General features: G+C 36.3%; 5 protein-coding genes and 1 pseudogene across 5 annotated transcripts in view; 1 reads left to right on the forward strand and 5 right to left on the reverse strand.

The window, feature by feature from the left end:
• Nucleotides 1–1444: 1444 nt before the first annotated feature.
• LOC145602364 (uncharacterized) lies at nt 1445–5417 on the reverse strand. The gene is made up of 2 exons (XM_081658556.1): nt 5195–5417; nt 1445–4116 (listed from the first exon to the last, which is right to left on the reverse strand). The coding sequence occupies exon 2, from the start codon at nt 4105–4107 to the stop codon at nt 1843–1845; it is 2265 nt and encodes a 754-aa protein (XP_081514682.1). The 5' UTR covers nt 4108–4116; nt 5195–5417; the 3' UTR covers nt 1445–1842.
• On the reverse strand, nt 4271–7644 carry LOC145600607 (uncharacterized). The gene is made up of 3 exons (XM_081656495.1): nt 7420–7644; nt 6462–7295; nt 4271–4330 (listed from the first exon to the last, which is right to left on the reverse strand). The coding sequence occupies exons 1-3, from the start codon at nt 7642–7644 to the stop codon at nt 4271–4273; spliced, it is 1119 nt and encodes a 372-aa protein (XP_081512621.1).
• Nucleotides 7645–10134: 2490 nt separating this feature from the next.
• On the reverse strand, nt 10135–11740 carry LOC145601593 (uncharacterized; annotated as a pseudogene).
• Nucleotides 11741–12669: 929 nt separating this feature from the next.
• Nucleotides 12670–19141, reverse strand: LOC145601592 (putative magnesium transporter NIPA8). Its single transcript, XM_081657638.1, has 14 exons — nt 18829–19141; nt 17749–17985; nt 16308–16392; nt 16149–16210; nt 15859–15944; nt 15699–15772; nt 14732–14834; nt 14477–14602; nt 14284–14383; nt 14068–14187; nt 13780–13870; nt 13617–13683; nt 13343–13442; nt 12670–13169 (listed from the first exon to the last, which is right to left on the reverse strand). Exons 2-14 carry the CDS (start codon nt 17839–17841, stop codon nt 12951–12953), a joined length of 1326 nt encoding a protein of 441 aa, XP_081513764.1. The 5' UTR covers nt 17842–17985; nt 18829–19141; the 3' UTR covers nt 12670–12950.
• Nucleotides 19142–30124: 10983 nt separating this feature from the next.
• LOC145600608 (uncharacterized) lies at nt 30125–30667 on the reverse strand. The gene has a single exon (XM_081656496.1). It carries the CDS (start codon nt 30665–30667, stop codon nt 30125–30127), a length of 543 nt encoding a protein of 180 aa, XP_081512622.1.
• Nucleotides 30668–68954: 38287 nt separating this feature from the next.
• The window catches only part of LOC145601956 (DNA cross-link repair protein SNM1-like), a 5834-nt gene continuing 2699 nt past the window's right edge, over nt 68955–72089 (forward strand). The window contains exons 1-4 of the mRNA XM_081658047.1: nt 68955–69992; nt 71232–71412; nt 71561–71800; nt 71872–72016. Of these exons, the coding sequence (XP_081514173.1) occupies nt 69386–69992; nt 71232–71412; nt 71561–71800; nt 71872–72016 (1173 nt within the window). The 5' untranslated portion in view covers nt 68955–69385. The remainder of the gene's footprint in view (nt 69993–71231; nt 71413–71560; nt 71801–71871; nt 72017–72089) is intronic.

Raw genomic sequence — 72089 nt, forward strand, 5'->3', positions numbered from 1 at the left:
ATAGTGTTGAGACGAATAGCTAGATAAGGTGATGGTGGTGGGAAAGTGGCAATATGGTGAAGGTTTGGTGGTGGGCATTGTGGTTACACTAGAAAAGGAAGGGCATAAACCGACTCTGAAAAAAGTTTCAAGCTTAGCACATGACAATCACCGTCGGAAAATAATAGTCAAAGGTCAGAATCTGGCTGAAGGTCCTTTTCACAACAAAATTTCATTTTAAGGTCGGAATCTGGTCATTTTCCAAAAATTGCCCAAAAACTTGTATCTTTCAATCTATTAAAAAATTTTAAAATCTAAGGAAACAAAAGATTCAAACATGAAACCACCTTCTTCATAATAGCCTCTAGAGTCCATACCCATGTTTTAGTGTTGTTATCACTCACCACCACAAGAAGTGATTTAAAACAAATGTGGGGGCAAAAGTTTGAAATTGCAAATGCCCCCACTCACTAGGGGAGGAGGACTACAAAATAAATGGCAATGGGGAAAATGGGTAGAAAAGTGAATTAAAAGACATATTTTCATAGTCTCTTCGTTAAGAAATTAATACCAAGTCTTTCTTGTAATTATTTCACAATGCAAATGACAGGAAGGCCAGGAAATTTACGTTTTTTCTCCAATTCTAATAATGAAAATCAGAGGAATAAGGGACTACCAAACACTTGCAGGATTACCAATCCTAAGATATCTATGAGAATGAAATGCTTGAACATTATACCTAATAGGCTAATAGATAGAGATTCAACCAATAAATGAATAATTTAAATATATTGATTATATTCAAATACCAAAAGATTAACTATGTAATACTTCCAATATTTAAATAGGAGATCTATTTACCATGCCCCATCCCTAGCAGATTTGGCTTCAAATTCCATTAAAGGATTTCCAGATGTATTTTTTGTCACATTATGACTACAAAAAAATACTAGGACTTTTTAGATAGCAAGGATGTAAAGAAATTTATAACATTGTACATACTTTTTGAAAAAGCATGTATCTCCATAAAGACACTGATAAATCACTGGTTGACGAACAAAATGTCCCACAAAAAAAAAATAAATAAATAAATAAATAAATAAATAAATAAAAAAGAGCCAAGGACAATTAAATAAACATGGAAAATATATATTAATTATACAATATGCTATAAGTGATGCAGATCATATAGAATTAAACTACTAGTCCATAAATCCACAGAAATAATTTCCCACACCAAACTAGCCTCTAAATTTGGCTTCGTTCACATCACGGATGAGAACAATTGCCTCTAAAATCATTATGCTAGGTTCATATAAAGGGAGATAAAGGGGAGAGAAGGATATAGAAGTGAGGGAATCTAAGAATCTCAGCATTAGCTTGAGAAGCAAATAGATGAGAAGGAGATAAAATGACAATGGAAGGAACACAATTCCCTACTTCTTGATACATTTGTACTAACCACTCAAAAAAGGTGTATAGAGTGACATAAGGCACTCCAGATGCTAATTCTCAACCTCAGACCTTACCAACTTCAGGTCTTGAGTATTCCTTCAAAGGAACAAATTAATGTTCCCTGATCACAGAGTAAACAAAGTCCCGAGATCTCCTTTCAAAGAAAGACAAAAGAGAGGTTTAAAAAGAGCCTATATTAATTTTAGGGAAGGAAACAGAAGTACTTATAGGTATCAGCCAGATATTACTAAGACTGACTAAAGAAGTCAAGAGGTTGGTAAGAGAAACTCAAACTTTTTCTCACCTTGACAAGAATAGTGGTCGGAGAAAATGACAACTGACTCCAGAAAGAAAGCCTGCGAATCTTCGATCACACACAGACAAGTACTTGGTCTTTCAGCAAGTTATTCAACAAGGAGATTGAAGGCCACGCTCAACAAACTGGACCATAAGACTATCTGCCTCTTTGATATTTCCATCTAATGTTAGTTTCTTGCTCACCTTTTTACATAACTTTGGGTCAGGTATTAAGTTCCGCCTAAACATCCTACAAGCAACTTTGTATGCCAAAAGAGGGCTTCCTCTGTTCAGATAACTTTGCAGAAGCACATGGCAAGTTTGAGCATCGATCCTTGAAGCCGTTCTCAGAACTTTACCCAGAAGGCTGTAAGCTTCAGTTACATACCCGAAGCTACAAAGCTTTTCAATAACTTGATTATAAGCAGTCTGGTATGGCTGCTTTGGAAGCAACTTCTCCAACAGTTTTAACAAATCTTCCACCCTGCCATTCTGACAATAGCGATGAATTATCATTCGGTACATAACAGGATTTGGAAGTATGCCCCTCCCCAGCATTTTCTTTATAAGTTCAGTTGCCTCTTCAAATTTACCTCTTCTGCCCATTGCATCAACAATTGTTGTATATGTCACAATGTCAGGGCTCTTGTTGACCAAATACATATCATCAAGTAAAGAAAGAGCACCATCCAAGTCATCCTTCTCAAAATGTCCTTGAATAACAGTTGTAAAGTTTACAACATTTACATCACATCCCTTGCTCAGACACTCTTGCATGAACCTTTTAGCCTCATCTGTTCGTCCTTCTCTGCACAGCGATACAAGCAACAAATTGATTTCAGCAGGAGTGGGACGAAAACCTTTCATCAACATTTCCCTAACCACATCACATGCCTCAGACAATTTTCCTGCTCTTTGGAAACCATGCATCACAACACTGTATGTGATGGCATTTGGGGTCCACCATTCCTCCTCACTCTTATCAAGCATGTCTCGAGCTTCTGAAATTCGACCAATTTGACAAAGGCCTTTCAGCAAGGCTGTGTATGATACAGTGTTTGGTTTATAGCCATTCTTGTACATTTGCTGAAGCTTTTCCTTAGCCTCATCCACCCTCCCCGCTCTACAAAATCCATCTACAATAGCACTGAAAGTCACTACGTCTGGGATGCAGTTTTTCTCAAACATCTCATTAACAATTTCTTCAGCCCTGTCTATCCTTCCCTCCCGACATAAAGAGTGGACCAACGCAGTGTAACCGACTTTGTCCACCCGAAATCCTCTCTCCTGTGCTTCCTTTAAGAAACCATAAGCCTCATCACTGTGTCCATACTTGCAAAGCATATGAATGAGATTACTATAGGTGACCATATCTAGCAACAAGTTACAAGCCGTCATTTTCTCAAGTAGGACCTGTATCTCAGACATGTTTTTCTCCTTACAAAAGTAGTTTATTACTGTATAAAAGCTAACTTTATCAGGTGTGCATCCCCTTAGAGGCATATCCCCAATCAACTTGATAGCATCTTGCACCTGATTAATAGTACAATAACCTTTAATTAAGCAGTTATATGTAACAACATCCGGGGCAATTCCAACAATTTGCATCCTCTTTAAAAATCTCAATGCTTTGTCCAACCTGTTTCCCATCACTAAAACATGAAGAGCAGTATTACATATAGATAGATTAGGTAGAACCCCGGCCATATGCATCATTCTAAGAACCCCCATAGCATGCCTTACTTTCCCTGCCCTGCTATAAGAAATCATCAAGTAGCGAAAATCTTCTGGAGTGCGACGAATACCCCTCCTACGCATAAGATGAAGGATTCTCCGAGTACCCTCACATAATTTAGTCTTGCCGAGAATTTGAAGCATAGCATAGTACACAACTGGGTCATGACGATAACGCCATTGTCTGTCAGCCCAATAGAAGAACTCTAAAGCTACCCTTTCATCATCTTGAGAATGAAGAACTGCGCAAACTTGACGGGGTTTGAGGCTTCTCAATAAATTCTTCATCTGGCCTTCAAGGTCAGGGTTCCAATTCAATCTCAGCCCAAGCAGCCTACAAATTTCTCTCACCAATGGATGCCTTAATTCACTTTCATCCATTTCATATCTTCTATCATACTCACCACTTTGTTGACAATTCTTATTATATAAATCCAAGACCCCAAATTCTTCATCTTCAACATATTTCTTTCTACCCTTTGTGCCCTCTATATCTGCTTCTTCTTTATCAGACCATTTCTCACTTAAGGAATGGCTTAAACAATTCCCAAAAGAACCCATGAGTCGAATCCATACCTGTCCGTGGGCAGGACGGGCAGCCGCTCGAAGAAAAGGTCCAATTACACAGTTCTGTCTTAACATTAAAGAGTTCTGCATAGCAACCAAATTTGATTCAACTATCAAATCAGGTTCGAAAAACACATGATTCTAGGAAAAAAGGGTCTAATTTCATAGTTCTGTCTAAACATTAAGGGTTCCGCAAAGCAACCAAATATGATTCAATTATCAAATGAAGCTCGAAAAATCACATGTTTTTAAGAGAAAAGGGGCCAATTTCATAGTTCCATCTTAACATTAAAGGGTTCTGCAAAACATTAGCAACCAAATATAATCCAATTATCAAATGAAGCTCAAAAAATCACATGCTATTAGGAAAAATGGGTCCAGTGTCATAGTTTCGTCTTAACATTAAAGGGTTCTGCAAAACATTAGCAATCTAATATGATTCAATTATCAAATGAAGCTCAAAAAATCACATGCTTTTAGGAAAAAAGGGTCCAATTTCATAGTTTCGTTAACATTAAAGGGTTCTACAAAACATTAGAAACCAAATATGATTCAATTATCGAATGAAGCTCTAAAAATCACATGTTTTTATGGAAAAAGGGTCCAATTTCATATCTTTAACATTAAAGGGTTCTGCAAAACATTAGGAAACAAATTTGATTCAATTCATTCAATTATCAAATGAAGCTCGAAAAATCACATATTTTAGGGGAAAAGGGTCCAATTTCATAGTTCCGTCTAAACAATAAAGGGTTGTGCAAGACATTAGCAACCAAATATGATTCAATTATCAAATGAAGCTTTAAAAATCACATGTTTTTATGGAAAGAGGGTCCAATTTCATAGTTCCATCTTTAACATTAAAGGGTTCTGCAAAACATTAGCAACCAAATTTGATTCAATTATCAAATTAGGCTCGAAAAATTACATACTATTTGAGAAAAAGGGTCTAATTTCATAGTTCCATCGTAACATTATATGCAAATTTGATTTATATATCAAATTAGGCTCGAAAAATTAATTAAGTTTCTTACCTAGCAATAGAATCAGTCGTTATGATCTTTCATAACACAAGTAAATTGACTATACTGACAATTAAATCAACAATAAACACTAAACTCTACATTGTGAAATTAAAAAATCAATAATTTAAAATACTTACCTCGGAAGCTGCTGCAATGGAGGATAGAGAATCACGACCTACGTTTTTTGTGTTTCTAATTAGTGCGTAGTAATTATGAACTGAAGAGTGTAGTATTACTATGAATTTGAAACGAAAATACGTGTTAACAGTTGATGAGCTCAGTGACGTGAGTTTGTAACCCAGGTGGGAGCATTAAGGTTCTGGAATAATTGCAAAGCATTGATCTGTTGGGTTAATCACACACAGAGGTTGTTGGCTTAAGCAGAGTAGCGTACTACTGCTCGGCGGTGGGGATTATATTTTTCCTCCGTTACACTGTTTGACTTTAGTATTTTACACTATTCACACATTACACTTTGACTCACTTTTGTGATTTATACATACGATAAAATATAATCATGTTGGATGTTGTTTGAATCGTCTATATGTATATTTTATTAATACGAGTATCCACCTTTTATAATTTTACAATGTCGATATTTGAATTTATTAAATGTTAAAAACATATGTTGGCAAGCGTGATAGTAGAAAGGTGTTAACAAAAAAAATAGAGGAAGTATATACTTGTAAGGAACTCAACAAAATAATGACTTGTAAATTACTCCCTCCGTTTTTAAATACTTGCTCCATTCCTCTTGGACACACATGCCAATGCTAATCTTTGATCACTAATATCTTTAATTATCAATAAGTATAAATTCTAACAATTGAAAATTATTAATCTATTCATTGAGATTATTCCAACAAGTACTCACAAGACTATATTTTTTCTTATGTATAAATCACAAACATTAGTCAAAGTAGGACAAATGAATAGTGCAAAAAATAGAAATGGAGCAAGTATTTAAAAACGGAGAGAGTAGTTATTGGACCATTATTTTTTTTAAAAAAGCATGCTTGGTGCAATACTACAATTAATGTGGAACTCACCTTGTGACTTGGAGGTTACAACTTACAAGTTCGAGTCCCAACAACTACATATATTTGGAAGTAGCTATTTTCAAGCATTAACTTGTGGAACTAGACTGATTAATCTATGAGAGATGTCATTTCAATACGATGTGACCAACCAACACGAGGGTTATTCGGTCAGTGTTACAGAGGTTTTTTTTTTTTTTTTTTGACAGCTAGGAAACAAAAGCCCTAAAGAAGAGCTTCTAACGCCCCACCTAGCCCTGATGGCCAGATTGTGGGCTTTAGAGGTAACTCTTCTTGGTACATAACAGCAACACAAATAGGTAAGATCAGAAGAGAGGAAAAGGATATCTGCCACCAAATTGTGAACCTCCTTCGGCGCCTTTCCAGGGGATCTGAGAGCTTCTACACTGACCTTGCTATCTGTTCTGATTTCCAGTTGCATGAAATGTTGCTTGGCCATAATAAGCCCTTCCCTTATGGCTAGAAGTTCACATTGGATCGCCGAGCTTCCTAAGACTCTCTTGCTTCCTTCCTCAATCGTAACATTCTCCTTGGAGACAATCCAACCTACTGCCGCAGAGTCTAGTCTTCCCTTTTCTTCCTTCCAGGCACCATCTACTGTTACCACTCCCACCTCTCCTGGGATTCCTGTTCCTCTATGCCAATAATTCAGGTTATCCAGCACATTGTCTGCTCGATCCATTCTCTCCCCTCCTATCTTCGGTATGCTTGACTCTTTCGATACTAAATCCACCCCCTCTCTAACCAGTTGCAGAACCCGACTAGGGAGACAAACCGTCTTCTTGAACAGGACTTCATTTCTATGCTTCCAGACTCCCCACAGCGTGGCTAGGAAAAACCCAGAAAACGAGGGGTTTTCATCTTTCATCTTTCCTGCATAGTGAAGCATATTTTTGACCCACGTCTCCACTGGCAGCCATTCCTCAGTTGCTTTAATTCCCAAGGGACCACACAGCCATACCCTTCTTGTCAGCTCACAGTCCCTAAAAAGGTGGGCTGGGGTTTCCCTACCGCTTCGACAAAGGACACATGTGGTATCCACACTAATACCCCGTCTAGCAAGCTCTGCACTGCAACTCGTTGCTCCCTGCATGATGCTCCATCCCAGCATCAGCCATTTCGGTGGGATTCTCAATTTCCAATAATCCTTCCAAAACGGTGACCCAATTTTACCACCCCCCTGTCCAGTAAGCCATCTGTAACCTGATTTCACAGTGTACTGTCCATTTCTAGTCCCCCCCCCCCCCCCACAAAATTTCATCCTCCTGGTCAACATTTGGGTGAGTGGAAAGAATGTACTTTACATCCTTTGTGTCGAATAGCCTCCATACTACTCCAGATTTCCAATCTCCCTTCTCATCAATCAGGTCAGCAACCTTTTTGTATCTGCTTTTATCCTCATTATTTATTCCCTCTTTCAGCTTCACTTTCCTTCCCACAACCCACCAGTCCTCCTCAGTTCTCACTCTGCGTCCCCCACCAACTTTGAACCAGAAGCCCTCTTTCATAAGTACTGCTGATTTCGTCATTCCTCTAAAAGCCCATGAACATCTGTTAGGACTTCTGCCTTTGATTCCCCATTCAATTAGAGAGTCTCCATATCTGCCACAGATAAGCAATGTTACTTCGGCAATGTTGTAGGCGTTATTTAGTTCATGTTACATAGTTACTAATCTAGTGTTATAAATATTATAGGGTTACTTGGTCCACCTTTTCAATTACAAAATTATCAACACTTCACATGATTTTATAATTTCTAATCATAAATCAATCTTGTAGATAACCATAACTATATGAAAAAGATCCAAAATTGGCCCACCCTCTTCAGTACATTTTCAACAATATCAAACATTTCTCTTATAATAAACAACGTTAGCTTCATCGCATAAGAACCCATTGTGCTTTAAATGTGGGTCTCACCATACCTATGACCTTTGTGTCACACTTAGTGCTGTCAAATTTCAAACCGAAACCGTTTAACTGTCCGAAACAAACCGATCCAAATGAGAACCGAACCGATTAAATATAAAAACCGTTCTTTAAAAACCAAAAACCGACCCGAACCGTATGTGAATAAACCAAACCGAACCGATCCGAATGACGTTACACCGTATAAGAACCGAACCCGTTAATGAACCGAACCGGTTTTAAACCGAAATGAAATCAAACCGAACCGAAAAAGAACCGAACTGTTTCTAACCCGAAACCGCTTTCAACCCAAAACCGTTTGAACCGGGATAAAAACCGTTTACACCGAACCGTTAACAACTCGCAACCCGTTTGCACCGAACTGTATATAAACCGAACCATTTATAAACCGAATCGTTTATAAACCGGATCACTTATAAACGAATAGGCTACAAACTGCTTACTATAAAGAGAATATTAAAATCAAGTAAAAAGGTGTTTTAAATGAAATTTAATTATGCACACATGTTTACTACCGATCGAGCATTAAAGAACCGAACTAGTTATAAAGTGAACCGATAAAGAACCGAACTAATTATAAACTAAACCGAAAAAGAACCGAACCAGTTATAAACCGAACCGAACTGTTTCTAACCCGAAACCGTTACCAACCCGAAACTGTTTGAACCGGGATTAAAACCGTTTACACCGAACCATTAACAAACCGCAACCCGTCTGCACCGAACCATTTAAAACCCAAACTGTTTACAACCCGAACCGAATTAAAACCGTTCATGAATAAACCGAAACCGAATCGAACCGATAACTATTTAAACCGAACTGAAACCAACTCGCGAAATACTTAAACCGATTTCAAACCGACCCGATTTAATACCGAACCGATTTCAAACCAAACCGAACCCGAACTGTCAAACCGTTTTGACAGTGCTAGTCACACTAGATGTTTGACTCTTGGTATCATGTTAAAGGGTTAATATTTAGGCCAAAATCTGACTGCTAAATTCAACCAGTATCCATAGGACGACAGCTATATAGGCCAAAATCTGACTGCTAGATTCAACGAGATCTATAGGACAACATCTAGATTAATAAGTATGCAAATGATAGTGTAGGTTCAATGAATAAGAATGAATAGCCTACAAAAAAGGAATAAAGGGGTAAGGGAAGAAGAGACACAAGATGATGACGCAGAAAACCCCAGGAGTAAAGGTAAAAAATTGCGAGTGGCATTGAGTCCACCAATCTACTAGTTTGTACAGGTACCATGTAGGTTGTTTTTTTTTTATTGAGAAAGCATCTGTAATTAGGTGCTAATTGTTAATGACTATGGAATATATATAATGTCTAGGGCTCGTATCTTGTGTTTTTACAATAGTTTTCCATCCTATTTATAATAGGAGAGCCTTTTGAAGTCTTATAACAGCTTCTTTAATGATCCCTTGAAAGTAGGAGTTAGTTGCGAGGTTCGGCTCCGAGATTCATGCCATAGTCTTCATGCTCTCATCCATTATCCTTTGACTTGATCTTTGCCAATGGTTAGTTGGAGAGTTGTGGGAATGTCTTCCATGAAAATAGAAGTAGTTTGGCTCTTTGATTTGATCTTCAATGAATGTGGATTGATTTGTGGTGCAGATACAATTAACATTTTCAATTGACTTATTCCTGGTGGGAAATATCCCTTCCTTAATCGTAGGAAAACTTATAACAACTTTGGCTTGTTCAAACTTGGATTCTCTTAGAATATTCCTTGGAAATATCTTTGTTTAACTTCGTTTAATATCGGAAACCAAGTAGCTGATCACGTAGCAATCTGTAACCTGCAATCTAGCAACGTGCGGACATCTAAACCTGTAGTAAAAATTTAGGCACAACAACTAACTCAAACAAATATGTAAGCTGATTGTTAAAGTCTAAGAATAAATTTATACTCTTATATGATGGCCTGAGTTTCTTTTATTATGTTTGGCAGATAAGTAAAACGGTTAATATTTTTAATCCTCAGTATTTAAACATTATAAAGATTAAGGGGTTACTCAGCATTAGAAAAAGCTTTAATTTTTTCTCAAAAAGAAAAAGCTTTAATTTACACATTGTTCAAAAGTAAATAAAAGGTTTTTTCTTTATTTGACAGGAAAAAAAAAAAAAAAAAAAAAAAAAAGCTTTAATTTACTTTGAACAAATTTGATTTCGTCATTTCAAACAAAACTCGAGGCTTACAAAATTGTGATCCAAACTTAATTAATATCATAACCTTGAAATCATCTGCCTCATAAGTTGTGGCATAGTACAATTTTTTTCTTTTTTTTTTTTTTTTTTTTTGGTAAGGAAGGAAGATGGAGCTTTCTACCCCAACTTATACGACCTGTACGGGTTAGCAGGCAAGCGGGTAAGGAAATCTCACCCTCGTTTTGCCCCTTACGTATACAACCTCATGGTAATAAGATGCAAACTTGCCATCCACCAAATACTTTTTGATATACTTTAACTATTATGTTTACCAATGACGATAGTCAGGTGGCCACTGATACCCCCAATGTGGGACCCCATAGGGTTGCTGTTGCGGTTGAGGCCGCGGCGGCGGCGGATAAACATAAGGCTGTGGCGGCAGATAATGCGACGTCGGCGGTGGAGTATCAGCCCATGATTGCGGTGGTGGTGGTGGATACAAAGCAGGAGCTGGAGCAGGAGCTGGAGGATAATGAGCAGAATTAGCTGTAAATGATGATGACGACGACGACGGAGGAGGATAAATCGATGGCGGAACTGAATGTTCCTCCAAATCAATCTTTGGGTATTGAATTACTTCTGAAGTAGATCCATCCAACTGCGAATGATGATGATGATGTTGGTACCCCATGACATGAGTATCTGAATTTGTATCATGTGTTGCATTACCATCCAATTGCGAATGATGATGATATCCTATCACATGAGTATCTGAATTTGTATTATTACCATCCAATTGCGAATGATGATGATGCTGATGATGATAGTGTCCTATGACATGAGTATCCGAATTTGTACCATTTCCATGTTCTTGTTCATGATCATGATGATAATGGTTGTATCCAGTAATATTATGAATTGAACTAACATTACTGTTGTTATTGCCAATAACCTTATAAGAAAAATCAAGAATACCATTATGTTTACCTTCAGGACTACGCACCTCATAACTAACAAATCGGACAATCTCACCTCCAACAGATTGAATCAATTCCGTCAATGGAACACGGACCTCTCCAATAGTTTTATCCCCAAACAACTGCCCGTGATTTCGCAGCTCGAATAGAAGACACAAATCATCAAATTTAGGGATGAATGATTTCAAAGGCCGTAAATCGAATTTCATGGAATGTTTCCATTCTGGATTACCATCCCCATCTTCATCAACAATTGTTTTTTGTTCTTGTTTTTTGTTCTTGGGTAAGTAGTATCTTCTCATTTTCAGTTGTAATTGAAACAGCTGCATAAACTGTTAGTTTTTGGAAGAAATTGAATGATGATAAACCTTTACACCACATTACTTTGATTTCCAATTCCATTTTTTTTTTTTTTCTGGGTTTTGTGGTTGGGTTTTTCAAATCACAATTATTATAATTGTTTGAGATCTTTCTAGAAGAAAAGAGGAAGTTTGGTTGGTTTATCAGTTCATGATTTGTGTTTGTTCTTGTAAAAGTGTATGATGATCTACTTTCCAACGGTCATTTTCAGGGTGAATGACACGTTTATGAAAAATCAGACTTTAGACAAATTTGATGAGTTAAAGATGCATTTTGGAAATTGAATTACGAAATTGGCAGAAAATAGGAAATATCGAAGACCCTTCTAAGAATTTAGCCAGCGTGTCTTGCTAGTTCTGGATGATTTGTAAGTATGACAAATTCCTCTTGTTCCATTAGCTGTTCTAATTTATTTTTTTCCTCTGTTTAATAATTCCTCCGTAAGTTTCATTTGTTTTTCAGTACACGTATTTAAAAAGTTAATAAAAAGTACTTATAAGATAACGGTGTTTGATTGATTAAAGGTGAGTATAAAAAACATTATACAAGAATTTGATTTATCAAAAGTTTCATTTTAAACAATAGGAGTGTACAAAAGATGTGTAGTAAATTAGAGGTTGCACATATGCTATTTATTGATTAAACTCGTATTGGACAATTGTTGATTCGAGTCGGTAACAAAAGCTCCAATTCTCAGTTGGACAATTGTCGATTCGAGTCGGTAACAAAAGCTCCAATTCTCAATTAACAGCTCTAGGCATTTGCATGGTCATGTTGCAACAGAATATTGGAAGTAATTGCAGTTTAGAAGGAACCCACTGAAGGTGGAGCGCAACCACAAGTTGACAAACCACATTTTCAAAAAAAAAACATGAATTGTAGAGTCTTACAAGAGTTGACTTATCATCATATATTCATTCAAAGTTGTTGGGTTTACTTTTTCTTTTCCGTTTGATGATACGTTTTCCTTAATGAGATAGACGTGTAATGAACATTTTTGACATACTTGTCACAGGGAAGTAACATTAAACTCGACTACTTTCAATTAAGTTAGCCTTCAAAAGCCGCCAGAACAAGAAAATTTGCAAGTCAACAAAGACTTCGCGGTATGCAGTTGGAGGCGATTGCTGAGTATTTGGATACATTTACTTTGAAAATTGATACATCATTTTCTTTGACATATTTACTTGAAAATTTATAGTACAACGAATCTCGTGTTTCCGAGAACTGAGTATGTACAATTTTAAAATACATTTTGACTTCAGGCTACAACAAAATCGAAAGGGAAATATATTTATACACCACTCTAGTTACCTACAGATTTTAACAATAAGAGGGTGTCAAGTGTGACACCAGAAAAATAGCGTAAAAGATCCTTGGGGACTTACACAAAACTAATCCTATCACACACTCTGCGAGACCAGTGAGCTTGTCTCCAGCAGTTTGTCCTCGTCCATCGGGATCTTATCCCAACCAGTACCTCTCATCGGGAAAAACTTGGCCCGGTCAGCAGTACTGCCACCTCTAAATCCAGTTAGCTTTGATGATAACATAGGCATCACAAAAACGGAAGATGCATTCATCGAATTTTCTCCCATTCCTAATGCTAATAAGCAAGTAGTCTGCAAGGAAAAGAACAGTTAATTTTTGTTGCAAGGCAGGACTACAGAAGTATAATCACTATATATTAATAATAAAAATATTAACTAAGACCAATTACAGTGATTTGGGTAATACTTATTCAATTTATAAATTTATATAAAGGTCAATTTTAGAAAGGAAGTCAAAAGCGCACCTTAGCTTTGAGCATGACATCTACAGCCTTGGTTAATATAATACGTAAAAATGGCTTCACCTCTTTGCTTTGAGTATCCTCCAGTGATGTAACCAACAACCTAATGCAGTAAAAAGCATAAGTTTTTACCCCCAAATTAGTAAACAAAACGACTAGCAGACAGTCCAAAAACTCCAATTGATTGAAGGCAGAAAAGTGACGGCCCTTGTAATCAGAATATCATATCGAAGTAGCCCTGCATACAGGACCAGCAAAGTTGAATAATTTTGTTTACCTTTCCTCATCATTTGCAACACTTGAAGATGTTATAGCATCCAAGGAACCATCTTTGACTTCACCACCTAAGAATAATCAATGTTCAAGTAAAACATGATTAAAGCCTAGGCTCTATATTGCAGACTTCAAATAAAATAGTAACCCACAATCAATAAGCATACCTTTAACCTCATCTGGGGCAAGCAAAGTAATACCTACGAACACAGACATCATGCCCAGAATAAACATTGTTGTCCGTAGTGTATTGAAGACCTGTCCAAGGCAATATACATAAATTCTCTATCTGAACTTGTAAATAGCTATAAAGTAACAAAATGTCTATTCAACATCCACCCCTTGGGAAGTTGGGAGAGGGAAAGCAAAGAGCGAGAAGAAGAGGGGGGATATGAAAACGAAAGGATCGGATGTCTAATAAGAACAGAAGAAAGTGACAGGAGAGAGAAAAGCACCTGATATTCCTGAAAGTAAACAAATCCAGTACAAATAGAGAAAAAAGTCCATGCAATCTGAAACATGGGAACTATGACAATTGCATCAAAGAAGGCCAGTCCATCATTTAACCTAGCCATCTGGAACGATATAAGAGAGCTTATCAGGAATTAGGCAGGAAGACAACACAGCATACTGAAATATTGCATTGAGAGGGGGGTTTCTATAATCCTTACCCAGAAACCAGCGGTGCTGAGAAACAGCAGAAGCATGGAGTATGTGAACCAACTATGCAAGTGATAGTTACTGGACATGGCCAATCTCAAAAGATTAGAGCTGCCAAAGCAAAGAAATCAAACCATCTCAGTACCATATTTGTCAACCATCATCAAATAAATAAAGGTGATCAAAGTTGCAAAAATATCATACAGAGACTTAGCGAACAGCACAGAACAAGATCCTACTGCGCCTGAAACGACTGCATAGGAAAAAGGAAGCAGCATTTGCCAATAGGCTTTGATTTGATGCCCAGAAGTTGCAAGTATTTCTCCTCTTCTGCAAATCCAGATAAAGTTCCATTAAAATTGGATGGCAGAAGAGACTTGCCAGTTACTATTCAAATTAGAAAGAAGTTAAAAAATGCTCTAAAAAATACATGCTCATTGTGAGATTCAGTGAGCTGACCTGTAGAGATAATGATGAAAGGCAACAACAATTACCAAAGTCAAGCAGTATAGCAGGAATGTTATGTTGCTATACTTCTCTGCCAACTCCTCTGGTGTATACACTGAAACAAGCAAAATGAATCAAAGACCATTCGAGCATCAACCACTTATAACAATGACAAACAGGGAAGCATTAGACTAGCAAATCCAAATACATCCAGCAGAAATTGCATATCTTAAATCAAATTTATGCTATGCTAAAATGATCTTTGTGAGATACATACAGCAGACATGAACATCTCAGCTTAAGCATATACCCCATGTCCTGGCTTACCTTCTCAACTATTTACGATCTTTCTAGTTTTAACAAACCCAACATAGCTAATAAGTTCTTATCTGATCACCTACATTTAAAAGTTACAACACAATTTACAACATGATTCCTGTCCAGACATAAAGGCTAAACACAATCTTATCAAGAGAAAGGACACGCGTAAAAGAATAAAGTTCATGTTCTCTTATTAGTCATTAATTGATTATCAAAGAAACATAGCTTGCACCTATCCATACTAAAAAAAGAATTAATATCATCAAACCCACTGTACGTGGGTATGGAGATATCAACCATAATCTTCAACCCTGATCACAGTCAAGCTGGTTAGTTTACAGGAAGCCTCAAACACCACATAAATAAAGAAAAAGCTGCTTTAATTTATAATTCTTTTCACAGCAAATTGTCCAGGAAATAAAAAATTTAAAGACTTCTGTGCAAGGATCTAATAAAGCTTATATCAATTTAAAAAAGAGGTGGTGATTAGGTAGTAGGCATACAACACAGTCAACCTAAATGCAATACAATTAGATAAAGATTCTAATTAACTGAATAGTCCGTTACTGTTAACAATCATTAACAAAAAATACTTCAAAGACTTGATTTACAGATCAGCCAAAAGGATTGCATTCCTTGAAACTAAATTGAGACGTACCAGGTGACTGGTGATTGCCAAAGGCAACAAGGAAAACATTTCCAAGAACAATAAAAGTTGTGGCTACCAATACCCTGCAGAAGTGCAAAACAGAAAAATAAAACTGGTAAGCTGAAATAACACATCTGATGGCGCCAATCTCCAATTAAGATAAGCTTACTTTACTGAAATCTTTTTGTTCAATACGAAGAATGCAAACGCGATGTTTGAGACAAACTGAACAGATCCTAGAGCTGCAAGAAGTGACTGTCAAAGACAAAGAATTATGAAAAAAAAAAATCAGGGTGGGGAAAGAGAGAATCGCTAAAATAGCAAAATTAGCTAACGTAATATGAGAACATGAATTGGAAGCCAATTATTTGCAGTATATATGTAGCAGTAGTTATTTACTTGTCATTTAATTAGTATAAGTGCGTAACTAGGATCCATTTGCTTATCAAGCTAACTAACCTGAGCAGCATATCCAAATGAGAAAAAATTGAGACAGTTTCCAAAAGCAAAAAATAGAATGCCTGCACATTTGTTTAAAAGATCACATTATAAGCATAAATACCTTGGTTATTAAAAATTAATAAATAAATAAACAAATAAAATGCAGAGATATCTTACCAACTCTCCACGTCTGAAAATGAGAGACGGGCTTCAATAAAGCCTTCCCACTAGTGTCTTTATTCTCGAGCAAAAACCTCTCTCTCTGCATACATTCATTTAAGCTCGTAAATGATCATTGAAACATGCTGTGGGAAGGTAATAGAAACTAATGCTGCAATAGGTTTCAATCAATCCCAACAAACTTGATTATATTATTAAAAACACTCAGATCATCTCATAATGCATGCTCAAGTAGTCAAGTAAACAGTTGCTTTTATCCAGACACCATAAGATATCTTGCCAACCCATAGGCCTTAAAAGTACTCCCCCTTTCCAGAATAAATTTCTTTAAGAAGTTATTATTGCTATATATCAATCAATCAAAGCCTTAATCCAATAAGTGGGGTTGGCTACATGAATTAAAAGTAATTATTCCGTAAATTCTTCCACAGAAATCTTCCTCCTCCATCCCTTACCATCAAATATCTCATTCTCATGCAAATCCATTTGCTTCACATCCTTCCTAACTCCTTCCAACCAAGTCATTTTCGGTCTCCCTCTACCTCGTTTAAGCTCTCCATGATCCCTCTCTTCCACTCTTTGTAGCAGTGCACTATAGGGTCTCTGTCTTACATGCCCGAACCAACACAGTTCAAAAAAATAAATAAATTAAGGTTTCAGGGACAGCTAATATGGAATACAGGTATGTGGATATCTACATCAGATTGACTGGACTAACAGATTCGCGAGATAAAGTCATATGCTTGAACTTTGTTACATGTGTCACAGCATAGAGAGTGTTTTCTCAACCTCAAGAGACTAACCTGTTCCACATCGAGATTGGCAACGGATGTAACAAGGCACAAAACCAGCAGTTACTACATTGCATAGCCAAAAATAAATGAAATAATAGAGAGTGGGAAGAGGAAATTTATTCATTTAATTGACCAGCTGAGATCATCAATTATGACTAGGCAAAGAATAAGTTTAGAATTGTTAGTAACTTTAAGCCCAAGTTGTATCTCTCAACACACCACCTACAAATTTACAGAAACCTTTACCTTGGCACACACCAACAAAATTTACAGCAACCTTTTTCCTTGGAAAATGTTTTGCATTAGTTCTTTCACTTTCACTTTGACTTTGTACACTATTTACAAAACTCACTAGAACCGTATATTTTTGTTAATATGAAGGGGAAACAATTATCATGTACAATGTCATTAGATTTGTTGAAATATATATTTTCAATATATACTTTAAAGTAATAATAAATATTATTGGTTAAAGTTGTGCATTAGCAAACCTACAAGTAAAAGTAGAACAACTACAAAAGTGTTACATTTGTGTTCACAATTCTTGTTTCAAACTTAACTATTTCTAACTAAAGTTTTCATGCTAAGCTTAAAGAACTTTTGGACCATGAATGATGAGAAACGGCAAACATTAAACAACATACCTCTGTATGACCTAACTTGAGAAGGTTAGTTCCAAAGTTTATAGCAATACTTCCAAAAAGATTAATGAAGGCTCCAATAACCCACTCTCCCATGATGTCCAAAGATCCCTTATGTAAACTTAATCAAATATACAGTCTTCCTGAAGTTGCAGAGTCCTAAAGCTGTTAATTCCTTCAAAGGTTATGAACAAGGCTGAGTCCATCATCAAATATTCCCGGACATCTTCACCAATGTACCTGTCCATCAATCCCTAGGTCATTAGCCATAAGGCCTCCTGAGCAACAATCCAAAAGCTATAGAAAGCAGGTAGCAAGAGAAGTTCAAGATCAATAACAAGAATAACACCACCAACCTAGCAGTCAACCACATCCATCAGCAGCCTATTGAAGTCATTATTAATGCATCATTACCCATAAAAGACAATGAAGCTATTTCGGCACACAGACAAAATTTTCCAAGACTTATATGATGATCACAAACTCTCAGAATTCAAGAGAAGAGAACATCACCAGCTTACTGCTACCAAAACCTTAACTTTTCAAAAATGCCACAGCTTGACACCAAAATAGCAGATGATCACTCAGGCCCTAATCACTACCATAAATCCATACAATTCCAACAGTTCCCAACTCTACATCCAAAAGATGAGTGCCAAAAATCGCCGCAATCACAATAATAAGGGTAAATTTATCCACATTGAGCATGAAATTAAAGAAACAAGCTTTCAAAACTCAATCAAAAAACAAAGAAATTAAAACCCAATTGAGATACAGCTAATTTCAATTAATTCTAAAACCCAACATCAAATTAAGCAATGCAATTCCCTTAGATTAGCAGCTAATTAACTCAGTAAATGTATTATTCTTACAACCTTAACATAATTGCAGCCAATTGATTCAGTAGAGAAATTTCAGACCCCAAAATCTATCAAAAAACAATTTGATTCAGAAATTTAACAAACCCAGATAAGAAAAGGAAAAGAAATGACAATTAACAGGAACCCATTATTAATTTACTGAGAAAATTCGAATATTTTCTACTAAATGGAAATGAAAGATCATGCTGAAGAAACATATTACCTGAAGCTAAAACGTCAACATTAGGAAGAAGGATTAAAACCCAGATATAATAGATGATTTATAATAAAAGGGCTTTGCAATTGCAAATATAAATCGGTCCAAAAAGATAATATGTACTTAATTCAACCGGATCTTCAGGAAATACTTTTTTTTTTTTTTGGGGGGCTATTTATACTCCCTAAAAAATCACAAAACAGATTGGATAATGGAGTAATAATAAGAATACCAAAAAATTGTAGGAAAAAATATGTTGGAGAGAGAGATCAAGATTAGATGGTAGAGAAAAAAAATGGGAATTTAAGGAGATTTTGGTTTTGATTAGTATAAACGAAAAAAAAAAAAATGAGTTTACTTTTATTTTGTATAAAGTTGTTGGCGTAATTGGAAGGCCACGAAGAAGGTGTCCGGTCAAATTGAGTTGACGTTGATAGCTGCTCCGGCACAAGTTCACCACTCTTCAGCCCCTTTGTTTTTTGGAACATTCTTTTTAAGAATATTTTTAAATTACCACCTAAAAATATACTACGTAATTATTTTCGAACTAAGTACACGTTTAATTTATTATTTTAAATTATTACCCTTAAATCTATACTTCTATACTTTAGTACGAGTATTTAAAAACACAACCCATAATTTTTCATATGACACATGTCATCACAAGTCACTCAATACCACATATGACACATGTCACCCCTTTTAATCTTTTTGTTTAAGTCTTAATATATTCCATAACTTGCAAATTAGTACGAGTATTTAAAAACACAAACCATAATTTTTCATATGACACATGTCATCACAAGTCACTCAATACCACATATGACACATGTCACCCCTTTTAATCTTTTTGTTTAAGTCTTAATATATTCCATAACTTGCAAATTCAATTAAGTAAATGAAGTGTTTCATTTCCATCATAATAATATAAAGTTGAACCAATTAATATACTTCACATAAACATATGAATTGAATTATATAAAAATTGTCTTTTTAATTCCTAGACTTAAAACATAGTTTAAACTAATATGTCATTTCATATCCTACAATCTTCATGATATATACGTAACTAAATTTCATTATCTTTTTCCATTGTTCTACCCTCATTCTTTTTTTCCCTTTAAGTTTTAGCAATGAAACAATTACTTCGTATTTCATATCAAAAATTTCAACTATTGAAAAAATACCTACATATGAAATAACTTAGGTAAGAACCCGTGCATCGAACGGGCCAAAAGGCTAGTTAAATAAAGGTTTAGATTACCACCCATTTTAAAAATTCGGTGGAATTTCTTATGTGGGCCCTACCTAATGGCTAAAAACGGCTATATTTTTGCTTTCTAATGGTCCCCCCCCCCCCCCCCCCGCAATTTTTCCAATAAAGCACTTTCCCTGATTCAACTAGCAATCTTGCCTGCAATTTATCCACCAATTGGAGCTCGTTTCTAATTGCAGACGCATCCCCAACAACGAAAGAAATTCAATTTGCATAAGGTAATTTCACCTGTATGTTAGGGTTCTTGTGACATTATAATTGAGGGAATTTGGGGGCTTAATTAATTAGGGTTCTTGTTCTGCACACGAAGTAATTGTGTTATTTTGGCAATTAGGTTATCTGGCAGTACTGAATTGGGGTTTCTATTAAAGAATTTAATTGAATTTCAATTAAGTTTGCTGAAATTGTAAGCTTAGTTGTGAGAGGTGTGGCAGTCCAGCATTGGAGCATAGCCATTTCCGATTTTTCCAGGGTGTTTCATGATAATGACCTATGTAGTAAAGCTAGCTGCCCCTTTAGCAGGCTCCTTGTAATCAGAAGCAACATAACCACACTTGAGATCCTTGACAGAAATGTTCTTAACGTTGAAACCAGCATTGTCACTAGGAAGAGCCTCTGGAAGAGACTCATGGTGCATTTCAACAGATTTAACCTCAGTGGTCAGTATAGTAGGACTAAAAGTAACAACCATATTGTGCTTTAAGACACCAGTCTCAACTCGCCCTACAGGCACAGTTCCTTTACCTCCAATCTTGTAGACATCCTGAAGTGGGAGACGAAGTGGCTTGTTTGAGGGTCATTTTGGCTCATTTATCGCCAATGCACCAACTCCAGTACAAGCAATTACCTAGGATTATTTCCTCTTGCAATAACAATTAGGGTTCTAATGAGAAAACTAAGGTTCCAATTTTAGATTGTGCAAAGAATTGAATGAGAGAATTGACTGAGAATAGGGTTGTTGCGAAAATTGAATGAGAAAGAGAGTGAAGTCAAGGAAAAAGAAAAAAAAAGGAGGAAAATAACATATGTGTGGCCTACAAAAGAAAATTCCATCGAATTTGAAATAGGTGGTAATTTGAGCATTTAATTTAAAATAAAAAATTAAACGAGTGGTTAGTTCGAAAATGGTTATATTTTTTAGTGGTAATTTAAAATTTTTCCTTCTTTTTATTATACGAAGTATATATGAAAATTTCGATAATAATTTTAATTTGGAAAAATATATTTTAATAATTCAAATTATGGGCAATGTAGTTTTAATAATCTCAACTAAGGTTTATTATCTAACTAGATTAGTCCCGTGCCATGCACATTATATTTTAATTTTCATTATTAAATTAGCATTATATTTGATTTAAAAAATTCTAAAACTATGGTGAACAAATTTGTCTAATTATGTTAACGGTTGTTAATTAGCGACCGTTTAAAATCATTCATTAATATTTCGTTTTACCGATTGATTTGACGCTCGTCAGTAATATTGATCGCTAAAAACGCGTTTTCTTGTAGTGTTCTTTAATTGTATGGATAAAAATTAAAATTTCAAAGACAAATTGATGTATCCTTTTTATTTCTTACTATTGATTAAAGAAATATTTTTATATTATATATATACTAGTTTTGTGCCATGGGCATTGTCCGGGTAGTTTTATTAAATTTTAGGATAACTTTTTTTTTGTTAAATTCTATATGCAAAATTTTAAAACATACCATTAATACAAATAGTCTTGTGTATTAGATTTAAAATATTTTGACGTACAATGTTATTCAAATTTTTTAATAATGGAATAATAATTACTTGACAATCATACTTGTAAATAAACAATAGTACGTACTACCACTCATCATAAAGTTGTGAGTGGTTTTGTCGTTTCGATAACGAGTTTAGGTTATCTTCTTTTTTTTTTTTTATGCAAATGTGGGTTAGAACCCTTTATTAAAAGAAAAAAACAAGCAAATCAAGCTACAAACCATGGCCATGCCACACCTATAGCATCCTCCCTTAGAAGACTAATTACTTCGATCGGAGGTGCATCGAAATAAACAGCCCTCTCCTCTTGGATGACCCCCATATTGGCAAGTCGATCCGCAATTCTATTACCCTCCCTATAACAAAAAACAAAACTAAGAGAATTATTAAAGAAATTAACTAATCTACGGCAAGAAGTGAGCACATGAGTATATTCTCCTTCTTGATCAACATTAGAGCTGAGAGCTTCCAAACATGCCTTGTTATCCATCTGCAAAACTAGCTTAGTAATTCCCATATCCTTTGCCATCTGTAAGCCTATTTAAGCAGCAAGTAACTCAGCCTTGTATGCACCACAAATGCCAAAACTAGCCGAGAAACATTTGATGAAATTCCCCCTACAATCACGAATGATTCCACCTCCTCCTGCACTACCTGGAGTGCCTTTAGCTGCCCCATCAGTGTTCATCAAGCTGAACCATTCCAGAGGTGGAGCCAACCACTTAACCAGAATCTCTTGTCTAATGCTGCTGCTTCCTGCACTAGACGAAAATATGAATTAGCCACCGGTTTAAAACCGGACCCCACTATGCCACCGGTTTTGAACCGGTGGCCAGTTGGGGGGTGGCAATAATATTATTAAAAAGCCACCGGTTCAAAATCGGTGGCCAAAACAACCGGTGGCAATAATGCTTTTTGATGGAATTAAAGAGTATTGCCACCGGTTAACCGGTGGCAATAATGTCCATAAAAAACAAAAAAAATAAATTTTTTTTTTTTGCATTTATTTCACTTAAATTGTAGCAGAAATTATATATATATATGTAAATTATATAAAAACACATATATATTCATGAGTATCTAATAAATGTACACTTTTTAAGAGTGAAAAAACCAAATTAATAACTACAACTAAAGTACTCATACAACAATTCCAATTTAAAACAACTAAATTAATCAAATTACACAAAACTAAAATTCCAACATTAAAAACCAAAAAAACAAATTTACAATAAAAACCAAAAAAAATTACAACATTAAAATTAAAAAACAACCATATAACACCTAAATCAATAATCCTGCATCTTTTTTCTTCGATTTAACATCTACATCCAAATCAATACACCTGCATCAAAAAAAAATTCGATTAAAAAAAAAATCTGCGAAAAAAAGATAAAAACAAGAACTGTATAAGCTGCGAACAAAAAAAAACCCCATAAATCGATTTAAATCGGTTAAATAAACCCAGAAAAAACACACACAAAATATAAACAAAACCCAGAAATTAAACAAAAACCTAGAAAATTAACCCAGAAAACTAAAACCCAGAAAAAAAAAAGAAAAAAGAACCAAGAAAAAAAATTAAACAAAAATCCCAGGAATTAGTGAAAACCTGAGAGTTAAATCGAACTAAAAAAAATCAAATTGATTTTCAAAACGAGAACTAAAAACAAAATGAGAATTAAATCGAACTCAAAAAAATAAACTGATTTACGAACTAAAAAAAAAAAGAAAAAACCCAGAATTAAATCGAAAAGGACCCAAAAGGAGATCCACTTAGAATCGATTAAAATCAATTAAAAACCGAATTAAATCGACGAAAACACTCAAAAAAAAATCCAAAATCGACTAATTAACCCAAAAAATCAATAACTAGTAATGAAACAAATACCCAAAACACAAACCCAGAATTAATTGATTAAAATCGAGTAAAAACCCAGAAATAATTGATTAAACAAAAACCCAGAATCAAAAAACAAAAACCCAGAATTTAAAATAAAAAACCAACAATTAATTGATTAATCACAAACCTCGTGCATGTATTCGTTGTGCATGTCTTCGTTGTGGTCTTGATGATGGTGCACGAACTCAAAACCAAGGAGAAGGAGAAGAGGAGATCGAAGGAGAAGAGGGAGAAGGAGACGAAGGAGATGAGAAGGAGAAGGAGATGAGAAGGAGGAGATCGAAAGAGAAGGAAAGAGATCGAAAGAGAAGGAAAGAGAAGGAGGAGATTAGATGAGAAAGAGAAGGAAGATCGGAGGAGATCAGATGAGAAATGAAAGAGAAAGAGAAAGAAGAGAGGGGAGAGCAGGAGAGAGAAAGAGGAGAGGGACGGCTGAGAGTGAATATTGAGGTAGGGTTTGGGGTATTTAAGGGGGCATTTTTTTTTAATTGCTAATTGCCACGGGTTCAAACCGGTGGCATAAATGGTAAAGGCCACCGGTTCGGTTTGAACCGGCAATGTGAATTAGCCTAACCCGCCCATTTTTTAAGCCACCGGTTTTAAAAAACCGGTGGCCACAGAGCGGTGTTTTTTTTGTATTTTTCTACTAGTGCTGGTAGGTTGTTAGACATAGCACTTCCTGTCAAGGCATTCCAGGTGGAATCAGTTTGAGCTCGAATAAAGACTCCCATCTCACTAGGGATATCCTTGGATGCATTAAACATCTCACTATTCCTCCACTTCCATATCCACCACAAGGCAATTGCAAAACAGGAAGACCATTTTTTAGAGTGGATCAATTCTTCTCCTTTCAAATTTCTCAGCAACCAAGCAGTCAGGTTACCTGAGTAAAATGAAGGGTAATTTGCTGCACTTCCTATGCTGTTCCAAGTCAATTTGGCAGCAGGACAGTCCCTAAGTATGTGAAGCAGCGTTTCATCAGCATTAAGATTGCATCTCTTGCATCGGGGGTCATCAGTAAGGTGCCTAAGCTTCCTATTTGCATTGCATAACACTCTGTCATGAAACAATAGCCATAAAAACGCACGCACTCTTTGTTGGACAGGTGCTTTCTAGGCTATCTTCCACTTTGGATCATTGGCTATCATGTCTTCATCTTTGATCAATTTCATGGCATGTTTTACAGAGAAACCTCCTGCTTTAGCTCCCTTCCAGTATCGAATATCCTCCAAGTTAGGATCCTGAATAACCTTGTGAGCAACAATTCTTTTTAAAGCTGGAGTTGGTAGTAAATCAGCAATTTTATCCCACATCCACCCCAAGTCAGCATTGTAATACCCCGTAATTTTAATGTATTTTATATATATTATTTACTTAATTATAAAATAAATTTTGGATCAAATAATTTTAATTGTTGGTTTATAATAAAATAAGTATTAATATTTGGGTCAATAAGTATTTAATTGAAATGTAGCCCATCCTCTTAATAACCCAATCATCGTATTTTTATATTTGGGCCAACTATTTTATTATTCAACTCCATAATTTTTTTTATAAAGCCCAAACCTACCCTAACCCACTCCACACTATAAATACTCTACTTATCCCCAAATTTGCCACACAAAAATTAAAGGGGTAAGTTTTCTTCTCTCTTATTTTCTCTTCCCTCCTCCTTTCTTTTCCCTTGGTTTCACGTAGGAGTACAACTCCTTTTCTTTTTTTTTCTTTTTTGTTTTTTTTTTTCCATTTTCCTTTCCTTATTCCTTTTCCTTTCTTTCTTTTTACGTGGGAGCAAACCCACCGGACCCCGCCATTGCTGCCTCCGACCACCGCTACTGCCACCGCCCAGCCTGCCTTGCTGCAACTCGGTCTTTCTTCCTTCCTCTTTCCTCTTGGTTTTCATATTTTATTTATTAGTTTGAGTTTTAATTTTTATTGTTTAAAATTTGTTTAATTAGTATCAAAGTTATGTTTTAAAGGTTTTATGCTACATTTTCAGATTATTATTTTCAGATTTTGATATGATTAAAGTTAGGGTTTTAACTTATTAAAGGTGTGATTTTTAGGGTTCTTAAACAATTTGATTTTGGGCTTTTGTATATCTAACGATCATATTGATTGATTGGGCATAAAAGTATGTTTTCATAAAGTTTTAAGAGAGTTTTAATCAAATGATGTTGCTAGAATTTTATTTAAAGTATGATTTTAATGAAATAGTTTAATTACCCATTAAAAGAGAGGCTAATTAGGAGTTTTTAAATAATTTTCAGATTATTATAAGTTGTTTAAAGTAAGTTCAAGTTGTTGGAAATTGTGTATACAAGGGTAATTAACATAGTATTGTTGTCCCTTTATGTAGGAGTCTTGGTTCCAGAGTTTTTATAGTGTATTCAACTACTTTAAGGGCTTATTTGAGGTACGTATGAGTTACGAAACCTTGCCTTTAGAAGCATGTTTAGGAACAAAACAAGAACTTAGTATCATGTGTAGAGAAGACTGGGCTTAATTGTTTGTTTATACATCGTGATTTTCGTATATTGTGTATGAGACATGTTTGAGATATAAGTATATGACTACGGTGGTGGGTAATGTATAAGTGAGTTTCTTATCAATTGGATATGATACGATCAATTAAAGGTTATGAATTCTTGGTTGTCTATAAGTGGAATTAATTTTGATAATGGTTCCATGAGGTTAAATTTTATAATACTCTTTCATGAATTAATTATGATTGAATTGGAGTAGAGGGAGTTTATTAAAGTCTTATAAGACGAGGTTAAGGTTTTGGGGTGCTTTATGCACTGAAGGTGTTTATACACTGAGGTAGTTAAAGGAATAAATAATAAATGTTGCTTGCCACTAATAAATCAAGAATTGAAATTGAAAAGTTGTTTTACTTGATTGAATTGATATTGGATTGATTGAATTGTTATGTATATATATGATTCATCACCAAGTCTAAACCTGTAAATCACGTAAAGTGCAAGATGGATGAGCAAAAAAACTTTGGATTGGTGCACTTCTGGAGTAATGACAATCGGGGGTTGGGGTACATGGGGTATTAGCCATGTACTTTTCTCGAGGCCGTCTGATCTACGAGTCTCTTATTTCAAATATTTTTCAAAACTAAGAGTTAGGTGAGATCTCATACTAACTACGGTCACGGAGTCGCGCTCGTGGTCGTTGGATGTTTATTGATGTTTCCGAAAGGAGGCATGGGGTTTTTCTTTTATTGATGTTCCAAATGGAGCATGGGTTGGACAACCTTGTCTATTGCGTAATCCAATGAATAAAAATTAGATTTACCTAATATTAATTAATGGAGTCTTAGTAATATAAATAGTTGAGTCGTGTGTTGAGTCTATAATTTAATGATGCATGATGATTGATTATTAGTAGCATGTTATGGAATTCTTAATTTATTTTGCAGCTTGTATGTACTCAGCTTTGCTGATTGCGTGCTTTGTGTGTCTTTCTTTGGTCATGGCCTTCGCCTTTCAATGACCCTGTGACGATCCAATTTTTACACTTGTAATATTAGGGAGCAGAATTACCACAGGTTCTTACACATGCAGCATTCATCAGGGTTGTGGGATCTTGAGTAGAGAGTTGGTTGTTTGCATTTTATTTCTTTTGCAAGTTTGAATTTATTTTAATTCGATTTTATTCGACACTATTTCTTTTGGGTTTGAATTATTTGAACACTGAATTTAATCACTTACTACTTTTATTGGGTTTTGAATAAGGGCCTTAATGGTTCCAAGTTGTATGACTTAATTTGGTTTCATTCGTTGGTTTTGAAACTTATTTATAACTGATTTAGTTTTTCCGCTGCTATTTTCTGATAAAGCCTTAACGTTTGAACACGTGGCGGTAGCACGCCAGTAATTCTCTTGAATATTGTTCAGGGTCCTCAGAGGTTTAAAGAGAGAATTATTGGGGTGTTACAAGCATCCCATAACTCGCCTACAATTGCTCCATCGATTTCTTCTGGAATCTTATTAATGGCAAGCTCACGAAGTGGAACATCTGCAGCCCATATGTGATCCCAAAAAAGGGTAGAACCACCATTTCTGATCCAATAGCTACTGTTGACCCCTTTTTCAACCAATTCACATTGTCAGTAATCCCACGCCAAGCATTAGACATATTCGAGGTTGGAACAAACATGTCTATATCACAATGGCCTCGACAATACTTATGTCTAAGCACTCTAGACCATAGAGAATCTGGTTCTTTGAGTACTCTCCATCCAAGTTTGGTGAGGAAAGTTGAGTTTGACTGTCTAGCAGAACGAATGCCAAGTCCCCCCTTTTCTTTAGGTAATTGGATAGTATCCCAAGAGAGCAAGTGTATGCGCCTTCTTTCCTCATCACCTCCCCAAATAAATCTTCGAGTTTTTTGATCAATGGAATCACACACTGGCCTCGGGAGTTTAGCAGACTGCATAGAATAATTTGCCATTGTGGTAATGGTAGATTTTGCTAAAGTAATGCGGCCTGCAAATGATAGATACTTTGATTTCCATCTAGTTAAGCGACGATCGATTTTTTCACAGAGATAAGCATATGTTTTCTTTGTCACTCTATTGGTTAAGGTAGGCATTCCTAGATACAAGCCTAAGTTTTCGGTTATATCCATTTCCAGCGCCTCACTGATGCCCTTGCGAACATCTTCACTGACATTGGGTGAGAAATAAATTCTGGATTTGGGAAGACTTATTTTCTGTCCAGACGCTATACAAAATCGTTCTAGACAGTCTTTAACAATCTCGGCCTGGTCAATGGAAGCTTCCGCAAAGAGAATTAAATCATCGGCAAAGAATAAATTTGAAAGCAAAGGCCCTCCCCTGCTAGCATAAATTGGTTTCCACTTATTTGCCATTATAGATGCTTCAATGACTTGGTTAAGGCACTCCATACAAAGAACTAAAAGGTACGGGGAGAGTGGGTCTCCTTGTCTAATGCCTCGAGTGGGAAAAAATGCATCCGTCTTCTCACCATTCCAAAGAACACTCATCGAAGGAGTTGTAATACATTCCATAATAACCTCAATCATTCGAATAGGGAAATTCATCTCCATCAAAGTATCCCGAATAAAAGCCCATTTGAGACGGTCATAGGCTTTCTCAAAGTCTATTTTGATAGTCATATACCCTTTTCCTCCCTTTTTTCTTTTCATGGTATGCAAGACTTCCTGCATGATGACGATATTGTCTGTGATTTGACGTCCAGGGACAAAGCTTGATTGTGTGTTTGCAATGATTTTTGGCAGCAAGGGCTTAATTCTATTGACAATTGCCTTAATGACAATTTTGTAGGCAACGTTACAAAGACCTATGGGGCGAAAATGTGTTGCAGATTCTGCAGTATCTACCTTCGGTATCAGCACCAAGTAAGTCTCATTCAGAGAATCTGGCATCCCTTTACCGTCCAACACCTGCTTGGCCATGTCATACACATTCCTTGCCACTGTTTTCCAGTTCTTTTGGTAAAAAAGAGCTTGAAAGCCGTTGGGTCCAGGAGCTTTGAGGGAGCCCATATTTTTTACCACATACTCAATATCACAATTGGTGTATGGCCTGTTTAAGCTCTCCCATTCAGAGTTAGAAAAAGCAAAGCAGACCCCGGATGGGATATCATACATACCCTCAACACCATCATCTGTGTATAGCTGCGCAAAGTAAGAAACTACCTGATTTTTCACTTGATCTTGTTCAAAGATCCACTTACCATCAACATCTTTGATTGCGGTTATTTTATTTCTCCAACGTTTTACAACTGTACTGAGGTGGAAAAAGGTAGTATTCTTGTCACCATGTTGCAACCAATCCACCCAAGCCTTTTGGTACCACAACATTTCTTCCTGGTTCAGCATTAATTAAGTCCAACTCTTTCCTCAATTTTGCCTTGAGTTTCAGCAGCCCCGAGTCCTTTCCACTAGCTAGAGCAGATTGTATCCCCTGTATGCGAGCCATGAGGGTTCTCTTTTCTCTAAAAATATTGTGAAAGACCTCCTTATTCCATTCTTGCAAATTAGTAGAGAAAGATTTAAGAAGAGTCATGAGAGGGATATCATCTTTCCATTTATCACAAAGAAAATCAGAAATTTTTTCATGTGATAACCATGCTGCTTGGAATCGAAAGGGTTGGTTCAAGGCTTCCAAAGGTGCAAAGCCATTAGGAGAAATAAGAAGGGGGCAGTGGTTGGATTGAATAGTCGGTAAATGTTTCACCCGAGCCCTATCAAATTGTAGACCCCATTCAGAATTACAGAGAGCTCTGTCTAACCTTGCACTTCGACGAGTAGTCATTGAGTTCCCCCTAGCCCAAGTGTGGGGAGAGCCTGAGAAAGCAACTTCAATTAGTTGAGATTATTCCACCCAATGATTAAAACTCTCACTCCTTCGAGTAGTCTCTGCACAACTTGAGTTTCTTTCCCACCCAAATTGAGTCTCATTGAAATCCCCAGCTAACAACCAAGGCTTGTTATTTTGGCTAGCAAAGTCCGAAAGTTCCTGCCATAAATCATGCCGCTTAGATGGATCAGGGCTAGTATAAACCGAGGTAAAATACCAAGGCTCCTCTCCCCTTCTATTGATAGTCATAGTAATATACTGATTGGATTTCACAATGGGATCAATGGTAACTACCTCCGGCTTCCAGTAAACCCAAATTCCCCCACTAAAACCTTGAGCGTCCACCCGAGTGTGGCCATTATATCCAAACATTTGAGCAATTCTTAAAGCATGATCACCTCCCATGTGAGTCTCGACTAAGACAAACACTAGAGGTTTATTAATACAAATTACTTCCCGTAATACCGCGAGAAAATCTCTACTACCAGCTCCTTGAACATTCCAAACCAAGCACGTGATTGGGAAGGAATTAACACCACCAATATTTGTATTATTCATGGGAAACAACTTATTTGGAAATTTGGACTGCTTCAATATGCCTCATAGCAATCCTAAGATCCAATGGCAACTGTAAAGTCACCACTGGTTCCAGATTCTCCTGGTTCAACACCCTCCATGAGTGTATCTGCATCTCCAATTGGTGAGTCAGGGGGCTTGCCACGCCCAAATACGGGTCCTTGGGAGTGGTCATACATAGTATCTTCTCTGGGGGAATTTGTAGGGTGACAGTGTTCGGGAGTAGCAGAGACATGTGTAGGGGTAGTGAGGGATTGGCTTGGTTGGTTTGGCTTGACAGTGCTTGTTACAGGGGTGCTCAAAAGGGCTTGGTCAATAGCTTGTGGGGAAGTCGTGGTTTGTTCTTTGGCATAATTAATTTGAGAAATCTTTGGAACATGTGATTGGCTTTCCAGTTCATTGGTTCTATCTTGAAGGATATTTTTTGGGGCTAAATTATCTTGTTTCCTATTATCTTTTCCTTGCTTGACATTCCAAATCAAATTCCTTTGAGTTAAGGGATTTGAAATATTCTTTCCAATTGTAAAATATTTATCTATGGGAAGAATATTAATTGGTTGATAGGATTTACTCAAATCAACCGTTTCCATATAAGGCTCAGAAACAATTTCATCGTTTAGTTCCAAATTTTTCTCAAATTCCTTATTTTGTTCTTCAAATTCCTGATTATGTGCATTTAGAACCGAGAATCTCGACCCCCCTTGGTCAACATGTTGACTTTGACCTTCAGTCCGGTTCTTCACTGGTGGTGTTTTGTCCGCCACTGGAGGTGGCTTGTCTTGCCTAGGTGCCCTTTTTCTTGGTTAAGGTTTCTTCACAATCATCCAGGAACCATAGTCATGCATATCAATAGTTGATTTAGCTACATCAGATTGTTGCCTCTGTTCTTGATCCCTAACCTGTTCTTCAGTTTGCAAGTTGCTAATTTTCTTAGGGCAGGTACTTCCTTGATGTCCAATTTTGCCACAATAAAAGCATATCATCTTCAAACCCTCACATTGGACTTTCCAGACTTTCCCTTTGAGCCAGAACTTAGATAACAGAGGCTTACTCAAATCCAATTCAATACTCAATCTTGTGAATTGACCCCTTTGAGCTAAAGCTGTGTTATTGTCAATTCGAATAACTTTCCCAATTTTGTTCCCTATCTTGTGGAGAAATTCTTGGTCAAAGTATTCAACTACAAGGTGTGGGATTCTCACCCACGCAGTTAGGAAGCGGATAGGGGAATCATCTGGGATAAAATTAGGAACCCACTTTCGTATGGTGAGATAATTGTCATCCAACATCCATGGACCTTGGGTGAGGACATGGTTGTAGTCGCCCAAATTAGAAAATCGAGCAATAAAGAAGTCATGACCAATGTCAGTGAGGACCAATCCCCCTGTTAATTCCCATTTTTTCTTTAATCTTTTCATGAGAGACATATACCCAATCTTGCTATCATACATTTTGATAATCGAAGTATGCAGCCAGGGCTTGCGGATTCGATTTTTTCCTCCTTGGATAAAAAGATTACAGGGCATTTGGGGTCATCTTCCATATCAGGTGGTGGTTCATCATCATCTGATACTTCTTCCTTGTCGATTCTTTCCATAGGATGGGGTGATACACCATTTAAATCAATATTTCGAACCATGTCTCTGAAAGATACATTTGACTGCAGATTGCGAGTGTTATTCTCATTTGGATTCAAATGGGGCTGGGGATTGCTAGTAGCTTTCCCCTCAACTGGTAAATCCTTGTTGAAAATCCAGTGAGTGATTTTTCTTTTGGGTTTTTTATTGGAGCGAATTAATTGATCCCTTTCCTCCAAGGAATTTTCTTGAATGTGAGATTTTTCAGCCATGGCAGAGAAGAGCATTGAGAGAGAAAACTACAGAGGGTATTGTTGAGTAATTAGGTTTTGATGATTGTAAACTAATGATGATTATCTATCTAATGTGTTTGCCAAGTTGTGCATAGAAAGAACAAGTTATACTGATACAAGGAACCTGAGCAATGACAAGTATATAAGGAACTTAAGCAATATATGATAAGCAATAGAAGAACGACAACAATGATGAGTGTTATGGTTGATAAGCATGATGATGGCTAAGGAACCATGAAGGTAACTATGTAAATAGGTGTTTGCATATGTTAGATTCATGAGGTAAGTACACTATGCATACATGAGTAGTATATGTGTAGGAGTATTTACATAAGCTTTAAGTTTAATTAGTTCTCTCACTTGAAGTTTGTTTATGACAAACAAACTTCAATCTAATGTTTCTCTTAAGTGTTTATGTGAAGACAGGAACTGACTTAGGTGAAGTCAATGGGTTGGAACATAGAAGACTTCAAGAGGAACAAGAGAGATTGAATAAACCCAAAGCAAGTTCTCCCACGAGAACTAAACTACGAAGGAACCTGAAGGTATTCTCTAACAAGATCCAGAAGGAACTTTCGGTAGGCTATCCCACGAGAGCCGGAGCATGTTCCCTAACAGTTACATGAAGAGTTCCATGTTCCCTAACAGGTACATGAAGAGTTCCCTGACAGGAACTTAGTTCTCTAACAAGAACTATCTAAGTTCCCTAACAGGAACATGAAGACAGCAAGTTCCAATAGGAACTTGGCTTGCGGTTCCAGAAGTGGAACGTTGCCCCGAGAACTAGAATACATCAATACTACAAGATTCCAGAACAAGAGTTTCAAAGAAACAACATGAAGACGGAGAAATCGAAGTGTATCGCTCTAGGATTCATGTAAGTATGTTGGAAACAAAAGTCAGTTTGGAACAAGTCTAAAGAACCAAGGTGAACTCATGATAGTCAATGAAATTAGATTTACTGACTTGTCAGGAACTCAGAGACTGTCAGAGTTCCAAAACCTAATTGGAACTTACGTCTGCACGTCGTTAAAGGTCGCAGGTCGAATTTAATGATTATATATATATTTATCTACCACGTGCATATCTTTTAAGGATTTGGTTTTACAGAATAAAGATATTAATTTTCTAATAAATCCTTGTGGAAAAAGATAAGTTATTTTTGGAAAATATTTTCAGCAAAATAAGTTTTAAATAAAATCTAATTTTATGGCAAGTTTATCTTTTGTAAAAAGATATGGTAATTATATCTTTTATAAAAAGATATGGTAAGATATATTAGTATATTTGGAAAATATATGATCTAGATAAAATCAGATTTTATGGTAATTACATCTTATTATTATTGACAAAATATATTCTTGACAAAAGATATAATTATGGAAAACTTATCTTTGGAAAATATCTTTTATTTCTATCTTTTAATAAAACTTATCTTTTGCGAAAAGAATAATTTGGGTGTACTATAAATATGCTCATATGTATTCATTCAAAGTTGAGGTTGACGAAGCTGAGTGGTCGTGCTTAACGGTTTCATCCTTCACCACGAAGCTAAGTCAGACTTCCAGGTCGAAGTTCCAGTCAGGTTTGGTTTCAGTTCGTCCTGACAGTTCCAGATCAGATCTTGAGTGTCCAGCATATTAGTTTTATCTCTTTATTCATTGGTATGTATTTAGAGTTATTCATTGAGATCTTGTAATTGGGAAAAAGGGTTTTGCGTGTTTTATGTATTGGGGTGTGAGAGTTCGTGAGGATTCTCGTTATAATTATATTGTAAGAGTGCAATGTGTGAGCTTCTAAGTGAAGCCGATTGAGCTTCTAGTGAGAGGCCGAGTGAGTAGTACTCTAGTAGTACGAGTGAATCTAAGTGTGGGATTTAGATTGGGTAGGATAGGGTCTTATCGAGTAGCAAGTTTCCGAGCAGGAACTTGTGAGTAAAGGTCTGTGCATAATAGGTTGTAACTTGGTGTTTGCCCTATTATAGTGAAATGGTTTGTGTTTGAAATCCCTATATTAGGGTCGAGGTTTTACTTCCAGTTGGGTCCTGGATGGTTTCCTCGTAAAATCCGCTTTGCACTGTCTAAGTTCCTAACAGCAATCAGTTTTATATTCCGCGAAAAGTAGGCACTAGGAACATACTACAATTCACCCCCCCTCTTGTTGTATATCATCCGAAATAACAATTGGTATCAGAGCAAGTGCTCTTGGTAAATCGGGCAACCCCGAGGAGCAAGTTCCTGGCTAGGATGGAAATCTACGAGGAATGCAGCGATTGGAACTCAGACCCAGAATGTTCCCAAGACGACATAAAGACCAAAATTTGCTTGTAAAGCAAAAGTAATTCAAAGATCAACATATTGGAGGTAAGTGTCTCGTCTTTGAATTCTTTGTTATATGCATGTCACTATGTGTGCGAGTTCCTTGTAGTATTTCTAGTTAATTTGTTGATTTTATTGTTAATGTTTTAAAATCAATTTTGTGTAACCTCAAATCTGATTTCTAGTGTGAAAAGATTTTTCGGATTTACAAATTGATTAATTTTCAGTTTACTAGAAATAGTTCAAGGAACTTATTTTATAGAATTATGCATATTTGGTCTTTTGGAACCTGGACTAAGCTTGAATGGAAACTTAATTCTTTGGGCAAGGTAATGAACGTATATTTTGAATATTTGCCAAAGAATGACCTTATCATGTGTCCTTATTATTCTGATTATTTATTATGTAGACACATGATGTTAATTGTTAGTAAAGATAGCTGGTTTGACCGTAGTTGTTTTAATTATGGATTATTGACGTCTATTACTAACATGAAGGTACCCAATATAAATTGGGCAACCAAAGCAAAAAGGTGACTGATTTTGCAGGCTATGTGAGTGGAGACAACTTACTCATAACGATGATTTTTAGTTGTTTGTATATAAGGAACTATATGCAAGTTCCTCTCACTATAGAGCCTTTATAAGAGGTTTGTAGTAGGTGAAGCGATAATATGGATAAGTGTGTAAGTCGCCTATACTTCTCCTTGTAAATATTAGTCATGTGCTTTTAGTATGTATTAATCCTTCACAAATTCCTATTGAACTTCAATTCTATATTTCCAAGTTGGTATTTTTCTGTGAATGGATGGAAAAGAGAAGTTGTTTTGAAACTTTTAATGTATATCATGACAACTAACTTCTCTTCTAGTTTGTGCTGGTTATTAATAATTGTTTTGTAGGTTTGACTATTGAGATAAATCGATGCATAAAAGTTTGTTCCATTAGGAACTTGGTGCTTAATCAGTTGGAACTTGGTGAACTTGAATTGATAAAACAGATTTAGGATATAGGATTAACAAAGCTTCTATATCAAGGTGCTATAGGAGTTATTGTACAAGTTCATGTTCAGCTTCTTATGCAAGCAAGTTCCAGTTAAGTTCCTATTATTCAAAGTTCTTTGGAACCAATCATAAATTCCTGTAGCAGAAGTATTCTTATTGGAACTTTATGTTTTAATACTTTTATGCTTTAGGTTTTATTTATCTCTCTTAACTAACCTACTAATCTTTTGAAAGCACAAAAGAATTCTCTTGGGTTTTGATTTTTCAGGTTATATCTTTAGAATGAATATTTGAGGAACTTTGACAAGGTGTTGAAAAATTTGAGATTAAATCAACACGTTCCTCTACCCAAGATACAATGGTCAAAAGGACCAGAAGGGCGTGTTCCAACCTGATATCAAAAGGAACATAAACAGTTGAAGGTGCATAGTAGGAAGGAACTCGTAGTATTTCGACAACGAGGTTCCAAAGGGATGATGATTGTCAAATCAATATATTTCCTACTAGAAACCTACAATGGAAGAACTTGGACTTATAAGACTAACACAGAAGGTAAAATTGTTGCATAACAGGTGGTTAGTAAGTCAAGTTCCTATACCATTGTGAACATTTTTCTTGTCGAGTTTTTGATGCACATTTTGGTGTTTAAATGTTTGTAACTCTAGATGTTTTATGAAACACTTCTATGCTTTAAACGGTAAACATGTTAATCTTTTCGTGCTTGATAAACCTAGTAGGAACTTGATAATAGGTATATGTATCTGTAAGTTCCAAACAGGTGAAGATCAAGAAACATGAGAATCAAACACATGTTACATTCTCTTTTAACATCAGGTAGATGGTAAGCAACACTAATCCATTAGATCTTAGTGATATGGATATGTTTACCATATGCTTTGAAGAGACTAATTGAAAGAGATGTCTTGTTTATAAGTAATGAAAGCAATTGAATACTTGGTTACTTTTCTTAATAGAAGAGATGATAAACTGTTTGTTGAAAGTCTTTTCTATCACAGGGTATGTGGCTAAGTGCTCATCATTTATAAGGTTATAGATCTAACAATGGAACCTAGTTCCAGTCATGGTTGATGTTTGTTGCAGGAACACATGATTGACAACAAGTTTCCAACTTTGAATTATGAAAGACACGAAGAAAACAAAGTTATATGCTAATGGTCTTTGCAGGTTCTTTGGAATAGTTTTCAATGTCTCTTTCTACATCATCAACACTGAAGCAATAGATCTTTGTTGAACAAGACACCCTATGTTCCACTTAGGGATGTTTGACGATAGAAGTGCCAAGGCAATTCATACATAATCGCCTAGACTAGTAAAACATAAAGAGTTTACACTATCATGATTAATGTGCAATCGAGTGAACATATTTTGAGACTAACAGGTTTGTTCCCATCAAGCAGGTTACAAAAGATGAACTCACATGTTCGTGTAGAACTAACCGAGTTCCTAGTAAAGAAATATGTCACTAATGATAACAGCAAGGGCTAGCTACATATGTTGAGGAACTTTTAGATGTTAAGTTCCAACTCATGCAGCAAAGTTCAATGAACTCAATACAAGAAAGCAAGTTCCGACGAAGTTCCAGAGCTGAGATTATATTTGTTCCGACCAGCAAAATCTCAACAATCTATGGAACTACAGTGTCTTTCATGCATACGTAACTAAGGCGGAGCCTCAAGACATTAAAACATTTGAGGATGTAGCTTGAAGGTCAGATGTGCAACAGGAACTCTATGAGCTTAAAAGGAAGAAGGGGTTTGTTACATCCTAAACCTATTCTAGAACACCTACAAAGGGTCGGAGATTAAAAAGAGTGTTCTGGAAAAAGCTTGTTGAGTAAGGCACGTGAATGGAACAAGGTCAGGTTGGTTCTTAAAGGAAACAACCAATACAAAGGTATGTATTGTTTTTAAGGAACTTGTTGCTTGTGTAGCTAGACTTGAAAATAATTGAATATTATTTGATCTTGCTGTTTATATGGGATTAGAGTTGTACCACATGGATGTCTTGGATTTATTTTGTATAACTTTTTGCTATAGATATCTATGTGGAACATACTCTAGGATAGATTGATATCCAAGTTCCTTCTTGAAAATTGAGCGTTAAAATTATCAATTTTTGTTTTCAAGATGGATTGAGTTATTAGTTGTACTTATTTACACTGATTATATTCTGGTAAAACTAACGAGTCATTGTGCATTGGTTTTTGATGATTCTATAATGAGAATATATATTTGTGAGCATTATCCATTGACAATGGAACTTGAGTTAGAAGTGGAAGTTCATATTAGATTTGAGATCATCAAGGAACAGAAAAGCCACTTCAAGAACTCCAAGGTAAGCCATCATATCAACCAATGTTTTTAAAGTTATATTTTTAATGGTAAGAGACTACATAAGATATAAGTTCCTTTTCACATGTCGACATTAAATGAATTGAATTGATATATATTTTTTTTGTATATATGTATGCAATATGTGAATTTGTGAATTGTTTATCTTATGGTTTTGTCTTGACATGTCATATTCTTGTTTATCGCTTAATGGAGCAAGACTTGATGAAACATAACATGAGTATAAAGTATTTTTTTCCATAAGTTATGTCAAGCCGGGGTTCCTATGCATGTTATACTTAAAGTAAAGAATATGCGCTTATTGTTCATGTGTCACACTTAGTTCTGGTGTTGTAAAAGACATACTCACTTGCCTAAGAGTATTAGAGGTCTCATAATAGAACTATGGGTGCTGTCAAACACGAAGTTCCTAAGTTGCCAAAGGAACAATGGAAGAAACTTTGATGGAACAAGACAGGTAAGTTCCCAGACCGTTTGTACCTTACTTGTTTAAATATTAGAGGGAACTAACCTATATTTTAGCCAACTTTCAAGCATCCACACCATATGTCTTCAAATGCAACATTATTATACAACTTTCAGTTGTGTGTCCGTGTTGCGCTATACTTATTTCATATTTTTATATATTCGAAGATTCTTATTCACCCTATTTCCTTATCTTTTCATATAGCCTTAATTCTTACTCTTAATTCCCATGTGCTCTAAGTTTGTTCATCACCTTTTTATGGTTCAATGAAAAGTGAAGAATTGTGATTATATGTTGAGGGGGAAGTTGAAGAAAATGAAAGAAGTAAGTACTTGAAAAGGAAGAAGAATGGTAAAGGACTCAGGGGGAATAAGGTAGGAATCAAGAAATCAAAATGGTTCATATCTGGTTGTGGAACTCAAGTGTATGAGTAAATATTATCTTCATTGATTTAAAATGTGTTATTCTAGAAAAGCATGCAAAATTTGTGTAATGACACCCTTTGAAAAAAAAAAAAAAAAAAAGAGGGTGATCGAATATTTAATTTTCTTGATATCTAAATATGAAGAATATTGACTATGTTGATGTCGTGTACTCGTATACTTGGTAAGCTAGCTAGTGAATGAACACCATTAAATGTTGAAGGAACTTGACTATGAAGCTGAAATCTATTTAAGTTCCAGTGAGCAGAATGTTCCTCAAAGAAGTTGGTGGTTGAAGTAAGGGAACTTGGTTATCAAATAGAAAGATGAATATGTGTTGTGTTTAGCAGGAGGTTCAAGAGTATGAAATGAAGAAAAAATGTGATGAACCTTATCATCTCAAAAGGTCTAAACGAAGAGCACAAATTCCACTTCATGTTCCCTCTACTTATTCTGTTCCATATGCTTCTTTAAATATCCTTTGAGCTTGCGCTTTCATTTGCCTATTCATGCAATCCTTTTCTAACTTTTTAGCTCTGATCTTTACTTGATTTTTTAACTTTTTATTTGTCAAGTTCAATTAAGGGTTTTAAAGTTGGGCCTTTGGATTGTGAGTTGGAAATTAGTGTGGAAATGGTATCCGGTTTGAAAAGTGAGTACCTTGAGACTTTTAGGAACAACAAGTGTTTAACCATTATATATTTACTTATTATATGGTGGTAGGTGTGACATATGACTTTACGTGTGTGTAATTTACGAAAAACAAACGTGTGGAACAATACCCTTTTTGATAATAACAAAAGGGGGAAGAATATGTATGATGCTTATGGTATGCAGTAGTTAAGTTGTCTAAAGTTCTTACATCATGATCGTTGAATGTATATATATTGTGATAATGATGTGTATTGCTAAGTTCCTGTGCATGTTCCTAACTTGTTCTAAATGTTAATTCCTTGAAGAACTAAGGGGGAATAAATGTACGATGATTTATCCTTTATTGTGTGATAAGCATCATTAGTTTGTCATCATCAAAAAGGGGGAAATTGTTGAGTAATTAGGTTTTGATGATTGTAAACTAATGATGATTATCTATCTAATGTGTTTGCCAAGTTGTGCATAGAAAGAACAAGTTATACTGATACAAGGAACCTGAGCAATGACAAGTATATAAGGAACTTAAGCAATATATGATAAGCAATAGAAGAACGAGAACAATGATGAGTGTTATGGTTGATAAGCATGATGATGGCTAAGGAACCATGAAGGTAACTATGTAAATAGGTGTTTGCATATGTTAGCTTCATGAGGTAAGTACACTATGCATACATGAGTAGTATATGTGTAGGAGTATTTACATAAGCTTTAAGTTTAATTAGTTCTCTCACTTGAAGTTTGTTTATGACAAACAAACTTCAATCTAATGTTTCTCTTAAGTGTTTATGTGAAGACAGGAACTGACTTAGGTGAAGTCAATGGGTTGGAACATAGAAGACTTCAAGAGGAACAAGAGAGATTGAATAAACCCAAAGCAAGTTCTCCCACGAGAACTAAACTACGAAGGAACCTGAAGGTATTCTCTAACAAGATCCAGAAGGAACTTTCGGCAGGCTATCCCACGAGAGCCGGAGCATGTTCCCTAACAGTTACATGAAGAGTTCCATGTTCCCTAACAGGTACATGAAGAGTTCCCTGACAGGAACTTAGTTCTCTAACAAGAACTATCTAAGTTCCCTAACAGGAACATGAAGACAGCAAGTTCCAATAGGAACTTGGCTTGCGGTTCCAGAAGTGGAACGTTGCCCCGAGAACTAGAATACATCAATACTACAAGATTCCAGAACAAGAGTTTCAAAGAAACAACATGAAGACGGAGAAATCGAAGTATATCACTCTAGGATTCATGTAAGTATGTTGGACACAAAATTCAGTCTGGAACAAGTCTAAAGCACCAAGGTGAACTCATGATAGTCAATGAAATTAGAGTTACTGACTTGTCAGGAACTCAGATTCTGTCAGAGTTCCAAAACCTAATTGGAACTTACGTCTGCACGTCGTTAAAGGTCGCAGGTCGAATCTAATGATTATATATTTATCTACCTGTAGACACCCATTTGTGTCTCCCCAAAACCAAACCCAGTGATGAATGCCTTGTGCGTTGTGTTATTATCGAATTAGGTGAAAGTGATTCGAAAGTCAAGTGTCGCGGTTTAGTTTTAATTAATTTCTTTTCTCTCTGCTTTTGAAAATGTCCATTTCAGTCTATTTTGGTCCATGATAAGGGTCCAATAATGGTGTAGTTGGATGGGGCTCGAAGAGACCTTTCCAACGATATATTATAAGCCCAATTCCGATGAATATTGAGGAAGTTATGGCCAAAATACTAAACTGGGCCCAGTGTTTTATTTTAATACGGCCCAATGATCTAGAGGAGGGCCCAATATTAATTGTTATTCCTAAAATTATTAGGATTAATTATAGTTTTCTAGAAGTTTCTAGAATGTGCTTTTTAATTCTAATATTGATGGGTTTAATAATTAATTATCTTTTAAAGGTTTTTATTTGGAATAAAATATTGTTTTATTATCTTAAAAATATGTATTTTATCTTCTGTACGGACTCCGTAGATCAAGTTGATTAAAGATCGGATTCCGCGTGAAGAAAAACGCGCTTATACAGGCTGTCGCCAAACGACAAGTCTGTCGCCGCGCGACAGACCCTGTCGCCTCGCGACAGGCATTGTCGCGTCGCGACAGAGTTAATTCCTGGCGACAGCGTGGAGTTTTATTCCTTATCAAATTCCGTGATTTTCCGGATTATTTTCATTATAAATAGCGTCCGAACTCCTGTTTTCAGAATCATCAATTCCTATCATCTCTCATCAATTCTTACTCAATTCTCTCTATCAACTCTCATTAAGAATTACTTAATTCTTATTCTCTCTCCCTCTTTTTCTAAACTACCTTTTTTACAAATACAATATTCCGCATACACTAGACTTAGAATCACCTATCCAAGTTCGAAGTTGCCTTCGCCCTAGACGTGCAAGGTTTGATAATTTCTGAGGGTTTGGTCCAAAACTAGTCAAAACTTTGTTTAATTTGATTTTAATTTGATTCTTTAATTGTTGTTCTTGATTTTCATTGAAGTTTACTAACTTGTGTATTTTGTTATTAGAAAGAGGTACGAGGCTTCAAAGTATGTAATTTTATTACTCTCTTTCAATGTAGAAAGCATGTTTATTATTGATTAATTCCTAGTATCATGTTAGGATTGTTATTTTATGCTTTCTAGTATCATGTTGAGGGTGCCTTTATTCTTTCTAATATCATGTTAGTACCATGTTAGGGATAAAGCTTCGATCTTTATTGTTTAGTGACATGCTAGGATTTGTTATTAATCTTGTTAGTATCATGCCTAGGATCTTGCTATTACTATCAAGCTTTATTATGCCTTATCATGCTATTATCATGTTATTATCATCGTTATTATTATTTATTGTTTATTTATGTTGCTTGATTATATTTTGTTATTGCTTGATCACACCTTTTATGATTGTTAAAGGGAATTTGTACTTGAAATCACGCTTAATAAGATAATTATTAATTTGGTTTAGGCTAATGTGATTTTAATTCAAGTGATCGCCAATAATAGTTTTGTTTGTGCATTAATATTCAACCAACATAGATTAAACAGGTTAGGTTTAATATAATGTTTGTATGTTATTCGAAAAGCGCATATGAATACGAGCAGAACAAAGTAGAGGCCTATTTTATAGGGCGGGTCCTTTCTTTTATAGATTGGATTCGTACCCTCATCCCCGGACCCTATTTGGTTCAAGACCTTATGGAGTAGTTGATGGTCCTTTTGGATTGTCTTTTGGGTACAAGTTCCTTAAAACTTGTTGGCAACTCTTTTTGCTCTTTGTCTTTCCCTTTGGAACGCCACCGTACTTTAGTGTATGATCACAGTGGGGTTCAAGTTTGGGGTTATCGTAATGCTTGAAATATTCCCTACACTACCACGTGCATATCTTTTAAGGATTTGGTTTTACAGAATAAAGATATTTATTTTCTAATAAATCCTTGTGGAAAAAGATAAGTTATTTTTGGAAAATATTTTCAGCAAAATAAGTTTTAAATAAAATCTAATTTTATGGCAAGTTTATCTTTTGTAAAAAGATATGGTAATTATATCTTTTGTAAAAAGATATGGTAAGATATATTAGTATATTTGGAAAATATATGATCTAGATAAAATCAGATTTTATGGTAATTATATCTTATTATTATTGACAAAATATATTCTTGACAAAAGATATAATTATGGAAAACTTATCTTTGGAAAATATCTTTTATTTCTATCTTTTAATAAAACTTATCTTTTGCGAAAAGAATAATTTGGGTGTACTATAAATATGCTCATATGACATATGTATTCATTCAAAGTTGAGGTTGACGAAGCTGAGTGGTCGTGCTTAACGGTTTCATCCTTCACCACGAAGCTAAGTCAGACTTCCAGGTCGAAGTTCCAGTCAGGTTTGTGTTGGACTTAATGATTTTGATGATGACACAACCTCACTTACTTACATACTAATAAAGGCTTGATTGTTTGAGTGTGTGATCAGTGCAAAGACTAGGAGAATTAAGTGTCGAGCAAAGATACCATGAGGAACAGAAAGGCCAGAAACAAAGCTATCCAAAAAGAAGAGTTCCCTCACAGGAACTGGCGCTTCAGAAATGAAGACTTGAGAAGAGAAGGTTCCCTCAGGGAACAGAAGCTTCAGAGAAGAAGCATCACCAGAGAAGAGAAGTTCCTTCCAAGGAACAGAAGCCTCGGAGTAGAAGCTTGATCAGAAAACATGAAGACTAAATATATTTTTATATTTTAGGATTTATGTAAGTATAAGATATTAAATGGCACTCGAAAAATCTGTGTGGAATTGGTCCAAGAAGATAAAATTGTGCATGCTAGTTTTTAGGAAAACGGTTGCAATCTAAAACGTTTATCTTTTGAAAGGGATTTTATTTCTTTCTGAATTTCGAAAATATCTTGTGGAAAAAGATTTTATTTTATTTTCTTATTTTCGAAAATATCTTCTGAAAAAATAAAATCACCATGTTTTCCAAAACTTGCGGCCTACTCTCCCACGTTCTTCTTCAAGTCGTGGTTCTGCAAAATTGAGGAGTTCATGGTTCCTTAAATTAAGGGACATGATCTTCTTAGTGGGCATGAGTAGTGGCGTAATGGGTTTGCAGCACAATGAAGTTTTTCCAAGGTGTTTTGTGATCTATAAATAGCTCTTGATTTCTGTTGGAAAAACTTGTCCTTGCTCACATAAGTTTTCAAGCTTTTAATTGAGTCAAGCGTCCAATTCCACATAAGTTGATTAGAGTGTTCTTAATGTTCTTATACTAGAGTTTGTTTTTCTTTCGAGTTGTAATTGGGGAATGGGGAAGTTCGAGTGAACATTTGTGTATGAGAAAGAGAAGAGAAAGAGAAAAGAGAAAGAGAAGAGAAAGAGAAGAGAAAGAGAAGAGAAAGAGAAGAGAGAACAGAGAAAGAGAAGAGAGAACAGAGAAAGAGAAGAGAGAACAGAGAAGTGAGAAGAGAGAAAGAGAAGAGAAGAGTAACAAGTTGGGTGACTTGTTCCTCAGGGTCTCAAGTTCGTAGCGCAACTTGAGTTTGAGTCTTTAGCTTGTAATAGGATCATTTGCCCTATTCTAGTGAAGATTCTTTTCCCAAAATCCCAAGTGGTCGTGGTTTTTCTCCTTGTTAGGGCCAAGGAGTTTTCCACGTAAAATCTCTCTTGCATTCTTTAGTTCCTTCAGTTAATCTCTCAGTTCCTTTAGCTAACTTAATTTTAATTCCGCAAAAAGTTTGGCTAAACTCTCATACTACAATTCAACCCCCCCTTCTTGTAGTATTCATTGAAACAACAATTGGTATCAGAGCCTAACTTCTAAGAGAATCAGGAAACCCTGAAGAAGAAAGGTCTTGGAGAAAATGAATACTCACGAAAAGCTCGAGGAAGGATACTCAACTCAGAGACCTCCTATGTTCAACGGGAAGTTCTATACCTACTGGAAGAACCGTATGGAGATCTTTATCAAGGCGGAGAACTACCAAGTATGGAGGGTCATTGAAGTTGGTGATTTCAAAGTCACCAAGACAAACGCTCAGAATGAGGTAATCCCTAAGCCCATGTCTGAATATGAGAAAGAGGATTTTGACAAAATGGAAATCAATGCTATGGCTGTGAAATTGCTCCATTGCGGGCTTGGACCTCATGAGCACAATCGTGTTATGGGGTGCAAGAACGCTAAGGAAATCTGGGATTTGCTGCAGATTACTCATGAAGGAACTAATGAGGTTAAACGCTCAAAAATCGATCTACTTATGTCTAAGTATGAAAGATTTGAGATGCAACCTAAGGAAACCATCCAGGAGATGCTAACTCGTTTTACTAACATCATAAATGAGCTGGTTTCCCTTGGTAGACAGATTCCTACAGATGAGCAGGTTAGGAAGGTTCTCAGAAGTCTTCCACAGGACGAGAGATGGAGAGCTAAGGTGACAGCCCTACAGGAAACTAAGGACTTCACCAAGTTCAACATCGAGCAACTTGCTGGCTCTCTCATGACCCACGAGTTGCACCTTAGAGTCAACACTGAAACCATGAGGAACAAGGGGTTGGCTCTGAAAGCAGAGGAGGAGGAAGACTCAGAAGTAGACGAGGATGAAGCTGCCATGATCGTTCGAAGGTTCAAAAGGATATTCAAGAAAGGCCGCACCTCAAGGAACTTCGGGAAAAAGAACTCTAATGCCAAACCTGACTACAGCTGCCACAAGTGTGGATCCCCATATCACTTTATCAGGGATTGTTCCCTCTGGGAAAATGATAAAGGAAAAGGAAAGGGCAAGGAGCAAGGAAAGGAAAAATTCAGCAAAGCAAACTTTCAAAAGTCGGACATGAGAAAGGCCATGATAGCAGCTTGGGGTGATTCTGACAGTGAAGAAGATGAGGATGACCAACCAGAAGAGGAGACAGCCAATTTGTGTCTGATGGCCAAATCAGATGATGAAAAGGCCTACCTTGAGGAACTCCACAAAGAGGTATTTCTTGATCCTAAACAGCTTAAAACTCTCTCTAAAGATGTCTTAATAGATTTGTGTCTAGAAGAAGAAGAATTCTTTAGAGAAACTTGTGTGAAACTGAATAAGTGTGAGAAGGCTCTTAAGATCTGCAAGGAACATGGCACTTGGTTGGAAACAGCTTATGCTAAGTCCCAAAGCAAACTACAAGAGCTGAATTTTAAGTATAAACACATAAAAGAGATAGCTGATAGAATCAAGAATGAAAGTATTCTTTTGAATGTTGAATTAACTCAGTATAAGCTCATGAATTCTGATATCAGTTCTAGCAGTTCCTCGAGTGATCAGTTGCTTAAATTCAATGTTGATTTTGAAAATCTGAAAAATGAACTTTCGACTTTAAGGAATAAAAAAGATCAACTTGAAAATGAACTGAATGCTAGAAAGGATAGGAGTATTGACCCAAAAGTTATACCCAAATGGATTTCTGAAGCTCAAGGAAAAAGAACAGAAGGACTTGGTTATATGACCAAGAGAAAAGGTAAACAAAAGAAATATGTTGAGCTTCCTAGCATGAAGATGTGTACCTTTTGTGGTAAGACTGGACATCTCTATGGTCAATGTTGGAATAGAGAAGAAGCTAATAAAAGGAATATGAAACAAGTGTGGGTCAAGAAAACTGATACTACATCCACGACAAAGGAACCCAAGGAAACCTGGGTTCCTGATTCTAATGCTTAGTTTTCTTGCAGGTTCTAGTGAGGGGGAACAACTCGTGGTATCTCGACAGCGGGTGTTCAAAGCATATGACAGGTGATAAATCAAAATTCCTCTCACTAGAAGACTACCCTGGAGGAACAGTAACCTTTGGGGATAACAAGAAGGGCGAGATCATTGGAAAAGGAAAAATTGGAAGATCAAAATCTCATTCCATTGATAATGTGTTCCTGGTCGAGGGCTTAATGCACAATCTGCTCAGTATATCACAATTTTGTGATAAGGGAAACTCTGTAAGTTTTACTTCTGATTCTTGCAACATCATCAACAACAAATCAGGAAAGGTTGTTCTAGAAGGAACAAGAAGAGGGAATACATATACTGTAGACCTCAACTTAATCCCAAGGAACAACCTTACATGTCTGAGTGTTGTTGAAGATGATCCCTTGCTATGGCATAAACGTTTTGGACATGCTAGCTTTTCATTACTGGACAAACTAAGGTCGAGGAACTTGGTTGTTGGACTTCCTATTATCAAGTTCCTACAGAATAAAGTTTGTGATGCATGTGTGAAAGGCAAGCATGTTCGTTCATCTTTTAAATTGAAGAATATGGTGAGCACTACAAAGCCTTTGGAACTAATCCATATGGACTTGTGTGGTCCCATGAGAATTCAAAGCAGGAGTGGCAAAAAATATGTTTTGGTTATTGTTGATGATTATTCCAGATTCACTTGGGTTATTTTCCTTGCAAGTAAAGATGAAACTTTTGACGAGTTTGTTGCTTTTGCTAAGAAAATACAGAAAATCAGTGGTTACTCACTAGTCCATCTCAGATCAGATCACGGAACTGAATTTGAGAACTCAAGATTCGATGAGTTTTGCAGGGAAAATGGCATGAACCATAACTTCTCAGCTCCAAGAACCCCCCAACAGAATGGGGTTGTGGAAAGGAAGAATCGAACCCTTGAGGAAATGGCTAGAACCATGCTGATTGCAAGTGGATTGCCAAGGAACTTCTGGGCTGAAGCCGTGAATACAGCATGTTACATTCTTAACAGAGTAACAATCAGAAGCATCATCAACAAGACTCCCTATGAACTTTTCAGGGGAAGGAAACCAAACATATCTCATCTTAGGGCCTTTGGTTGTAAGTGCTTTGTGCATAATAATGGTAAGAAAAATCTAGGCAAATTTGATGAGAGAAGTGAAGAGGCTATATTTCTTGGATATGCCTCTAACAGCAAAGCTTATAGAGTTTACAATAAGAACTCAATGTGTGTTGAGGAAAGCATTCACATAATATTTGATGAAGTTAACCAGTTTGTGAGTGTACAGGAACAGGAAGAAGATAATGATTTTGAAATAGGATTGATCAGAGACAAAGATGAAGAAGAAGATCAAAAGCAAGCCAAAGAAAAGCATCCTGCAGCAGAAGAAGAACCTCAAGAGAATGAAGACGTTCCTCACCAAGATGAACAGGTGAATGAGGAACAAGCTGAAGAGGAATAAGCAGAGGGAACAGGACAAGAAGCTCCTCAAATTGGAGTTCCAGCAAGGGAATTTCATCCCAAGCCATTCAGGTATAGAGGTTCCCATCCTACTGATCTCATAATCAGTGACATTGGGAAAGGAACTCAAACCAGATCACAAATGAGGAACTTCTGTGCGTTCCAAGCATTTCTATCCATCCTAGAGCCTCGAAATCATCAAGAAGCCTTGGGAGATGCTGACTGGATAGTAGCCATGCAAGAGGAACTAAATGAGTTCGAAAGGAACAAAGTCTGGCACCTTGAGCCAAAGCCTAAGGAAAAGAAGATCATTGGGCTCAAGTGGGTGTTCAGGAACAAGCTGGATGAGCATGGTACCATTGTAAGAAACAAGGCAAGGTTGGTTGTGAAAGGCTATAACCAACAGGAAGGTATTGATTTCGATGAAACCTTTGCTCCAGTAGCTAGATTAGAAGCTATTAGAATTCTAGTAGCTTTTGCCTCTTTTATGGGTTTCAAACTCTATCAAATGGATGTGAAATGTGCTTTTCTAAATGGTTTCTTAAATGAGGAGGTGTTTGTAGAACAACCTCCAGGTTTCGAAAATCCTAAATTTCCAAATCATGTCTTCAAGCTTGATAAAGCTCTTTATGGGCTTAAGCAAGCTCCAAGAGCCTGGTATGAAAGGCTCTCAAAGTTCCTCCTGAAAAATGATTTCAAAAGGGGAAAGGTTGATAAAACTCTTTTTCTTAAATCTAGAGGAACTGATTTGTTGGTAGTACAGATTTATGTTGATGATATTATATTTGGTGCTACTAACAATGGTTTGTGCAAGTACTTTGCTGAGCTAATGGGTGGTGAATTTGAGATGAGCATGATGGGTGAACTAAATTTCTTCCTTGGACTCCAAATAAAGCAAACAACAGAAGGAATAATGATTCACCAGCAGAAGTACATCAAGGAACTTCTGAAGAAGTACAACATGGAGAATGCCAAGACAAATCACACACCTATGGGAACAGCAACGAGACTTGATGATAATCCACAAGGAACAAGTGTGGATCAAACGACTGATAGAGGTATGATTGGCTCATTGCTATATCTAACAGCCAGTAGGCCTGACATCTCTTTTAGTGTTGGATTGTGTGCTAGATTTCAGTCTAACCCTAAGGAATCTCATCTAACGGCTGTTAAGAGAATTCTGAGATACCTCAAAGGAACAGATAACCTGTGTCTGTTCTATCCTAGAAGTGATGACTTTATGCTTAGAGGATTTACTGATGCTGACTATGCTGGTGACTTAGTCAACAGGAAAAGCACCTCAGGTATGGTTCAGTTCCTTGGCTCTTGTCTAGTTTCTTGGGGTTCCAAGAAACAAAATACTGTTGCATTGTCTACTGCAGAGGCTGAGTATGTAGCAGCAGCTGCTTGTTGCTCTCAAGTCCTTTGGATCAAACAACAGTTGCGTGACTTTGGTATTAAATTTAATTGCATTACTATCTATTGTGATAACACTAGTGCAATTTGCATATCTAAAGATCCAGTCCATCATTCAAGAGTGAAGCATATTCATATAAGGCATCATTTCCTTAAGGATAATGTTGAAAAGGGTTTAATTAAGTTAGATTTCTGCCAAACTGACAATCAAATTGCAGATATATTGACTAAACCCTTGAATAGAGAAAGGCATGAGAAGATGAGAATGGAACTTGGGATGATTAAGTTATACTAAGAGAAATGCATCAAGTTCCCTCAGGTATGACACTCAAACTGACGTGCTTAAACTATTGTATACTGTGCACAAGTGTTATATGTTTAATTACATAGTTAAGGCAAGTTGTGAGCAGGAGTAACATTTACTAATGGGCATGTAAATTTGAAAGTCATAGATATTAGAACTCCAAAATTGATTGCATGAGCCTTGTTGAATTGTTCCGTGTATCAAGTTGTATTTGCAAGCAATTTCATTGAATTCAAAAGATAAAATTGTTGTGTTTATCTGATCTTCAAAATTCCAATTTTTTTAATCTAAACACTAAATTCGGATGAATATATCAAAATTCATCATTATCTTTTGTTCAAAAGTTGCCCACATCCATTACTCTCTTGAAACACGGTTTACGTTTCCCTAAGCAATAAATAGGAGTGTCAAATCAATTAAATTCACCTCACCTCCCAAACGACACCTCACTCCCTCAAGTTACCTCCACCATAAAAGCATGTCAGCCTCACCAAAAATTACACCTCACAAAAATTACCTTCTCACTCATCACTTCGATCAAAACTTCTCACCAATGTCTGTCTCACCAAAAACCCAAGTTGAAGCCGAAACAAACACCAACCCTGTTCCAGAAATTACCATGGAAATCATCCCCGAAACTCAAAATCCTGAGCCGCAAAAGAAAGAATCTCCTACTGCGTCCAATTCTTCCCGAAAGAGAAAATTCGAGGACATGCAAGAAGAGGAGGAGAGCATTTCGGAGATGGGGGTCAATTATCGAGACAAACCTGCCTCTATGAAGAAACAGGAGAAAATTGGCGATCACTTTGTGACAGGTTTGGCTCTTAATTTACTTTGGTGTAAATCTGTTAAGCTTTATGAATTGTTGGATTTGTTTGAAGCTCAAAATTGGGTGAATTTGTTGGGTGAGTGTTTTAATCGGAGTATGTATGTTGATGCTATGAGGGATTTTTGTAAAAGTTTCAAATACTCTAAAGGTGTTATTCGCTGTTGTGTGTATGAAAAAGAAATTGAGTTTGATGCGATGTACTTGGCTGAGTTGTTTGATGTTCCTAATACTGGATATGACTTGTATTTTAAAAGCAATGTGATAAGGAACCCTCTTCCTGATGCAAACATTGATGAGATTGTGGAGTATCTAGGTGGAGACCCTGAGGAAACCTACATAAACCACAATGACCTAACCCCTCTTGACAAAATCCTGTTAAAATTCGTGTTCAATGACATTATCCCTCGTTCTCAAAAGAGAGACAGTGCCAACAAGCTTGACTCTGTCTTAATCTACTGCCTAGCCAAAAAGATCCAGATCAACTTCCCTTCAATCATGATCCAACATCTAGCTCATTGTGTTCCTAAAGGCTGGAAAGTTGGATATGGTAACCTACTCACTTATGTGTTTGAAAGTTTTGGCATTTCCTTTGCTAATAAAGAACCCCTGCCCCTCAAAAACACCGAATATATACAACCTATTTTCCTTGAAAACCATAAGATGAAAGTTGTAGATGGATGTTTTGAAGTTGTGCAGGAGGAAAAGAGGCCAAAAGAAGTAGGTGGTCCAGTTGAGGGGGAAGTAGGAGAAGATGAGGCAAAAGAGGCTATAGGGAATGTGGTTCAGGAGTTACAGGATCAGGAGGAGGAAGAGGAAAAACAGGTGGAAGAGGTAGTTGAGACAGGGGGAAGGAAGAAGAGGAAGAGTTTGAGGTTGATGAAGAAAAAGGAGACCCCAGCACCAATATGCATTGATATATCTGAGGCACAGGAGGAACTGCAGAAAGTTACCCCCTCTCCTACTTCGGGAAAGTATGCATCTGCAGGAACAGGTTTTGCAGCATTTAGTTCCCCGCCAAAGGTTCCCAGCGAAAATGTGAAGGAGATAAAGGAGATGCTCCAGAAGGTGCTGAAGGAACAAGAGCAGTCAACAGTGAAGATGGAGGAACTGAAGAAGAGTGTGCTCACTCTTGATGCTGAGCTGAAGAAACTGGTCAAGAGCTCAGAACAGGGGAGACTGTCCACAGTGCAGGACATTGTGTCTCAAATCAGCAAGAAGCTTGAGGATCTTGCTGTTGATGATGACCAGAGCACTGCTTCCTAACCTCTCTTTCCTTGCAGCCTTTTTATGTTGATGAAACTTTTGTTTATTTGTTTTTGGGAAACAATTTTTATTTGGTCTGCAATATTTGGGCACTCTGTTTTTTGTGAACTTGCAAATTTGGTACATTGGCCGATGTTTTTAAATCGGTTTTGGATGATGAATGTCTATACTGCTTTTGACTATATGCTTTGTGAATGTTTTCTCTATATATGCATGCTTCTTGTCTTAACACTAGACCACTTGATGGCGCTGTGTTATGGTATACTATGCTTGTATGTTGGTTTTTGATAATGCCAAAAGGGGGAAAAGATGCAAACTATCCAAGGAAACTTAATCATTCTATGGTCTCTGTTCGAAGTCTTCTCAGCAAGCCTACATCTCTACAGGCAGGTATATGTAAATACAAGTTTTTCCATTTTTGCAATTTTTCTTCTTTTTGTTTTCTGTCTTTATTTTTACTAAGTAGTTTCTTTTCTGCATTGCATTATATTTTTGCATTTTCTTTCCTTAGTTTAGGGTGGATTATCTTTGTTTCCTTGTAAGTAAGTTTGGATTGTTTGTCATCATCAAAAAGGGGGAATATTGTTGGACTTAATGATTTTGATGATGACACAACCTCACTTACTTACATACTAATAAAGGCTTGATTGTTTGAGTGTGTGATCAGTGCAAAGACTAGGAGAATTAAGTGTCGAGCAAAGATACCATGAGGAACAGAAAGGCCAGAAACAAAGCTATCCAAAAAGAAGAGTTCCCTCACAGGAACTGGCGCTTCAGAAATGAAGACTTGAGAAGAGAAGGTTCCCTCAGGGAACAGAAGCTTCAGAGAAGAAGCATCACCAGAGAAGAGAAGTTCCTTCCAAGGAACAGAAGCCTCGGAGTAGAAGCTTCATCAGAAAACATGAAGACTAAATATATTTTTATATTTTAGGATTTATGTAAGTATAAGATATTAAATGGCACTCGAAAAATCTGTGTGGAATTGGTCCAAGAAGATAAAATTGTGCATGCTAGTTTTTAGGAAAACGGTTGCAATCTAAAACGTTTATCTTTTGAAAGGGATTTTATTTCTTTCTGAATTTCGAAAATATCTTGTGGAAAAAGATTTTATTTTATTTTCTTATTTTCGAAAATATCTTCTGAAAAAATAAAATCACCATGTTTTCCAAAACTTGCGGCCTACTCTCCCACGTTCTTCTTCAAGTCGTGGTTCTGCAAAATTGAGGAGTTCATGGTTCCTTAAATTAAGGGACATGATCTTCTTAGTGGGCATGAGTAGTGGCGTAATGGGTTTGCAGCACAATGAAGTTTTTCCAAGGTGTTTTGTGATCTATAAATAGCTCTTGATTTCTGTTGGAAAAACTTGTCCTTGCTCACATAAGTTTTCAAGCTTTTAATTGAGTCAAGCGTCCAATTCCACATAAGTTGATTAGAGTGTTCTTAATGTTCTTATACTAGAGTTTGTTTTTCTTTCGAGTTGTAATTGGGGAATGGGGAAGTTCGAGTGAACATTTGTGTATGAGAAAGAGAAGAGAAAGAGAAAAGAGAAAGAGAAGAGAAAGAGAAGAGAAAGAGAAGAGAAAGAGAAGAGAGAACAGAGAAAGAGAAGAGAGAACAGAGAAAGAGAAGAGAGAACAGAGAAGTGAGAAGAGAGAAAGAGAAGAGAAGAGTAACAAGTTGGGTGACTTGTTCCTCAGGGTCTCAAGTTCGTAGCGCAACTTGAGTTTGAGTCTTTAGCTTGTAATAGGATCATTTGCCCTATTCTAGTGAAGATTCTTTTCCCAAAATCCCAAGTGGTCGTGGTTTTTCTCCTTGTTAGGGCCAAGGAGTTTTCCACGTAAAATCTCTCTTGCATTCTTTAGTTCCTTCAGTTAATCTCTCAATTCCTTTAGCTAACTTAATTTTAATTCCGCAAAAAGTTTGGCTAAACTCTCATACTACAATTCAACCCCCCCTTCTTGTAGTATTCATTGAAACAACAGTTTGGTTTCAGTTCGTCCAGACAGTTCCAGATCAGATCTTGAGTGTCCAGCATATTAGTTTTATCTCTTTATTCATTGGTATGTATTTAGAGTTATTCATTGAGATCTTGTAATTGGGAAAAAGGGTTTTGAGTGTTTTATGTATTGGGGTGTGAGAGTTCGTGAGGATTCTCGTTATAATTATATTGTAAGAGTGCAATGTGTGAGCTTCTAGGTGAAGCCGATTGAGCTTCTAGTGAGAGGCCGAGTGGGTAGTACTCTAGTAGTACGAGTGAATCTAAGTGTGGGACTTAGATTGGGTAGGATAGGGTCTTATCGAGTAGCAAGTTTCCGAGCAGGAACTTGTGAGTAAAGGTCTGTGCATAATAGGTTGTAACTTGGTGTTTGCCCTATTATAGTGAAATGGTTTGTGTTTGAAATCCCTATAGTAGGGTCGAGGTTTTACTTCCAGTTGGGCCCTGGATGGTTTCCTCGTAAAATCCGCTTTGCACTGTCTAAGTTCCTAACAGCAATCAGTTTTATATTCCGCGAAAAGTAGGCACTAGGAACATACTACAATTCACTCCCCCTCTTGTAGTATATCATCCGAAATAACAGGTATTGTGAAAGGTCTAATAGTAAGACATTATTTAGCTTAAATCTTTATATGTATGGTCTAGTTTAATAAGATTTTAGGTTATCTAGTAGCTCTTGAAAGTGACACAAGTAGCATGACCAGAGTAATCAAAAGAAATCAGTTTGGAGTTGTACCTATTTTATTGTTATTGGATGATTATTTCTTTTAATTTAATAATAACAGCAATTTCTTAAAGAAAATTATGAAGTACAATACAACAATCGTTTGTGAACTTATATTATTATTAATATTGCAACATTTGTAGCTTCTCCCAACTCACAAATTAGATCAGTACGGAACAAAAAAACTTCTCTCTCTAAAAAAATTTCCTCTCTTCTCTCTCCTGTCCCAAGACTCCCAACAGCCATCAAACCCTAAGTAACTCGTCGGAGTTCCAGCGCCGCACCCGTACTCTGACGAGTTCCTATTGCATTTTTCCTCAGTTTTTTCTCACAAATTCCTCCTCCTTTTCTCACAAACAATTTTTTCTTTTTCCTAGCCTTCTATTTCTAAGAACTCAATTATTCTTAGATTTGTTTTTAAAGGTGTGTTTGTAGGGGTTTATCCCAATTAAGAAGAAGAGGGGAGAGTGCTTTTGATCCAGGAGTTCGTGTCAAAGGAAGATTTCCGCCGGCGAAACAAGGGAAAAGGGCTAGGCCTAATGCCGCCGTCAGTGGTCTAGTTTTGATCGTGATGGAAACGGTGAAGTTAGGGTTAGGGTTTCGGGTTCCTTGCATTGGATGGCTAGGCCTAGCCGTCTAGAGTGTTTGTGACGGAATCGGTGAAGTTAGGGTTAGGGTTTTGGGGTCTTTGCTTTGGGTAAGGGTCGTTGGGCTGCCCCTTTAGTTTGTTTTTCTTAACTTTCTCTTTAGTTTAAGCTTTGTAACTACTCCTGTTGTGATGTGGGAGTTTCTTTTCAAGGTTTTGTTGTTCTTCTTTGTTAGTTGTATTTCCATTGTTAGTAGTACTTTATTTGGAAGTTTGGTGTTTTATGGGTTGGTTGAAGTAGACCCGTGGTGCTTTTCTCACATTAAGGTGAGATGGTCTTTCCTTATTCAGAGGTTTATTTTGGTACTTGGTTTTCTAAAGGATAAAGGAGTGTTGTTGTGGGAGCTATGGTTTGTGTTAGTTTATGTTAAAAGGGTTATAAGGTATTTTAATGCCTTTTTTTATTCTAGGGTGCTGGTTGTAGTTGTCGGTAAAGAGGTTTTAAGATTTTGTGGTCTATGTGAGTGTCCAATTCCGATTTCAAATGTCGGAAGATCTTTAGAGAATTGATTATGTATAATTCTCTTGATAATTTAGCAATGTTTTTCAAATCGTTGCCCTGAAGACGGCTCCCCAAATGCAAAGTTTGGGGGTTCATAGCATGTCATCTGTAGTCCCTCTTCTTAAGCAGGGGCTGCGTGTATCTGTTTACGGTACAGGGTCACAAGTTGCAACTCGTTTTACCCGGTGTGGCCATGACTCTCTCTCTTTACCAACCCTTTCGTCTCTATGGGTTTTGCACTTCAACAACAATATTTACTCCGTCCTTATCTCAATTGTGGTGCCTATTAAAAAGTATGATCCAAGACAAGTAGATTTGGTAACAAGTAATTGAGTTTTTTAGGGTCCGTTTGGCATCGCTGTGGTTTTCTGTTTTTTGGTTTTTTGTTTTTTAAAATTATATTACATGTGTTACATAATGGATTAAAAAATATTTAGACTTATTAAAGTCATGATAATTTTGAAAACTGACAACAAAAAAGTGAAAACACCTTTTTCTTGTTTCCTGTTTTTGGTTTTTAGTTTTCAAAAAAACAGGAAACTGAAAACCAAAAATGATGCCAAACAAGCCCTTAGTTTTTGCTTTTGTTATGTTGGTTTGTTAGAGCTAGTTTGGCTCGTTTAACTGTTTCGTAGTTTGTAATAGTTGATTTTCTTTTGCCAAAAGAAGAAAAAAAAAAACAAACAAACTCACAAATTATATCCACCGGACCTTTGCTTTAAAAAAACTCAATATTTTATTTATAAACCCTCCTAATATGAAACCTCCTTTTGTAGCCAAGTATTCCAGTATTATTCGCCATATTGCCAATATATTAGTCAAGTTTAGCTTAGTAACCTACTTTTTTCTTGTTTTGATTTTATTTTGTTTAAAATTATATTTCATTGACTATTATACATATCAATGTGTCACATTAATGCTTATTTATCGTGTGCGACATGGCGAGAATTTATAAGATTTTTTTTTAAAGACACACTAAAGACACACCAGAAATTGACACGTGTCATTGTTGGTGTGTCTTTTAGTATATAGTTATTGATGATTGTTGATGATTGATTGATACCTATGGAAATGACAATATTATTGTATATAATAATTTCCTAAATTTAAAAGTTTTATATAAGGATTAATTTTTTTTAAGGAAAATTTGAATTTTGGTACCTCGAATATAGGGGTAATTGAATTTTAGTACCCATCTAAAATTTTATTTTAAATTGATACCTCCAAAAGTGTAACTTTATAGGTTTTGGTACCTCCGTCCATGTTCCGTTAAGTTTTCCGTTAGTGGGGTCCATTATCTAATTATTTAATAATTTAAATTATTAAAAAAAAAAAGAAAAAACTTTTTTAAAATAAAAAAAACAAATAAAATAAAAAAATAAAAAACCGCCAGCCACGCGGCCAACGGCGACCACCAAGCTACGGCAGCTGCCGCCGCGGCCAGACACGAAGCCCAGCCACAGCAGCTGCCGCCGCGGCTAGGCAAGAACCCCACCACCCTACTACTCAGCAACGTTCCCCTGCTCCCACCTCCGCAACAACCACCAACATCCCGTAGCCGCCACCTGCCAAAACCACCATCACTCACCAATTCGTGCAGCCCTTAATCTCCTCGCCACCACAATCCCACATCAACCACCAATTACCACCTCCGCACCAGCTTCCCCTGTTCCTGCAATTACCCCCAGCTGCCAACAGCCATCTCCGCAAACAACCACCCACATTCCGCAGCAACCACCAGCCGCAAGACACCCAAAATCAACCACCAATAACCGCAGCCACGTACGCACCTTCGACCTCCAATCACCACCGAAACAACCAGCCCAAACCGCCACCACTTGCTGCCTTCGCCAATTAAATCGAAAACCCAAGAACCCCAAGAACCCACCACCCACGAACCCCGAAACCCACCACACCCCACCACCCACGAACCCCCGAAACCCAGAACCCGACCACCCACGAACCCAAAAACCCACCACCCTACCACCCACGAACCCGAAACCCACCACCCTACCACCCAAAAATTTAACCCTAAAACCCTAAAAATTGATTTGGGGGAAAGGGGGAAGGTGGCGTCGTCGCGGGGAGGTAGGCTAGGTGGGGGAGGGGGGTGGCGTCGGCGCAGGGAGGCAGGGATGGGTGGGGGTGGCGTCGGTGCGGGGAGGCTGGAGGGTGGCGGGGAGGCAGGGCTGGGTATTATTTTTTTTAAGTTTTTTTTTTTTTAAATTTTATTTTGTAAGTTTTTTATTATTATTATTTTTTAATTTTTTTAATTTTTTTAATTATTATTTAAGTTTTTTTTTAATTAAATGCTTTTTTTTTAATAAATTAAATTATTAAATAATTAGATAACGGGACCCACTAACGGAAAAGTTGACGGAATGCTAACGGAGGTACTGATATCTATAGTTTAGTCATTTTTGAGGTATTAATTTAAAATAAAATTTTAGATGGGTACTAAAAGTCAATTACCTCCATTTTCGAGGTACCAAAATCCAAATTTTCCTTTTTTTTAAAAAAAAATAAAACACTAAAGACACAAACAAAATTAACATGTATCATGTAACACCCCGTATTTTTAAGTCGTTTAATAATTATTAAATGTGGATTTTTCCGAAATATATTATTATTATTATTCAAAATATTTATATGGTTTTACAAAGATGATTTTACTTTTATGATTTATAAAGATTTTAATTATACGAGTCAAGTTAAAACTTTTCGTACCCAAATCAAATTTTCAACCAATAATAATTTGTACCCGATTCAGACGGCAAAGTACAAAATTCACTATTTCAATTCATATATGTAGCACACTAGTACTACACAACATTTGTACGTCAATTTGCCTAGCATTCTACTTCAATATATATGGAGTATATATTAAAAAAAAAGTGTTTTGATGTCGACAAAGGTGGGAGTTAATTACCCACTTGCCTCCTTCATTAATACTATGATTGAAGCATTCCCCAATTTCGCTATAAATAGCCATGAATCCATCTCCTTCCAAACCATTTCCTTCTCCTTTCCTCTTTATTTCTTTCTTCATTCTGCTTCTTTTTTTCATCGAGAATTGGTTGGAGTTTCACCTTACCGCCGCCCAACCACCACAAAGCTACCACCATTGCCGCCGCCTACCGTCGACGACCACCGACCACCACAAGAGTAGCCCCCTCCTTCCTTGTATTGCACCGTCAGCCATATACTTCTTTCTCTAGTACTATTACTAATACTAGCTAGAAATACTACTCCTACTCCTACTACTCCTCCTCCTCCTCCTACTACTACTACTACTAACTACTGCTACTACTGCTACTCTGCTGCTGTTGTTGCTGCTGCTCCTCCTCCTACTACTGCTGCTGCTGCTGCTGCTACTACTACTACTAATACTACTACATATTAAAGATAATTTCAACAATACAAGTAGTCATTTTATAAAAGGGTATGATAATAAATTGTTCACGCACAACTAGTCAAAATCGATGGTCTAAGTCCTTGTGTCTATGGGTTGAAAGTATTTGATTAGGATTATTGGTTTATTATAGGACTACTACTACTACTACTACTACTACTACTACTACTACTACTATTTATGGATTATTAAAGATAATTTCATGAATACAAGTGTTCATTTTATAAAAGGGTATGATAATAAATTGTTCATGCACAACTAGTCAAAATCGATAGTCTAAGTCCTTGTGTCTATGGGTTGAAAGTATTTGATTAGGATTATTGGTTTATTATAGGAGGAATTTCGAGTTCGAAATTAGGAGCTCCGTAATTGTATTCAAAGATCAAGGTAAGTACACGTGGCTAGACCTTTCATAAAGTGACTTTTATATGCAACGTGATTTATATGTTAAGTGATTTCGAACCATGTTTAAATTATTGCGAATATATTTCCGTGAAACATGTTTTAATTGTTTGATCTCAAATGTGAAACATTTTATATGGTTGATTACAAACTTGTACTGATATTAAAGATGTTTTAAAAGGAAGTTTTATTGTTTAAATTACCCCGAGTATGGGATATCGGAAAGTTTATTTATCAGGATTTATTCCTTGGATCTTTGGATTTTTAACTCCCACTATGCTGAGTAAGTTGAAGACTATGGACTTTGTATGACCTAGTCTTTCCCCTTAATAGCACTATGTAAAGGAGTTATTAGCTTGGGGGTGTGCACAGTTAGATGGGAAAATGATTTATGAAAATATGGACTAATCCATCCTATTTGGAATTATCTTTGGAAAGTTGGTTATTTCGAAAATTGGCTCTTTTGACAAGTTTCTATACATGAATTTCTATTCAAGAATGGTTTGGATAAATAATGATTTATTAAAGTTAAACCTCTTCGAAAGCATGTTTAATTAATTAAATTGATTTTACATGTCTAGTATTTGTATATATTTAGCATTTTGGCTAATACGTATTTGTTTTGTTTTGGCTTGTCCCTACTTATCATTTTGATGAGAAGATAGGTGATGGCGATCGGACAACGTGAACTATATGCTGCATTATTGGGAACGATGGGCGGTGATCACGTAGTTTAGTTTAGCAAACATAGTATTAGTGTTGTTGTTACTTTGGAAGTGTTTCTAAACTATTATTATTACTATTATTATCAATGAAAGATAACTACTATTTTCCGCTGCAAAACTCTATTAAGCCTTACGTAATCACGTGGTGGTAATACTCCCAGATTGCTCCCTAAAGTTGGATTATTATTGTTAATATTAGAGAGTAATTTGGGGCTGTTACATATCATTGCTGGTGTGTCTTTTAGTATATAGTTATTATTGATAATCCCAACTATGCTATATGTTCGCCTTTAATGGTCCTAACCGGTCAACACCAAGTGAACGACCTGTTACAACATGTAACCATAACACGTGTCAACACGTGATTGGTATAAAATAAAAAAAAAATCAAAAAACCAACAAAAAAAATTAAAAAACCAAAAAAAAAAAAAAAAAAAATCCTAGCCACCTTTCCCACTATGAAACCCTAACCCCACCTCCTAACCTCACCGGACCGGTCGACCACCCCCTTTTAGCCGTCGAAAACTAGTTGGCCGGCCAACCCTAACCCCAGAAACCACTTACCCAGCAACCCCGACCACCAAAACCACCAATTACGAATGTAATACCCCGTATTTTTAATTTATTTTATAAATTATTTAATTATTTATAAAATAAATTTTTGGGTCAAATTATTTTATTATGTGATTTAAATAATACAAGGTTTAATTTTTGGGTTAAAAAGTATTCAATCCGAATTTAGCCATGTTCATAATAAACCCAATCATTCTATTTTCATATTTGAGCTACCTATTATTCAAGTCCATAGTTTTTATAAAGCCCAAACTTACATTAAGCAACTCTACACTATAAATACTCGTTCAATCCCCAAAATTTTGCCACCCAAAAGGTCAAATGGTCAAGCTAAACAACTTTCCCTTTTCTTTTTCACTTTTTCCATTCTTTTTCTTTTTTTTTCCCCTTTCTTTACCTTTTCTTCTTTGCCTCACGCAAGAGCTGCTACTCGGCACCGCCGCTGCCACCACCTCACTGCTGCCGCTGCTCCACTGCAGCTATCCGTCGATGCCACTGCAATCTCCAAACAGCAGCAGGCCGCCAGCCACCCCCCCGGCTTGGTTCCTTTCTTCCTCTTCCTCTTCCTATTTTTATTTATTAGGTTAGTTTGATTTTTATTGGTTTCAAAATGATTAATTTAGTATCAAATCATGTTTTAATTGATTTAAAGATAGAATTTCATATTATTATTATGATTACTATTTTCAGATTTTGATATGTTTAAATTAAAATTAGGGTTTTAATTTATTAAAGATGGGATTTTTAGGGTTCTTCCATAAATTGATTTGGGGCTTTTGTATGACTAACGATTCTATTGACTAATTGGGCATAAAAGTATGTTTTGATAAAGTTTTTAAGGGAGTTTTAATCAAATAATGTTGCTGGAATTTTATTTAAAGTAGTAGAATTGTGATTAAAAGGGTTTAATTACCCATTAAAGAAGAGTTTTATTAGGGGTTTTAAAATAATTTTCAGATTATTATAAGTTGTTTAAAGTGAGTTTAAGTTGCTGAAAATTGCGTATACAAGGGTAATTAATATAGTATTATTGTCCCTTTATGTAGGAGACTTGATTCAGGAATTGTTGTAGAGTACTCGGCTATTTTAAGAGCTTATTTGAAGTACGTACGCGTACTCGGAAATTTATCAAGCGTGTAGAAACATGCTAGGGTTTATTAAGTGATTTCAAGTTAGTACCATGCTAGGAATTGGTTGGAATGGTTGAATTAAAATGAGATTAATGATATGAAGGATTGATTGAATTGAGAATGGTTTTGGTGAATTATTTATGAAGCATGATGGGTTGAAATAACTTATATATTAGATTGGTGATTGGAAATAGTTAATTTGGCATATTGTATATGAACCACACTTTTATTACTGGCATGATATTGAGCATGTTTAATTAAACTAAATGTTTAATTTGGTTTGGAATATTGAAAAGAAATTTTATTATGGTTCATATAATTTTTATTGATGCTATAAGCATGAGGAGCAGTTGTCAAAAAAAAAAAATATAAGCATGAGGAAGGAGATATTTAAGTATCTTTGTACATGAGGAATAAATTATATTTTGGTGCCTTAGTGCACTTAAGGTGTTTCTAACACCGAGGGATAGGAATTGTGGCGCATCATGCGTTTAAGGTGTCCTTGACACCGATGTAGATTAAAAAAGGATTCAACATTAAATATCATGTGGTCACTAATTATTCAAGAATTAAATTGATATGTTTGATCGTTTGAATAATTATAATGATTGATTGTGTTATGGTTTGAGAGTCATCACCAAGTCTAAAAATATGTAAAGCAACGTAAAGTGAAAGAGATTACGCACCAAAAATCTTAAAACATATATACCTCGAGTATGAACAAATGGGGGGGAGTTATGCGACTTTATATTTGACCATAAATTCTACAAGGGGTACAGGACGCTGTACTTTCCATTATATTATGCGCAGGAATTTCGCCACTTACGAGTGACTCTTTTATACTGACACGGTTAGCTCCCGTCTTAGTACTTCTTTATTGGGGAAGGTTAGGGGAAACCCGTTCGATGCGTAATCAAGCTAAATAAATTATTTAGTTATTTATTTATAGAGTCATGTTGTATGTTGTATGCTGGTAAATAGGTGCAACAAGGTAAGTTGTGTGATGATAGGATGAAAGCATGTTAGTGTGTTTTATTTACGCTTATGTACTCAGCATTGCTGATTGTGTGTTTGTATATTTGTTTGGCCTTGTCTTATCTTGGCCCTAGGACGACCCATTTCTAATGGCGAGTAGTTGGGACAAGTAGAGAGAAGCTTTTCAGGTGATAGAGCATATTCATGAAGGGCATGAGTGAAGAGCGAATCATGCTTAGTTTCCTTAAGAATATGATGTGTTTTATTGCTGTGAATATCGTTTATTTATTTATACTTGTGAGACTAACACAAATGTTTTGGTATTGCTTGGTTTTAATAAGGGCCTATAATGGTTCTTAGTTGTAAGTTGACTTCGTTTTACTTTGGTTTGACTTTACTTTGGTTTGGTTAACTTATTAAGTTGACTTGTTTTGAATGTTTTTAAAAATAGTCTTCCGATGTGTGTCTTTGATAATTGTCTTAGCCGTTGTCACGGTGGCGGTATTATCTTAGATTTTTATTTTGAGTTTTAAAAAGGGCAAAACAGGTATTTTAAAGGAAAGAAATTCCTACGGTGTTACAACAAAGCTTAAATAATTCGATTTTTTGGGGTCGGGGTGACTATGAGGTGTTTCGGAGGTCGGGGTGGGTTAAAGGGGGTTGCACGGCCGGATTAGGTGGTTAAGGAGGGTGCTGGAAGGGAGGGGGAGTGCTGAAGTGGCACTTCACGATTTTTTTCGGTTTTTTATAAAACTTGTATTTTGGTATGGTTTTAGGGTGTCTTTGAACCATGTTTACTTGATAAACTCGGTGTTTTGGTTCACTTTTGCTCTATTACTATGCAATTTATGTATACCCTATGCTTCACGGGTTGTTGGTGTTTTTGTAGAGTTGTTAGGCCTACAGACGACCAAGTGAAACCTATGGATGATGAATCAAGTTGGAAAGCAAGAAGATGATGGAAAGAAGCCAAGGCAAGGGAGCCAAGTCAAGAAAAAAAAGAAGACACTTTAGTGGAGCGGCCTCTCCTTAGGCGCGACCTCTCCAGGTCATTAGAGAAGCCTCTCCACCCTGTTGCTGTTGCTACTGCCAACTTGGCAGTTTCAAGGATTTTGTGAGGAGAGACCTCTCCAACATTATGCCGCGGCCTCTCCACCTGGAGCGACCTCTCCACCTATTTTGAGAGTCCTCTCCACCTTAGGGATGGCAATGGATCGGATTCGGATCGGGTGGAGCTTCACCCGCATCCATCCATTACTCTAATCAATCCATCCACATCCATCCGTCATCCGCTTCACCCATCATCCATATCCGTCCGTCCATCATCCGCGGATGAAACGGGTGGAGCGGATGACTAATGGATGAGTATTAAAGTGGAAAAAAACTCACATAAACTCTAATTTTCGGTTATTTGTACAATAATTTTTTTATTTTATTAATACAAAATGAAACAATAACAATATATTGTTTGAAAAATTAATTTGCTACAAAAAAATAAGTAATTTTCTTGCACATTTCATATTTTATTATTAAAATTCTTAGATTAAAAAATATAATATATGTTAAACGGGTGGGTGGATGGTTAGCGGGTGAAAAAAGTATCATCCACATCCGATCCGATCCATCACCCGCTTCATCCGTCACCCGCTTCTCATCCATTTAATTCGGGTTTTCGTTCATTTATTTATAGCGGGTGGAGCGGGTTCGTGGATATCCACTTAATATTGCCTTCCCTACTCCACCTCGTTGCCAAACATCCTGCCTCACTTAGCAGCTTTGAAAGAAGAAGTGAGGAGAGGCCTCTCCAACATTATGTCGCGGCCTCTCCACCTTTTTGGAGAGCCCTCTTCACCCTGCTACGGAGCTTTCTGCCCATTTGTTCCCCAGTTTGGAGCGGCCTCTCCAGTCCTATGGAGCGACCTCTCTAGTCCTATGGAGCAGCCTCTCTAGGCCTTAGAGAGGCTGCGCCCGATAGGTTCTGCGGGCTTATAGTGTAGAGTTTACTATGTAATTGGAGGATATAAATAGCTTTTGGGGGCTCATTTGTAAGATCTTCTTCCCTCTTAACTCCTTTAGACTTATTCTCTTAATTAGTTTATAGTTTTCCTCTCCCTTAGTTTAGTTTCTCAAAAACTCAATCATTCATAAGAATTGTTAGAAGTTTGTTCCATCAATTTCAACAATTTCTCAACTTTGAAGTTTATTAAGTAATCTCTTTCCTCTATTTCTTGCTCTTAATTTTCAGTTTTAATTGTTTTGAGTTGATAATTCCTCCCTTAATCTTGTTTATTTATTCTTGCATGTTTAATCCATCCTTTATTTATCTCTTTCCTAGCTTATTTGTATTCATGAAAACCCTATATTTAATTGTTAGAGTAATTTCCACCATGTTTAGTGAGTAGTCTCTTAGTTAGGGGTTGGGTGAAAACCCAACCAAGCTATGGTTGATTGACTTGGATTTATTGACGTTCTACCTTGGATTGATAGTTGTTTGTGTTTGAATTGATTATTGCATGTGTATTTTGATGGCCACAATATGCTCATGTGTTCATCCCTCTTCTCACATCGAAAGATGGGGTTTTGGGGTGAGTCCTTTCTTGTGCAATTGGATTATGCTACTCTCATGATTGTGGATGTTTGGTTTCATCGAGTAGATTGCTTTAGTGTGGTAATTAGGTGAAAAATCTCAATTACTTGTGCTTCATGCTAGTTCGGAACGATCGTGAGACAAACTCTAACTAGAAACCCACTTCCTATCCTTGTTACTTAATCCTTGTTATTTTGGAGCTTAATCTAGGGAGTACTTATGTTGTGAGTTTGAATGAAGACAATGTTAAGTTCCTTTTCTATCTTCCATGTGTGCTCATGATTCATCCTTGGTATTGATTCCTTGGTTTTGGTTGGTGTTGAATCCCGTTTCCTCAGCGTTCCTTTATATAGCAGTTAACCATTCAAAACCCAAATTGCGACCGAATCAGCTTACAACTAGCCGTTTCATACTCTTGGTGTTCTTCACCCGTTCCCTGTGGATGCAATCCTTTACTTACTCTAGACTTGTCTTAGGTTAGTTTAGGTAGAAATATTGTTTGGTTTAGGGTGATTGCCCAACGACCGATTATTCCTTAACTAGTTATTGTTTTCCGACGAAGGGGGAGTGGTTTAGGGGGGTCGACTGTGTTGTTTAGGGGGTTTGGAGGGTCAGCCATTCATTTTAGGGGGGTTAGGGAGGTGGCCCGCAACGGTTTCTGGTGGGCTAGGGGGTTAGACTGGGGTTTCACGGTGGTGGGGGTGGTTGGGAATGGTTTATGTTTTTTTTTCTTTTCTTTTTTTTTTTCTAAAGTTATTACTTTTTTTTTTCAATTTTTCTAATTTTATTAGACCAATCACGTGCTGACACGTGACTTTTTTAAAAAATTACCCTTTTAGGAGTTTACTGTTCATTAGGACCATTGGAGTCAAACATACCCAATAGTTAGAATTATTAGATAATACTTCCTCTGTTTTTTTATACTTGCAATAGTTTGACTTTTACACTATTCATGTACTCCACTTTGACTAGCTTTGATGATTAATAGCCAAGAACAAATATAATCATGTGGGATCTTGTTAGATTCGTCTCGGTTTATACTATTGTAATATCTAAAATTTATAATTTTTACATATAGCTAATTAAAGATGTAAATGATTGAAATAATGCATTGACAGGCGTGAAAAGAGAAGTGTTGCAAGTATAAAAAACAGAGGAAGTAAATCTTAGTTGGGACTATTAAAAGTAAATTGGTCATAGATGGGATTATTAAAGTGTATTTTTCCCTTTAATTAAAGGTTATATACTTTAAATTATCTCAAATTTTGATTATTCTGCAATAATCTAAGCTTTAGATGGCGTTTTTTTCTAACCTTTCATGATTAGTCAACAACCTAATACAATAGATTACTTGACATGTGTTAAGCTCTGATTAGTCCAAAAAATAAACAAAAAATAAAAACAATCTTTTCAAAAACCAAAATCCAAAAATAAAAATAAAATAAAAAAATTAAATCAATAGCCTCCAAACCTTCCCCTACCCCCTTACTTGAAAACCAAACCCCACCGCACCTCCTTCTATTCCCCCGCCAAAGAACCCCCCACCTTTGGAAAACACCAATCCGTCCTCCCCCACCCTTGAAACCTCCCCCCTCTGTTTCTTGCCTACAATAATACTTGACTGACATGATTTACATCCCTTTCATACACATCTACCCCAACTAGACAAATTCAAGGCAACTATTTCACGTACCTTTGAAAATTTGACACACACACGTTGTTCATTAGCTGCAAAGCTTCGCGATCACCATTCTTCCCTCCTTTTCATTCAAAATCACAAGGTTCAGGTATGTGTGTACCTTATCTGAACTCAAGTAAAGTTAAGGCATGATGTCTGTCATACTGCTCTTTTTCTTTATCCAGTTACGTTTTACCTCAGATTTGGACAAAACAAGACAAGTGAGTGGAGAAAATCTTTTTTACTCTTACTTTATGATTCCCAAGACATTTTTATTACAATACTGCCATTTGATAAACGTTTAAACTTTATCAAGGACATAAACTTAAATTTCCTCTTGATGCACCTAGTGTATGCAAGAATGTTCACAATTAAGTTTTTTTTTTTGTTTTTTTTTTGAAGGAAGAATACCCATATTTAATTAAGAATGGTACTCCCTCCGTGTTTTAATAAGCTTTACATATACCAATACCGGCCGTGTTTTAATAAGTGTACACTTTATTTTTTTGGCAAAAAGCTACATTTAAATATTATATCTATTTCCTCTCATGGTCCCCACCCACACCCACTCCTACTTTTTTTTTATATTATATTTTTCCTTTCACATTAATTACTTTTCAATAAACTAATAACCTCACTATTTTTCTTTTACAATTTTTTTTAATACTCCAACTACCCCACTTACCTCTTATTTTATTTAAGTCAATTAAACTGTCTAAAACTATGTGCCGGTCAAACTATAACACTTATCAAAACATGGAGATAGTATGGTCAATTTTTTCCTTTTAATTTAGGAAAAATACACTTTAATAATCATAACTATTAGCGATTTACTTTTAATAATCCCAACTAAAGTTTATTATCTAATAATTCTAACTATGATATGTGTTTGCCTTCAATAGTCTCAATCTGTCAACACCAAGTCAACGACCTGTTATAATAGGTTACCATGACAGTGTCAACACGTGATTGATCCTAAATTAAATCAACTTAAAACAAAATAATAAAATAAATAAACCAAAAATTAAGCAACCTTCCTCCACCGCCAAACCCTAACCCCACCTATAAACACTCCGGCAAGCGGCCGACCACCCCTCTTAACCGCCAGAACCAGCCGGCACCCCATCTGACTTACCCCTGACCCCCAAAACCACTCACTCAGCCACACCGCCACAATTGCAACGCCAACCTCAACAATCAACAACCCAAAAGTATGGAGCAATTCGCGAACGTCGGCAGTGAGAGGAAGGATTGAGGAGTCTGCCAACGATCGAGTCGATGATCGCGTTGATTGCTGTGATTGGCCAAAATCCCTTGGGGCGAAGTAGACCTGACTTGCAGCCGGATTTTAACGCGTGATGACTGGAAACCCTCGATTTAATCATTCTCAAAAACTGCACCGTAATTTACAACGCAAATTACACCAAACCGCGTTTGGTGCGGCCTAAACAGCTCTCTATATAGCCCTAATGCTTACCCCCTAGTTAAGAATGGTAGAGTCAATTTTTTCCTTTTTATTTATAATCCCAAAATAAGTGTTACTACGTGTCTAGTGTCTACGTATGTGAAGTCATGAAGAGGCCAACAGGCCCAATATTAACAAAGAAAGATTTCCCGCGACGATTAATCCTTTGAACTCAAAACAAACACCACTTCAAACTTCAGAGTTGAAACACAACTACCGCTATAATAAGAAGCCCACCCTTTCATATCAATTCTCAAAGAAAATTGGGATTTTTGGGGTCACAATTCACAGAACAACATCATCATGCTTGAATCAGCCAACCAATTCGAAGAAAATGATGCATTTTCTGATTCATATCTCTTTTACCAAGATCCCAATTCTGAATTTTATGAAGAACCCTCAATTTCTCTAGACGAAAATGGATTCCCACAACCTCCATTCAACGAACAAGTTGAACAACAACAACCCCACAAAACTGATTGTGATTATCTCAATGAAAATTCAATTGGGTGTTCGAGTTCGAGTTCGGATTCGAAAGACGAGAGCTTTGCTGCCGATTTCTACCGAAGTGGGTCTGATTGGTCTAGCTTGAAATTGCGAGTTGGTTCACTTTCACCTTTGAATTCAAAGAAATTGAAGCAAAAAAACCTTTTTCAAATGTGGGGGCTTAACCCAGAAAAGCATGAAAAGATGGAAAATGAGAAGTTTAAATATAAGGAGAATGAAACCCACATTGGTGTTCTTCCTGATATGAAAACTGATACACATTTATGTCCTCCTTGTGTGCCTCCTGACCCTTTTCGTGCCCGGAATCGAGCTTTCGAAATTGATGCAAAGGCTTCTCAGAAAAGGAAATCATTCATGGTACAAGGAAATGCCCGGTCTTGCCCTTTCTATAAGAAGATTCCAGGTTATCAGCTTCCTTATTTTTTTAAAAAAAATATTTTGTTACTTTAGTGTTTGAATTGTTGAATGGGTTGTAAATCTTGTAATTGATAATGATTTTGAATTTTGAGTTCTATAATAGTACTATTAAGATAGCTATACTATTCATTTTCAGCTTGAGCATGTGTGAATAATTGTGATTATGCTGAAATTGCTTATATTGTTTTAGAAGAATTTTGAATCAGTTATTGTCCTTTGGGTTGTGATCTTGTCTAAATCATATTGGAATTTCTTATTCAAATGATAATGATAGTATGTGGATGTGGAAATGAGGGTCTGGTCGTTCTTGTATCGGACATTGTTCTGCTGAATTTTGTGAGGGCTAGGGCCTAGGGGTTTGAACCTCTATTGGAATGAAGCAACCAAGTGATAGTTGTTTTTGGTACTATAGAAAGAGCAATTAGGTCCTGCCTTATTGTGAACTAGGGCTGTGTTTGGTTGCAAGGGAAAGTTGTTTTCGAGTATAACTAGTTATGGACTTATGGTGCTCTTATTTTTCCTTAATTTGGTTTGTGAAGAAGATCAAATAATTTTCGTGCTCTGAAATTTTAGTTTCCTATCTCCTAAGTGGAAAAGATTTTCCTTACTTGGAGATGGAATGCTACATTTTCCCTCATATGCCTTAGTTTCCTCCTCCCTGCTATGTCATACCGGGTTACCCTTCATATTCTGTTCAAAATATTTTGATTAACCAAACACAGCTTAGAACTTCCACCTTCTTGAGTTAGTTACATTCAATTGGAGTGAAAATAAAATTTCTTAACCAATAAGGAATTTTATCAGTAGTTATCACATCTTTACTAATGTTATTTATTGGTTTTGTTGCAAATGATGAGAAGTAATCCTAGTCCTACCTTTTATTTTATTTTCAATAAAGAACGGAGTTAAAAGGAGAGCTCGGAGGATAAGAGGAACTAGTGATAGAAATAAAAAAGAAAAAAGATAACTTGGAAGAAGGTTAGAGAAAAAAACAAAAACAAAATAAAGAATGCCTCCAACATCCATAGCATACAGCTTAGGATTGAACTGAGTAGGGAAGAAGGTGTTGTCATCCATAGCATACGTGGTTATGTGAGTCAGAGTGCTACTAGCTCCTTTAATTTTTAGTTTAATTTTATACATAATATATATTATATATTTCCAATAGATCATTCTCTAGCACATCAATAAGCTGTGTTTTAACAGGTTTTCCATCATCTCCCAGGCACTCCCTTTACTGTAGATGCATTTCGATATGGTGCTGTCAAAGGCTGCTGCTCTTATTTTCTTAGCCATTTCCATGCTGATCATTATGGTGGGTTAAGCAAGGCATGGTCACATGGCCCCATCTATTGCACCTCTATCACTGCTCGCCTGGTTAGAATGTGTCTCTATGTTAATCCATCGTAAGGACTCCTCTGTGACTCTCTTTATACTTTTCCTCTGTATATATGAGTCTGTTAAGGTCTTGCTTTCATTTTGCTGTACATACTCATATAATATGGATGTATTCATTTATTGTTTATAGTGTATTTTGCATTGTTTTGGAAACAGATACATATGCCCGTTGGAGTTGGATGTTGAACACCTAATTGATGGTGTCAAAGTGACACTGTTAGAAGCCAATCACTGCCCAGGTGCTGCCTTAATTTACTTTCATCTTCCAGATGGACAGCGTTTTTTACACACAGGAGATTTCAGAGCTTGTAAACGCATGCAAACTTATCCCCTTCTTGTAAATAACAAAGTCAATGTAATTTATTTAGATACAACTTATTGCAACCCAAAATACAGGTAATATGTGTGCCCATTAGATTTCTTATATTCTGCAGTTTTGCAATTTCTTACATATATGAACATTGCAGATTTCCTTCAAAAGAAGAAGTGACAAGCTTTGTTGTAAGGACTACTAAGACCTGTCTCAAAAAGCAACCAAAGACCCTTATTGTAGTTGGGGCATATAGTATTGGGAAAGAGTGTGTATATATTGCCATATCAGAGGCAATAAAGGTAAATTGCTTTGACCTTACTATTTGGTGATTTTATATGCATAATCATTTTCCTTCATTTTGATGTAAGATGG

This window comes from Chenopodium album, chromosome 21 (assembly GCF_948465745.1).
Source record: "Chenopodium album chromosome 21, dcCheAlbu1.1, whole genome shotgun sequence".
NCBI classification, from domain to species: domain Eukaryota; kingdom Viridiplantae; phylum Streptophyta; class Magnoliopsida; order Caryophyllales; family Amaranthaceae; genus Chenopodium; species Chenopodium album.

Excerpts from the sequence above, each read along its gene's own strand:
- LOC145602364 (XM_081658556.1), bottom strand. The coding sequence starts at position 4,107 with ATGTTAAGACAGAACTGTGTAATTGGACCTTTTCTTCGAGCGGCTGCC.
- LOC145600607 (XM_081656495.1), bottom strand. The coding sequence starts at position 7,644 with ATGACGAAATCAGCAGTACTTATGAAAGAGGGCTTCTGGTTCAAAGTT. Across the intron at positions 7,296-7,419 it reads GGCTATTCGACACAAAGGAT|GGGGGTGGTAAAATTGGGTC; the intron begins GTAAAGTACATT and ends CTTACTGGACAG. Across the intron at positions 4,331-6,461 it reads CTGGAAAGGCGCCGAAGGAG|AACCCTTTAATGTTAAGATG; the intron begins GTTCACAATTTG and ends AATGTTTTGCAG.
- LOC145601592 (XM_081657638.1), bottom strand. The coding sequence starts at position 17,841 with ATGGGAGAGTGGGTTATTGGAGCCTTCATTAATCTTTTTGGAAGTATT. Across the intron at positions 13,871-14,067 it reads TTTACTTTCAGGAATATCAG|GTCTTCAATACACTACGGAC; the intron begins GTGCTTTTCTCT and ends TGCCTTGGACAG. Across the intron at positions 13,170-13,342 it reads ATGTCATGCTCAAAGCTAAG|ACTACTTGCTTATTAGCATT; the intron begins GTGCGCTTTTGA and ends TTTTCCTTGCAG.
- LOC145600608 (XM_081656496.1), bottom strand. The coding sequence starts at position 30,667 with ATGAATAATACAAATATTGGTGGTGTTAATTCCTTCCCAATCACGTGC.